At 29.9% G+C, this 72,089-nt stretch overlaps 2 protein-coding genes across 3 annotated transcripts; one reads left to right on the top strand and one right to left on the bottom strand.

Moving 5' to 3' along the window:
• Window positions 1–5,147: 5,147 nt before the first annotated feature.
• Window positions 5,148–33,262, bottom strand: LOC129988883 (dipeptidyl peptidase 3-like). 2 transcript variants are annotated; one of them, XM_056097162.1, is made up of 18 exons: window positions 33,113–33,262; window positions 30,191–30,340; window positions 28,996–29,115; window positions 27,816–27,905; window positions 27,593–27,730; window positions 26,630–26,704; window positions 23,169–23,262; window positions 22,242–22,363; window positions 22,030–22,160; window positions 20,596–20,654; window positions 18,537–18,731; window positions 17,311–17,414; window positions 16,347–16,502; window positions 16,099–16,223; window positions 11,888–12,008; window positions 8,338–8,517; window positions 7,187–7,349; window positions 5,148–5,464 (listed from the first exon to the last, which is right to left on the bottom strand). In XM_056097162.1, the coding sequence occupies exons 2-18, from the start codon at window positions 30,335–30,337 to the stop codon at window positions 5,328–5,330; spliced, it is 2,157 nt and encodes a 718-aa protein (XP_055953137.1). In that variant the 5' UTR covers window positions 30,338–30,340; window positions 33,113–33,262; the 3' UTR covers window positions 5,148–5,327. The 2 variants fall into 2 exon arrangements, with proteins under 2 accessions (XP_055953137.1, XP_055953138.1); XM_056097163.1 differs by having other exon boundaries at window positions 30,191–30,337; window positions 33,113–33,235.
• Window positions 33,263–33,482: 220 nt separating this feature from the next.
• On the top strand, window positions 33,483–45,031 carry LOC129989155 (myogenesis-regulating glycosidase-like). Its single transcript, XM_056097505.1, has 3 exons — window positions 33,483–33,858; window positions 39,191–39,480; window positions 42,119–45,031. The coding sequence occupies exons 1-3, from the start codon at window positions 33,726–33,728 to the stop codon at window positions 44,144–44,146; spliced, it is 2,451 nt and encodes an 816-aa protein (XP_055953480.1). The 5' UTR covers window positions 33,483–33,725; the 3' UTR covers window positions 44,147–45,031.
• The last annotated feature ends 27,058 nt before the right edge of the window (window positions 45,032–72,089 follow it).

Below are 72,089 nucleotides of genomic sequence, written 5' to 3' on the forward strand. Positions count from 1 at the left end.
TGATTAAAATTTAAATAATATATTATTTTTCAGTGGAAAGCTTATCATTAATTTCAACACTAAGGAGTTTTGGATATGTCATTTGATTTTTATGAACATCGTCATTAAAGTTTGTCTTGGGATTGTAACGATATGTCATCCCAAACTTATTGGGAATATAATTGGAATTACAGTTATATATATGTTATGATATCTCTAAATCTAAATTAAATCCTAAATAATTTCGTAAATTTTATCTTAATTTAGCCCATATTAACTTCATTCTAAACTATTCTCTTATTTCCTGATCCAATTCCATCTTTTCTCTTTTACTTAATTAATGCTACAGAACGTCTGTAGAAATGCTTAAATCAGTGGTTCTCATGCTCCGACTGAAGGAATAAAAATCTGTTAAGCTAAGCGCATTCATTTAAAGGATACCTATATTTCCTTCCTTAAACGATACGTGCAAAAGAATCCCTATCGTAATCTCACAGTATATAATCATCGCGGATAATATTTCTGGCTCCTTTTTCTTTTCGATCTTGTGTCGTGCTGTAGATTGTCGTATCTCGTCGCTACTTGCTTGTACATAAGTTATGCCTCCCGGCATGGAATAAAAGCGAAGTTAAAATATTACAAAAATGTCTCCTCTCTTCGGTCACGGAACTGTTTTAAAAAAATGTATGTGTTTATTTTACTTTAGGCACGCACACACAATATATTATTGTTTAAAATTCTTTTTTCTGATTTCCTCGTTCCATTTTGAAGCCCTGACGGTTCTAATCAATGGTCTAAGTGAAGCACAGAATATTATTTTATGCCATTGAATGTTCCGAGGAATTACAAATTTTACATTTTTATACAGACCCTTGGTCCAATGAGTCATATTTAATGAAATATTCTTAAGACTGACATTTTAAATAAAAAGAAAGATCCACTCTACTATGCTTAAAACTGAGCGAGTAATAAAAATTTGAATCTTATTATCTCATTAGAAACCGGCGATTTTCTTTTATCACTTCATTGACCGCTTCTAAGGGCATAACACCAATCAGCACATGGAATTTCCTCAAAGATTAACCAAAAATTCTTATTGCTTATTGTTCTAAAATAGTGATATCCAAAACTTCGTAGCTTGGTTGCAGATACAAACTTTTTCACATTTAAAAGTTGAAATGTCAAGAATATTTCACAATAATAAAATAATTCCTTAAGACCAAAGGTTAGTACAAAATTCAGATTTCATAATTATTTCATTGAAATGTACGAGGGTCGGAAATTTAATAGTGGCAACTATTTATTTACATGGAATACAAAAGTGATTCATGTCACCATGTTTTACAGTCCTTCAATTTAGTCGCCAGTATTGTTCAACCCGTTTCCAACGACGTGGAAATCGCAGAAGACCTGCAGCAGCGCCTGTTCTGTTGATAGTTCGAATGGACCGGTCTACTACCGCAAAAATCTCTGGAACAGTTTCGAAGCGAATGCCACGAAGTGGTTTCTTCATCTTAGGAATTAAGTCAAAGACACAAGAGCTTAAATCTTGGGAGTATGGTGGATGGTAAAGTATTCCCCAGCCCCATCGATCAAGCAAATCAGTCACAGCATGCGGCTGAGCATTGTCATGCAAAATGATATAGACGTTCTGCATAACGTGTCGCCGTTTTATTTCTCAAAGCTGGTATGAGATGGTGCTCCAAAAATGAGCAGTAATACTGCGCATTGACGGTCTGCTGTGGGGGAACGGTATGCATTAGGATAACACCATCACAGTCGTACACGAGAATCAGCATAACTTTCATATTGCTGGGGGTAACGATGCCATTCGTTTGATTGGCGTTTCAGTTTTGGCTGGTACGATCTGGCCTAAGTCTCATCCAGCGTAAAAAAGCCTCTTCTTCACGCTCATAGCGCTCCAGCTTGGTCGAGCAGCATCGTATCGTAGCCATTTCTGCATTTCCGTCAAATGATGTGGAACCCATCGTGAAGCAATTTTTCTCATGCCCAGGACATTCCTTCAGAATGTGCAGCACAGTCGTATGCGCAAATTTTGTCTGTCTGGTCAGCTCACGAATGGTTTCGCATCATCACTGTCCATTAGTGTGGCAACAGCAAGCACTTCTGCTTCGCTGACACTAGGACGACCTGACCGATGCAAGTCTGCCGCATTTTGGCGTCCTTCATTGAAGGCTTTTACCCATCTTGCAACAATTCTGTAAGGCAAAGCAGATTCCCCGCAAGCTTCTTGAAGCCCTAGACGACATTGTCGTGCTGTACGACCTTTGGCACATTCAATTTTTTATCCAACTTCGTTGTTCTGGTTTTGAAAACATCCTGACAGCACTTACTTTAGACCGCAATCTAAATACAAGGACCAGTTCTCCTCGTCACTCCGCATGCGCGTGACATAGGAAGTACGAGTCTTTTTGCTGAGAGATAAGGAAGGCATGTAGCCAACGTGTAGTATACGTGACATTCTTTGGTTTTGTTGCGTGGCGTTTTTACAGCAGTTTTGCCACTATTAAAGTTCCAACCCCCGTATGTTGACGTATGATAAGTCGTGAAGCTCATCTTTTTTTCTAAACTGAAAGATGTGCAATAGATGTTAACATTATTCGATATGGAGCATATTATATGTATCATGTGAGAATGAGTCGACTACAGTCCTGCTTTAACTACAGAAGACAAAGACATCACAAAAGAATCATCAAGAAATACGGATGATTTGTGCAACCAAATTTCTTTCTTAAGCAGCTTTTTGACTAAAATTTGAACGAGGAAGCTTTTTCGCTGTAATTTCTCTATGTTATGTCACCCAAGTTGACCTAAAATTTCTTAACAGAGTAGATGTATAAAACGCTCAATACTTCATTAACCAATATCGTTAAACGAAGCTTTGAAATATGGAGCAGAAGAAATTATAGGATTTATTCACACATACACATTATAGTTTTGCTATATTTACTGACTAGACACATTCAATAAACAGCTGCTTTATCGGCGTTAATGATCACTAAAATTTTTAATTGAATATTTTATATAACTGGTCCTTAATGGCAAAACATTTTTAAGCTTCATATTTTTATAGTTATAGAACTCATACAGTTTTAGAAGCCTTCAAACGTCTTTTCATTGTATTATGTATTTCCTTAATTTTCTGCCATCTCTTCTTTGAGCTTAATTTGAAATGGAAATAAAATTTTTCATTTCAAATTTAAAACCATTCTTAAATTTAAAATTTTTCAGCATTGAAGTCTCATGCATACTATAAATTATTATCTATCATTTATGCTTTATCTCAAAGGATTATTCAATAAAAACTTCACTGATTCATCATAAAATTCAGTCTTACTTTCAAAGAGTAATAGCATTTTATTTTCCATCAAACAATAAATGTAACACTGAAAAAAACAACAAAAAAACTATGAAATCTAAATTTTTATATAATCCTTTGATCCTAAGGAATCAATTCAGTGAAATTCTTGACTTCCAATTACTAAATTTAAAAAAAAAAAAAAAAAAAATGTTATAATCTTTTGTGTCCAAATCTGACTAAGTTATGAAGCTTTGAACACAATTATTTTAGGAAAATAAACGATTTCATTTTTTAGGCCAATATGCCTTAGGGAAACTCGGTGCTGATTGGCATAATTTTTTCAAGATAGTAAATGAAGTATTCTACTTGTGCATTTTTATAAAATAGTGATATTCAAATTTTCATAACTCATCCAGTTTTAGTCTCAATATATTGAAATTTTTCCTTATTTAAATCTTTATATTATATATATATGTTTTGCCTTAAATAACATGGTATTATTGGATTAATAATATAGGGTGTTCATTAATTATTGTCGGGGTTTCCGTACCTCATAACTTTCGAATAAAAAATATTACGCAAAAACCGATTACATATTCGTAAATTACAACTCAAAGAATTTTATTAATGATATTGAAATGTAAAGCTTGCACAATTTGCACTTTGTAGGCATTCAGTTGAAGGCGGTTATGGAGAACGTTCCATATCGTCGTATGTGCTCGGTCTTCCCGCTCCCTTTCGGTGTAGAACGCTACCAGTTTCCTGAAATTGTGTTAACCAGCGTCTGATAGAATTATCCGAAGGAGGATCTTTCTTGTACGAGGTCCTGAAGCGACGTTGAGTAGTTATGACTGATTTAGTTTCGAAAAAACACAATACACACATTGCTTTTTCTTGCACGGTCGCCATTTTTATTTATGACGTCATAATTACCCAGACTGCAAATGCGGTAAGATCGCATTGTTGCCACGTAAAATTCTTTGAGTTGTAATTTACGAATACGTAATCGGTTTTTGTGTAATATTTTTTATTTGAAAGTTATGAGGTACGGAAACCCCGACAATAATTAATGAACACCCTATATATATATTTTAAAAGGTCATAGAAAAAGAATTATGTTTTGACTAGAATGGTTTTAGTCAGACTTATTTTTTTAGAAAGTACCATGCTGCACATATATTTAATTTCATAATAACATATTTCGAAAACTAAAATTTTCTAGATTTAGTTTGTGGTAACAGTTCACTTCATATTTTAATTTGAGCTTTTGTCAATGAGAGGTAGCACATTAATAAAGTTAATTTTTCTCATTCATGCAAAATGTGTGGATTATATACTTTTTAATTTTATTTGAAATATATTAGTGGAAAATATTCTTAAAACAAATTTTGAAAATTAATTAAACACAAAAAAAAATTAGCAATAAAAAATTAACACAGAAAAGATAATTAATTAAAGACATTTTAAAATAATGTAATAAATAATTTTTTGCTGTAATGTTTTAAGAAGTTATCGCAGGAAAAAAAGAATTGTTTAATTTTTAATTAAAAGTCTCATTAGAATTTTAGTAAAATTTAAAGAATCATTCCCAAAATGTATATTTGCCAAATTTTGTAGTTCTAGATAGCACTGGACTGTAGAATGCACACACATTCAACTTTATTATAATTAAAGATTTATGACTATATAGATCTTCTGATTTTATCCAATCTGAATGATGATATAGCAACCAGACACATAGGGATAACATTAAAATGCAGAATACCAAATGCTACAAAAACGTAAGTTGTAAAGATGAAATAAGTATTTGAGTCAAAGACATTATTTCAACAACAGACTACCACTGTTTAAGAAATCAGTAGTAAAAATATTTATTGCTGAGTAACTATTGTATACTTTATATAGATATACAACTTCAGTAAACAGGAAAATAAAATTTTGAAACACGGGTAAAAATCATTCAGACCCATTCTTGTTCGTGCAGTAAAAAAGAATTTTATGAAGCAGTCTAAGATGATTCTTTAAATCAAGAAAAATGATTTTTATCCTTTGCCCACAATTCTTCAAGAATATCATCCACATTTTCTTCTTGAAATCGCTCAACCCATGACTGGATCATGCCTTCTGCTGATGGTTCATAATTTTTCAAATTAATTTTACCATCTAAAAAAATAAAAATGAAAAATATAAGGATATATATATAAAATAATTGGACACAGTCATGTATTAAATAATAATAATTAAAAAAACCACCCTTGAAAATTCACATTTTTAAATGCAGCATTTTTACAAAAAAAATTCTAATTCCATATTTTTTTAAAAAAATTAATGAATATATTATAAGTAATTTATTTCCCAACAAATTAGAGTAGGTTCAGAGTTTAATTTCCTATGGTGAATTACACACATAAATGCACAGCTCACAGCATTGAACTCAAAAGCCATTAAGTGGTAGTTGGTTGTTGATTTATTCAATAAGTATACCTATTTTTTAAAAAAAAAAACTAATTTAAAATTAGAAAGCAGTTAAAAAACAGTATACATTTTCTCTGATTTATAAAATTCAAAAATAAGTAAAATTACTTATTTTAAGAAGTTTATATAAAATTCAGTTCACTTAAAAAGTGGTAGTAAGGACAGCCTAATTTTGTTTTCAATATGATTTGGATTTAGTTTTATTTACTGGTATAATAATGTGTAAAACAAAAAGTTTTTGCTACATCTATTAATGAACAAACATAAGATAATTTAATAAATCAAATCATAACAATAGAGTGGGAAAAATCTTTTAGAAACCAACAATTAAATTTTTTTAATAGTAAAGAAAAATTTAGATAATTGATATGAACAAACTAATTTTAAAATATATAAGTTTTTTTTGGCTTTGTATAAAAATTTCATTATTTAATTTCATGAAATTTAAATGATATTTTTGATATAGTTCGCAAGTACCAGTACTATAAAAGATAGAGACATGCAATGACATACTAAATAATAATAATAAAAAGTTTTGAAATGGATGATTTGAAGTATAAGCAATGTTATATATATAGTTGTGAATCTAGTAAGGAAATAGAATTTTGCTTATATTTAATAAAAAGGAAAACATGGACAGCAATTAATGTGCAATTCATTCATGTGTTAAAGTTGGCCTGTGCATTAAAATTAGTTACATAATGAGTAATCATTATAAATTAAATTACAGCAATGACCAATATACAAGATTACAACCTAAATCATTATTTTAAGAAGATTTACTTTCATTCAATTTATGAACAAAAATGAGCTTTTACATTTTTAATACATTTTCGACAAATGATTTTTCTTTTTCCATTTTTGAATTCATTTCTGGTCTTTTGAAATAATACTTCCACAGCTCATCAAACATTAATTAAGTTAAAAAATCAGATTAATATTATTGACATGATGGGCGTTCTAACTGGCAGGCAGAAAATTAAGAATTATTTAGTGAATACGCATTTTCTGCTTTCATAAGTGTTTTGCTTTATTTCTAAATTTAATGATTATTTTTAATAATAATGTTTAATTCAACATCATCTAAAAATGTCTTTTTTAGAACTTTTAATTAGTTATTTTTTTAATCCTACAGGATACTACATTATTTTAATGACAACAATTATTTTTTAATGACTATAGAATACAAAATTACTAAGGATTCTCTAGAAATGAAATAAAATAAAAACTTCAATACACATGTATTAAAGTATTTGATGACTGCCAAAGCACATCAGCTTACATGTAGATAAAATTATGATGAATAATTTTAATATCTCAGTAGTTCGCATAAAATAAATCTCATACCAATCTAAAAAAGACTTATTAAATAGTTAAACATCAGAAGTAAATCTATAGACCAAAACTTACCTTCTTCAAAAGTATTAGTCTGGACAAACAATTTTCTAGGTTTTTTACGAGCCATAACAATTTCTCTATAGTCAAGGAAGGGATATTTGGTTCCAGATTTAACAGCTGAATACTTATCATACATTTCTTTCGCTGAGGTAATATCTGCAGTTGATCTGTAGAGCTATGCAATGAAAAAGAGAAATATATTAACAAAAAGGTAAAGCTATGACTAACAAATAATTTAAAAACAATTGTAATAACAAAAAATTCGACACAACACTCATATGAACAAATTCTTGCTAATTAGATTAAGATGATGATCAGTTTGCGAGTAATTTCAACTAAGAAGAAACCGAACAATAGATTTCCACAAAAGATTTAGACTGTTTGAACAGCAGAGGCATGTTTTACCCAGAAATATATATCATTAAACCAATATAAAAAGAAGCAATAGTATGTGCATAATATTTATAGAATTGTATCTTACTGTTATCTGAAGACATGAATAAATGAAAGTGGGGTACTATAATGTTGCTAGAAGAATGGCAAATTCATTATGTGTAAGAATTATATTTCAGAAACACAAAGCTAGATAAATGAAATCTAACAAACAGTTATGAAACTAAGATTGAATATTTATATCAAAATTCTGAATAATTAGTCAATGAGAAAAGATACAAAAAGACATTTGATTCACTTCATTATGCTATGACTTTAAAACTACGCAGTAGCAGTTTTATTTAAATATATGAGAAAATTAAGAGGTGAAACTTTCAACTGGTTAAAAATTGCAATTTATAATATTATAAAAGTCTTAACTTCTTAAGGATACAAAGATAATTTATTCCTACAACATAATGCAGATTCATATGGGAAAAATAATTTGCTCTTAAAGCATGAATGAAATGGCAAGAACTATGTTCATAATTGAAATCAAGATATATGAATTATTGTTATTGCATGCAAATAAATATTATAAGATGAGGTTTATTGTTTTATGGGACTTTAGTAAGAATTAAACAATTATCATTCTTTAAAATGAATAAATCAAATCAAAGATGCAGTTAATGAACATACTCTTTGAATGAATAATGTTCATTAACTGTTTATTCACTAAATACCGAAATGTGAAATTTCTAATTATCAAAAGCAAATGACTTATTCCATACCTGCAATTTTCCTAGAAACTTCCCAATTGCTGGTTTTCCAATGCTAGCAATTTTTGATCGATCCATAGTCAGTAAAAGATTGGGGTTTCCATCAGTGCCGTCAACTTTTTCTACCTTCACAAAATCTTCACCACATTCCAGCAGAACTTGAAGTATCACATAGCGAGCTTGAGAATGAGCCTAAAAAGAATGATTTAGAACAGAATTAACTTAGTTCAATTTATACACAAAAATACCAAGTGTATCTATCCTTAGCCTACATTATAATCATTTTGGGGAAAGCTATTTCTGAATCATTAATTATCAAAGTTGGCTCTTATTCTTCTATTCTCCATTTCAACGGGAGCATACCTAACGTTTATAATTTTTTCATAAATCAAAACCTGCATGTATAATGGACCCTTGGTGATCACCAAATATCAAAGATGAAATCCTGTCACTCAGTCACCACAGCTCAATTTAGAGGAGAATAATTTACGGGGGGGGGGGGAGAAGAGGAAATGCTAAAAAAATCCTTAAACTCATTTGAATTGAAAGCCAAAATTATACATGGATAAGAATGAAAATAATGTATTGCATGTAAATTTATGTATTGCTAAATTAACTGCATATCCTTTTCAATCCTAATATAAGCTATAATATGTAGTACCTAAGCTATTGTTTGCAAACAAACACACAGAGAAAGAGGAATCAAGCAACCGATTCAAAGAATACTAAGTTATGTTATGTGTGTTTTCATGTACCGAATATTTTAAAATATCAAATTAAATTCTCAAGTACAATTTCCTAAGTCAACTTGTTCATCTATACTTATAAACTCTACAGGCCAGATTGTTCGGCATACAGCTACCAAATTTGGCACATGCATAACTAGGGGGTCAAGATATGCACTTGGGCTCCTTTTTTTTTGAATTTTTAATTAGAATTTTAAAATATTAATTAAAATCTAACTTTCCTGCCAAAAAATCTTTTCATTTCCTCACCGCCAAATGACTAAGGCTTCAGTTTTTTTCGTTTTTTTAAGTAGGATTTTTTAATCTGTTTACGACCGATTATTTTAAACGCTTCTGTTTATTTTCTTAGTGTTTGATGCATTTAAAATCAAACACTGTTAATATTATAATAATAATAATAATATGTTTATATAGTAAACATTGTTAACCATCTGCTCATTATGAATCTGAGAAAATTTTGTTGACAAATTCTTGAGATATTATATAAATTAAGAAATATATTCATTAGCGCCTGTAAGGTTTAAATGCTCAGCGATTCTGTTTTCAGTAATCATATTAAAAAAAAAACGCTTTGTTTTAGTAAAAAATATTATTATATTAATCATTTCCACTTTAATTTAAAGCATAAATTCTACGGGAGCTAACAGAAAATTAAAGAGATACATATTACATTACTAGCCGCCTTTGGCGACCAGCCGGTTCGCCAATCTTAATGTTCATTTAAATTTTAATAATTAAATAGGTTGAACCGGAGTTTAACCCCCTTCTTCGCCCAGTTGCGATAACGCGCCAAAGCTGGCAATCTTTATTATGCACTAAAATTGAATATCTGCTCCTTTGCTTTTGAACATTTCGCAAGACCGTTGTTGGCCATTTTTTAAAATTGTGAAACGCAGGGGGTTAAACTCCGGTCGTACCATTAAATATTTTATGCAATTCCAACTTTAATAGATTCTTCATCAAAATATTTTAAAACTTCAAATTTCGATAGTCATATAATTCACTCATAATATTATAAAAGCCTTCAGTCATAACGTAATATGTATCTCTCTAATTTTTCTTTTACCTCTCGTAGAATTTATGTTTTAAATTAAAGTGTAAATGATTAATCTGCATTTAATATAATAATATTTTTTACTGAAACAAAGCATTTTTTTAAATAATATGATTACTGATAACAGAGTCACTGAGCGTTTAAACGTTATGGGCACTAAAGAATATCTTTCTTAATTTATGTAATATCTCAAGAATTTGTCAACAAAATTTTCTCAGATTCATCATGAACACATCGATTAATTAACAATGTTTCATTTTAAATGCATCAAACACTAAGAAAATAAAATGAATCGTTTAAAATAATCGGTCGAAAACAGGTTTAAAAAAACTACTTAAAAAACGATGTAGTTAAAACTATAAGCATATACAAAAAGATATATAACTAACATAAATACAATTTAATTACAAAAGCATGCAACTAACCTAAAAATAATTTAAATCACTGAAAACAGGTTTAAAAAAACTACTTAAAAAACGATGTACTTAAAACTATAAGCATATACAAAAAATATATAACTAACATAAATACGATTTACTTACAAAAGCATGCAACTAACCTAAAAATAATTTAAATCATCCGTTGATAGTGGTTGTCATGACAACAATCAGAACAATGCGCATGCGTGAATTTTCTTCGCCAGTTAGGTAACGCAAATGCGTGAATTTTTCTACGCCATTTGGGGTAACGCTATGCAGATTATACATTTTTAATTTCCTTTATTCTGTGTTATTTTAATTCAAAAGTACTTCAGAATGAATCTGAAACATGGATTAATTAACAATGTTTAATTTTAAATGCATAAAACATTAAGAAAATAAACAGAATCGTTTGAAATAATCCGCCGAAAAATGTTAACCCTAGCCTCATTATTGTTGGGAGAAAAAAAAGCTGAAGTCTTACTCATTTGGAAGATTTTTTTGGCTTGAAAGTTAGTTTTTAATTAATAATTAAAATTCTAATTAAAAATTCAAAAAAAGGGACCTCAGGTGCACATTCCCGACCTCTAAGGTATACATGTACCAAATTTGGTAGCTGTATGTCAAATGACCGGGCCTGTAGAGCGCCAACACACACATTGAGCTTTATTATAAGTATAGATGACTGAAGGTCTTTATAATATTACAAGTGAATTACATGACTATCAAATTTTGAAGTTGTTGAAACATTTTGAGGAAGAAACTATTAAAGTAGGAATTACATAAAATATTTAATTATTAAAATTTTAACGAGCATTAAGATTGGCGAACTGGCTTGTCGCCAAAGGCGGCTAGTAATTAATAAATGTTTCACATTATTATTTTAATAATACTCAATGAAATTTATTGTTTGATTATAAAACTGTAGAAAGAAACTAAATTTACAAAAAATGTTTTATTAAACATTTATAAATGCATTATATTTGGAAACAGACATAGATTCTACAACTTTGTCAAAGTAATGTTGTTTAAACATAAATATCAAGAATTATTCAAATCAATTCAATGCAAATACTCAATTGGAACCAGTCAACTGTAGCAATAAATTAATAAATAAACATAAAAGTTACACATTTCTTAATGTTTTAATTAAAAAGTTGAAACTGAAATATTTTAAAGATATATAAATATCTACAGTCAAAACATTAGTAAAAGCACTGTTGAATCTAATCACAATTAAAAAATAAAGTACACTTCATAATGATTCTTTGAAAAGACTTCTTTGTTCATTACTTTTCAAAATGACAAGGTTCAACTCCAAATTAAATTTACAGTACACTTACTTGAAGCCATGATTCTGTTTTGGGATTATACATCTGCAAACCTTCAATGCCACTAAGAAGCATAGCTAACCATAAGGTATAGACAATAACTTCCGCTTCTTCACCTTCATAACCAAAAATTCTGAAAAATTAAAAAAGTATTGAGATTAACTATAAATCCTAAATGCTGAACAAAGGCATTTTTTAGCTAATGAGAATAATACAAACCTAAATGAACTATTTCAGAAGTAATTAAAAATAAAGCTGTGTACGTAAAATATACAAAATGGAATTTAAATAATTATTTTATTTTAAGATTTTTCTTTTGCATAGTAGGAACTTAAGTGTCAAACTTCATGAGGACAGAAGGAGTCGGATAACATAAATTTGTGTTAAGATAGGTTCTGAATAATGCTCGCATAATTAATCCGAGATGGGGAACAAAAAATGTTCAATCAAAGCTTAATTTTAACATTAAAATAGTAGCACTTAGGGAAAGAATTCATGACAATGTCATTCAAATTGCACATACAGTGGTAGCCAAAACCGTGGACACTTTACAAAATCGTTGTTTTCTAACTTTGTAGCTTATAGAAAACGTTACATTTCACAACTTATAAAGTCTTACATATCATTTTGAAGAGAATTAAATGCTGATTTTAATACAAAAATCAAATATTTGCAATACAAAAAAAAGTACTTACAAAATTTTTACTGTAATCTGAATAACAAACAAAATGATGAAGTGGATTGTAATTTCTAACTTTCCTAGCAAATCACTGTTCTTGTTCTGGGAACGAATCAAATGTTAGTAACAACTAGCAGAAGCTAACATCATGTTTAAAGTTGGAACAAGTCAATATTATGCTTTCTCTATAGAAGTATGACTGTTTATGTAATTAAATTGCAAGTTAGAAGTTTTGTTAAACTTTTTAACATACAGTTGGAATTTTTGTAAATATTTCTAATATTTAGTCAAGAATCAATGACATCAAATAAAAGAACATATTGGACCCCTAGAAAGAGAACTAAGTTTATTGTGATACATGAATGCGGTCTTTCCTAAGCTGAAATTGCAAGACAGGTGGGTGATTCAGTGACTACATCTGGAATTCGAAAATTTTATTTATGATATCAGGAGACAAACTCAATAAAAAACAAAGCGGGAAATGGCTGAAAAAGGTGCACCGCATCTGTTGATGACAGAAAAATAAAAAGATTGTCTCCAAGATAGAAGAATGTCATCAGCGGCCATCAGAAGTCAATTGAATGATGCTGGCAATTATGTAGTTCATGGACAACCAGGGGGAAATTATTAGATGTTGGACTAAGAGATGTTGAACTAAAAAAAATCCTTATCTCAATTTAAGCAGCGTATAAAAAGATTATAGTGGGTAAAGGAACACATTAATTGGACAGATGATCAGTGATCACAAGTTATTCGGAGTGATGAAACATATTGTTATTCAGAAGTGATGATGAAAATAGATAAGATACAGAATAGGCGAAGAACTATATCCTGACCGCCTTCAGGCAATTATGAAGAATTTAGTTAGTGTTATGATTTGGTCATGCATGTCAGCAGACGATATTGGTCTCCTTCATGTTATCGATGGGACATTAAACGCAAGAAAATCTATTGACGCTATTCTAGAGTCAAAACTTACACCTCCCATCAGTGATCTATTTCCCAACAACACATAATTTATTTTTCAGCAGGATTCAGCTCCTTGCTACTCAGCAAAAATATTGAAAGAGTGCTTCAGTACAAAGAGCATCGAATTGCTAACATGACCAGGAAACAGTCCTGCATTCAAAATTATTGAGAACTTATGGCACCATTTGAACTCTTGCACATATCAAGCATTTGTCAAATAAAAGAGAATTAATTGAGGCTATCTTTGTTTCCTGGCATTTTGTAATAACAAAGAAAGAGCTAAAACTCTAGTCAACTCAATGAAACATCAAATTGAAGTTGTAATAAAAAATAAAGGCTACTCTACTAAGTACTGATAACTCATTGCAGTCATCAGCATCTAATGTATGTTGATAATTATTACCACTCAACTTTTTTTGTATTGGAATCAGCATTCAATTTTCTTTAAAATGATATATAAGAATTTGAATTTTGAAACGTTACATCTTCTATAAGCATACAAAGTTAGAAAACATAAAAATTTCCGAAAGTGTCCACAATTTTGTCCACCACTGTACACTACATAAACAAGCATTTATAAAATTTTTCAATGATTTATATAATTTTTTTTGTGTATTGTTCCATCTTAATAAAATTGGCTCAATTTATAATAATTCTTTAGCCAATAACATATAAAAAGGATGCAAATCAGTAAATCATCTTAAAACATAATTTTCTTAAAACCCAGCTCTATTTGTATCAGACAATATAATTAATATTTAATAATTTTAAGAATATTACAGAAGTTGGGTAATATATTTCTGCATATATCACCTTTAAGTACTTCAGTAATACTTTTACTAAATAATTTTCCCAGAGTCTAAAGGAAAATCAGAACAAAACTGGAAATATGCATGTATTATCCATGTGCTTCAATTTACGAGGTAGACCTGATAGTAAGATTTTAAGAACAGTACCCTGATGGTAAGATTTTGGCTTTGAGATCTGAAGATTTTAGGTGCGAGACTCAATTTCATTGAAGAACTGCCATTTAAGCAAGTTTAGATCATGTAAAATCCATCGAGGCCAAATTTCTTCCCATTAATCTGATGCGGTGAGGGAGATTTCAGTTCAAGTATCAAATTTGTCATCTGATCGCAGTTCAAAATTACGAGGACCATCTGAAACCAGCCCTAGCATTGCTTTGAAATGGGTTGTTAATATAACTAAATTAAACAGAACATACGAGAATATATATATATATAATTTTTTTTTCTCAACCTCTGATGGACTATAAAAATAAGGAGAGCAAAATGAATTTATTATTAAAAGTTATGGTTACTTTTCAATATAACCACTATAAAAATTCAGGCATTTGTCATATTGATGGAGCAGGTTTTTAATTTCTTCAAAAATTGTTGCCAGCAAGGTGAGATGGCTTTAACATTGTTGTTAGGGTCTTCATTAGTTTGGAAGCTTTTGCTTCCTTCAGATTCAAAGAATAGATGAAAGTCAATTGATGCTAAGTCGCAGCTATGTATTAAAAATGTTCCATTTAAAATGTTTCAGAAGCCGTTGGATTAAGAAAAATGTTTTCAACATTTGAGGACATCAGTTTGTCCATCTAAATTTCTTTGTGCTATTCACACACATTATCACTCTATACTCAGCTTATTCTTTGGTGCATATCTACTGAACTATTTTCTTCTGCTTAAATAAAGAGAATATCACTATGGAAACAGCAAGTGATCGGAGCATTAATTCTAACAGCTGTGCTTATGTGTTGACAGCTCAGCTCAGCTCAGATGAGTGAAGTGGTGCCAAGAGTAGTAAATGTTGAGACGTGCAATTATCCAATGCACATCACAACCTCCTATCATTTATCGGCAAGATTGGAGGTTCAGATGAGGAGAAGGGTAAGAGGCCCTCATATTACAAGTTGCTTACTTTTCCAGTATTTTGTACCGATAAATACTAATCTGACACAAATAGCACATGCATACTAAATTTAGGTGTAAAACAGCAGGTTGAACAATCTCATAAATATTTCAACAGGAGAATAAAAAAAAAAAAAAAAAAAAAAAATCTATAAATGAATTTTAATGCGATGTCTTTTTTCATAAATTTCAAATTCATTTGATATTCTGCTTATTTAGTCATCATAAATTGCATACTAACATACAGTATTGTAAGATTTCAAATGTCACAATTTTTTTCTTCTTCTTTTTTACATCTCATTTGGTCCAGAATGACAGATCCTCCACTTATCCTCTAAATTTTCTTTTTTAGAGACAGGCACCTCTCATCAGTTACATGATAAATATGTTATGATTTCAAAGCAATTTCAAACTATAATATGAAAAAATGACTAAATTTTAGTATATAAATTAAAATACAATAACTCAAACCCTGGATGTGACTGTTTAATATTTAAAAAAATTATCATTCAAGACTTTTATTTAACAATGAAAATAATCAGTCCAATCATTACTTTTATCTGCATTTTCTATTTAATAATCATTACTTTTATCTGCATAATTCAAAAATTTGATAGTTAAAAATGTGCACTATCATTAGAGAAATTATGAAATTTTACTTTAAAATTTCCGGAACATCAGCAAGATACAAGGCCACACATTCTGCTCGACATTCTTCATATGAAGATCCAGTAGAACCAAATACAGAATCATAAGTTTCACCATCATCATACCAACTTGATACCTAATAATAAATGAAAAGTTACAGCAATAAAAAATATTCTGAATTTGATAATTATATTAAATAATAGATTAAAATTATAATGGAATAAGTCATGCTTTTACATAATTTTCAGGCAAGTTTTACCTGTTTGTTCGTTTCAAAATTGAGCACATTTGATGCATCAAAATTCAAACTTCCATCCTTTTCTTTTTTGAAAAGTTTTCCACTACCATGTCCTAAAAGTTCATGAAGACCAACATTGACTTCAAAAGCTAAATTTACATATTGAAGGATAATATCCTGAAACAAATAAAAAAATCTCCCTGAAAAGAAGCTACAATGAATGTACTAAATATGTACTTGAATCATTTGTAATATGTAGTTAGAAATGTTAAAACAAAATTTAGAGATAAAAAAAGTCGGATGTTTGAAAATCAAACAGCAATAGTGATACCCACCCACTATTGAAATTTTTTTTTTTTATTTATCTACGATTCAAATTATGTGCTAACATGATGAATAAGTTCCCTTACTGTCAAATGAAGATTTTCACTCACTAAGCACCTGTAATTGTGGCATGATAGGGAGGAAAATTATGTAATTTACATATTACCTACATCATTATTAACAATTTTTTTTTTAAAGACAACCTATAAAGATTTGTGCTTGTTAGAAACTTATAACACACTATATTTGTTAGAAATTTCTAACAAGATTCTACATTTACATTAATTAACTTGAATAATAATGAAACTTTGATGTATATAGCTGAAGATTACTGTAATATTAATTAAAATAGTATATAATCAGGGCAGTTGATAATATCAAATGCCAAATATACAACCTGCGCACATAAGTGTGAATATCAATATAATTACACCAGTACAAGATTATAGCTGTTTAAAACAACAAAAATATAACAGAAATAAAATGAATGATAAAATATTTTCTTTTACTTTTTTACATAAAAAATGCAATAATCAACAACATTGTTTTTTTAGTTATATTGTATACAAATATACACACTTTAATTGTATGCAAGTATTTTGAAGAAAAATTATTATGAAATTGTTTTGCTTAATATTACATAAAATAATAACTTTACTACCTGATCTGCTTTGCTCAAATAATTGGGTGGCTCTGTTGGTTTGACGGATAATACATTTCCTAAGGATACATTTTTGAAACCATCTTTTTCCTTGATTTCATTATCTAAAATATAAGTATCAAGAAAAGAGTTTTTAAATATTATTTCAATTTAGTATAATAATAAATAAATAAATAATAATAATTAAAAACAAACAGGCAGTAAAAAAATTCAATTAAATAAAAATAAATTTATAATTTCATACAAATAGTTCTAATGAAAGGCACTAATCATTTAAAATTCAACAGTTAGTTGTGAAATCATATGAAAAAGATGGAATATTGTTTGTGAGAATGTTTTTAAAAAGAGCGGGTGTGCTAGTTAGCAATAAAACAACCCGATCTTACTGTAAGAGTGAGACAGTTCCAATTTTTAAATGTTCAACATTTTAATTTCAAATAAACATTCAATATGCTCATCCAGTAACTATGATTAATATTTAAAGATGAAATACAGATGGCAACTGAATAATATCAGATGCAGGAAAAAGAGAAATAACAATTAACACCAGAATTCTAAATTTTAGAACATAAAATTCTCCATCAAATTAACATGCAATTGTTAACAAACCTCCGATTCCATGGTTTTATGAAGTTTTCAAAGTTAAAATAAAACACCTGTATTCATCTAGTTATAATAAAGAACAGGAATTTAAAATGGATTTATTTTAATACTAAACAATAAGACAGGAAAAGATTTTTCACAAGGATACATTCCATAACTCTATTCCATCTTAATTTAAATTTAATGTTTTTTAATTAATCGCAGTATAAAAATAATACTATGATAAAAAAAAAACCTCGAAAACAATAGAATTATTATCTTAACTTATTTCAGCATTCATTTATTTGTATAATTAAGAAATTAAAACTCAAATTTTCAACAATTTGATTATACAAGACAAAAAGTTAATATACCAAAATACATATGCTAATCATAGCAAAATGTCAAGCTATCAACTGAAAATAACAAACTTGATGAAATAAATTTTATTCCTTAGTTACCAACTGTAAAATATTTCATTGTAATAAGAATGTGAAAACAACATCACTCAAAATATCACAACCAGAAAAAATATTAAAGCATGCATAAATTAGCTATAAAAATTAATTTCAGTGGAATTCCAATATTTTTCTTTTGATTCATTAGGTTAAATATTAAAGCTCAATATAAAATGGAATACTCACAGTTAGGAATGCAAATTCCAGCAGGTACACCACTGCTGGCAAAACTCAAGACATCCAAAGAAGTAAAATCTGGTCGCAAAAATTTGTTCTTTTCATAAGCACTAGGCCATGGCAGGAGGGGCAGAAAACTTTCAGCTGAGTTGACAAGGTCAGTGAATTTTGCACTCATCTTTCTATTAACCATTGCTACAAAGCCTGAAATCGATAACAACACAAAGAAGAAAAAAAAATACTCTAAATATTTCAATATATGACATATTTGTCATAATAAAATGATTAAAACACAATTGTATAAACAATATGTTAAAAGAATTAGACACACTGTGAATTAGTGTATTGAGACAGCAGAAAGTTATGTTTTTATTAGATGTTAAAGTAATAATAGTTTTAATGCAAATAACGATATATCAGGGGTGTTTGTGGGACCCCAAAAAATCCCCTGAAACTTTTACGGACTTACTACCGACATTTTGGAGTTTCGAGAAGGGGGGGGGGGAGAAATGAAAAATTACGATTATGAAGTATTGAATGACCTAATTATAAAAGTTCAATGAATTACTTTTTTTGCAAAATTAATAACCATTAATTTTGCAAAATTAAGACCTTTGAACCCAGGTCACGTGATCGCACATCTGGTCGAACGAAGTCTCTCCCTTTTTTTTCTGCCGCGCCTACTTGCCGAAAAGAATCCAGAAGAGAATGTCCGAGAACCGGGGGAATGAGTCATAACTCGCAATAAGGAAAGAACAAAAAAGAAGTTTTTTTCACGCATTATCACTGCCTTTGGAGAAAGAAAGGAAAAGTTTTCACCACACACACTGACCTTGCGTTTTCTGCTTTCAAAGCAAACAAAATTACCCAGATCAAAACAAATAATTCATTATTATTCCTACTTCCTTTTGAACGACGATCCCCGGAATTTCCGGGTATCGAAGTTCAAAATCCCCGGAATTCCGGGGTTTCCCCGGAGCACAAACACCCCTGATATATGATATAACTGGGCTTGAAAGTAATTTTCATGTGTCATAAAAACTGTGATAATTGCTTTGGCAATAACTTAATAAACAATATCACATTCATAATTTTACATTTTATTTTCCAACATGTATATTTAGAAAATGGAAAAATTCATTTAATTAAAATAAATTACTTAATATGAAAAAAAAAAAATCCCCTTTTAAATTTTAGATATTTTTTTAACATTTATCAACTAAGAAAAATGGGTATTTACATGGATCTAGCTAATTAATTATAGGTAAAAAAAATCTATTTTTGATGAGAACATCTTTAATTCATTACTGTTGTGCATAGCAATGTAGGCTACTCATTATGTTTTACAAACACATTTAATTCTATTCTTCCATTCATTAACTTTTAACAGAAAGAATTTTACATCAAATTTCTTACTATACAAATACTTATGATGCATCAAATTACATTTTATGATGGTTATCTTGTTGTTAAAGAATGAAAATAATGAATGAACAGTAACTTAAATATTTATTTGTACGAAAGAGCAAAAATTAATAGAATAAAAAAAAAGAAAAATCTATATTAAGATTTTCCCAGATTTATCAAATATTAGTTAAAAAAATTAATTGACTGCAATCGATAAAAGTAATTTTAGGCAAAAATGTACCTGTAGCAAGTGCAATCTAATTTTACACATTTTTTTCTCAAAAATTTACATGTTTCTTACATTAATGATCCTTAATATATCTTAGAATATCTCAAATGATTCTTAGTATATCTTAAATGAAAATTGAGTACACACATTTACAATATTTTGCCATTAAATATGAATAATTCATTTGGGTTTGTAAAATCAAAATAATTAAAAATCATTACCAATAATTTATAATGGAAATTTCAATTTAAAAAAATTTAAAAAGATGGATATGAAAATCTGAATGCTTTGCATTTAAATAGTTAATGGTATACTAATAACTTAAAGGTTATTGCAGAATATTCATTAAATTCACACTTTAATTTTTTAAAATCTTGTACAAATAATAATAATAAACTACTGATTTTTCATAAATTGCATCAAAATAATTACCTTCAAATTCAGCCCTCATACCAGCAGGATCTCTATAATTTTCAATGAATCCAATATAGCTAAATACATAAGGAAGAAAGTAAAACTTTCATTAATGCTATTTAATATTTTTAGTTAGGAAATGCAGAAAAGTAATCTAAACAGGAGAAGAAAAAAAAAAAAAAAAAAAAAAAAAAAAAAATACAGAATGATTAACTTTGCAAAAGTATTTGAAAAGTCATATATGTAGCCTGGCAGATTAAAAATTAAAAACCTGAATAAAAAGTTTCAAAAGGAAAGCAGAAGCATTCAGATAATAAGTTCCAAAAAGATGGCATGGCTTTATATGGGTAGTTGCTCCGACTGATTTAACAACAACTACAAAAAAGATTCAATTTATAGAAATTAAAATATGAATTCCAAACAAGATTTTAGCCATTGTGGTGTATAATTATTTTTATATAATATTAAGCTTATAAAAATTAGTTTGCAAAATGCATAAACTGATCCTTTATATATATATATATATATATATATATATATATATATATATATATATATATATATATATATATATATATACATACACATACATACATACAATCATGGAATAATATTTCAATCATGGAACACACACACACCAAGAGAACCAAACCAAATATAAAAATTCTTTATCAACTTTTACTCTTCCTAATTTCAAGGAATTAGTTCAATTTTGATCTTTTATCAAGAGTTCTTTGATCAAGCAATGATGCAGTGCAGCATACCAATACAGGAAAGAATAAAATAGGAAAAGAGAGACAGCAAGAATGTATTTTGAACTAGCATAATTTTAGAAAAGTGTGTGTGCGCTAAATAGCATTTTGATTCCATTAGAAAAACAAAAGCCCACAGAACTCAAAAGTTAAAATTACAATGAAGCCAAAGATTGAGCCATTGGAAAATTATTTTTGAATGTAAATTAAATAATATATATGCTTTACCTGTTTTTAAACAAAGGAAATGAAAAAAGCAAGTTCGAGCATTTAGAGGGTTAAACAGATTTTTTAGAATATATGTAAATTTATAATTTAATGATGAATGAATACTTTTCTTTTAGTTCTATATTATTTAAATTTTGAGTTTTAGCATATTTTTATTCATGCATGATATTCACATAGTATTAAAAAAATATACATTTTAAGTATGATAAAATAAACCATGATATAGAGAGGCTACAGTAGACTTTTTATGTCATGATTTAAATCATGCTGCATAAACACACACAGACTTCCAAATATATGATAATTAAATATAAGATCATTCATTATAGAAGACCTTTGCATCATTTAAGAGCAAAAATTATTATCATGAAATACTAAATTTGTCAAATAACTAAATTATAATAATCAAACAGAGTAAATTAAAATTTTAGAAATGTTAAATAATGGAAAGAAAATAGTACTAAATAAATACCTTTCTATTGCAGGTCCTTTGTCTTTAATCCAATACCTTGATCCATTTTTATGAGCATCTAATGAGCCTGTCTTGAAACTATGGATGTAATTTTCAATCATCTTTATTTCATTCTCATTAGCTGCATATTCCTGAAAACAAATTCATATTTACTAAATAGTTTTAACAGATAATAATGAATTCTATTAATTAAAAAAATATAACAATTTTACCTTTGCAATAGCTAAATAGTGATTAACAATAGCTAAGAGTTTGCTGTAATCACCTCGGGTGATGATAAATTTATGACCATTCATATTATCTTCACAAAGGATATCTCTATCTTCCTCATCACCTGAAAGATATAAGATGTTCATATCAGCACTAATGGGATCATAGTAAAATTCTCACAATATCAATAGTTGTCCAATTAAATATCACAGCTGAAATTACTTTGTCTCATACATATATTTGAAAATATACAATAGAAAAAATATTTCTTGTATAATAAAAAAAAATATTTCTTCACTAAAATCAAATGCATATTTTAATAATTTAAAATACCATGAATCACACTCTATAAATAATATTAAGTACATAGATAAAAAGTATATTTTTTTAAATTCAGCTAAATTCTATGGCAGTTCAATATTCTTAAAATTTAAAAAAAAATATTTCAAAAGAAAAATAAAGGATAAACTCAATTATATTTCTGTTGTAATAAATACAGATTATTAATAAGGTTATCTTACAATGTCAAATTCATAATTTATACCATGGATGCTTCAAAACAGAAATAGTATATAGTTTGAGCATATATACTATATTGACAACCAAAATTCCTAATTTTAATTAATTATTGATGAATGATGGCATTGTAAATATTATTAAATCAGTTAAAAATTTATAAAATATTTTAGAAAATACATTGTCACAAAAAAATTATGTAAACTAGAAGCAAATTCAAAAAAATATTAGCTCTATTTCATTTAATATTCCAAAAATATTACATATACGAAGAACATTTTCTAATAATCTGTGAAAAATTATATAAAAAAGTACTTTTACTTTTATAATATAAAAAATGTAAATCAAACAGACTTGCACATATTTTTGATTATAATTACAAAGATATAACATCTACAAAAATTCTAATTTACCTGTTTGCAAAACTGATGCTAATCGTATTTCATAACAACTTTTACCAATTTCATCTGTAACTTTAAATAGCCTTGTATTCCATGCTTCAATGCCCTTAAAAGAAAAAGAAGGGGGGGGGGGAGTATTTTAAGATAGTTTTCTGTCAGGAATAACAAAACATCATTAAAAAAAAAACTATATTTTTTGTTGTTTAAAATTCACCATCCAAATTATGAGAATTATTTTCATAATTTTTTTTATTTTAATTAAAAAAAAAATCAAGAATTTTATGAACATATTTTATTTAGCATTTTGCTTCTCAGATGATCTTCATTTATTCTGTCTTGAGATGCTCTCTAGATGGGTATGAAGAATATTGTTACAAATCCGTTATTTTGCTATCAAGCACGAATAGTGTCAGCCTGGAAAAACCGTTAAAACCTTTGTAAGATCTGTACTGTGCATGCTGAGCTTGGCGACCATTTGGCGACTAAATGGATAATACCGGAAAGTTCAAGAAGCTTCGCGATCCATCCAGTAATAATCGAGATACACCGAGGTACGCCCTGATTGGTCTGAAGATTCTAGCCCCGCCTCCCGGAACTATAAAAGACGAGCACTCTGAAGCTGGGAGGAAGTTGTGGGATCTCGATTGTGGATACAACATGGATCCAATTGCTAAAAGCGATGATATAAAGTGTTGCAAAGATGCTATATTTTATGGGAAGAAGAAAGTAGCAGAAGTCCGCCGCATATTGCGTAGGGACCCCAATAGCCGAGTTCTGGCCGCCCTAGAGGAAAAATCCCAACAAGAGCTCAATAAACTCTATGAAAAGCTTCAAATCTTGACAAAAAATCAACAGCAAGAACAAAGGAATGCCCCTGTTCAGCCTGCTCCTAGACCAACAACCAAACCCGTCGTTTCCGTGGACTCATCACCCGAAAAAACTTCACAGAAGAGCACAGTTGCCACACAACCCGATGAAGATATGAATGTTGATGACTTCATACCAGTATCCCCAAGGAAAACAGCGAAGAGAACTCTCTCTACAACTAATGAACCTGACATTGAGACTGCGAATAAATACGCCCTCTTGGAAGACGATAAAAAGCAAGAAGTCACACACTCTGAAGTTCCCAAAAAGTTAAAAATCCCAGCCATCAATCTGAAACTATCTGAAAACTACAGCATTATACTGCAAGAAATCTGCAGACAATACCCAAGAACTGTCAACACCTTCAGAAATAACTTTATCCAAATTTCCCCATATGCCAAAGATGAAAGAGATAAGATTCTCACCCTCTTAGATGAAAAGAATCAAGAATATGTTCTCTCTGAATCTCTTGAAGACCGCCCACTTAAAATCATCATCAAGGGTCTCCCAGTAAACATGGAAAGCAGTGTAATTAATGAAGAACTTAGGGAAAGGAACTTCCACCCATTAAGAATCTCCCAGCTGAGAAATTATCGTCAGAAAACCCTCTACCCAATTTTCATGGTCGAACTAAAAAGGACTGAATTTGTTCAAGATATCTACAACCTGAAATCACTTGCTTTTTTAAAGATCAGAGTTGAAACTTACAGGAAAAGAAACAAAGCCACGATGTGCTACAACTGTGCTGGTTTTTATCATAGTGCAAGAAACTGTAAATGCACCCCTAGATGCATCAAATGCAATGGCAAGCACCCTACAAATAGATGTGACATAAAAGAAAAGTTAGAAGAACCTGTCTGTATCAATTGCCACCAAGCTGGACACCTCGCCTCTTGGCGAGGATGTAAATCCTATGCAGATGCTGCAAAAAACAAGTTCAGTAATCATCATTCGATCGCTCCTGACCCACCCAAACATGGAAATCCCATCACCCCTGAAAACATGCCTATTCAAGATCTCTTGGTTTCTTTCACTAAGAGAAATCAAGTCTATGCTGGCGGAATTTCCCGGCCTTCTCAATGCAGCGAAAAAGATCAAAGTGGCCAAGACAAAAGAAGAAAAGCAACTCATCTTAATTAATGCTCTGTTAGATTAATCACCCAACTTCTCTCTTGCAGCGCTGTTACGCCTTCCTCAACCTTGCCGTCTCCTGATTGGTCCTGACAAGTTTCTCCCATTATCCTGCACCTCATTGGCTCCTGGCTACTAATCTGAACTCCGAAAACCAGTGCCCCCTTCTCCTGGCTTCACTCCTGTGGTGTCATCTCAATAATCTTCAATCTTTCATCATCTATCAGTACCTTGAACTAATAAGAACATTTTTATTCACCGCTAAGTTTTACTTCTTGCTAGATTTACGGATGGTGGGGCCTGAGGCCTCAATGAGCCGTAATCCCGCTCTCAACAATCCGGGAGGAAGTTGTGTGGATCGTCAAAAGTTATGTGTCGTGTGTGAGAGTCGGAGTCGCCGACAAGTAAAGAAACTGGAGGATTAGACAGCAAGCAAGCAAGAAAGCTGCTGAATTAGCAATTAAATGCACTGAGTAATTACGATTTATTAGCGGTATTTGTAGTAGGAAAATTTTTTGTAACAATATCTATACTTGCATTGTTGATATAACAACATGTTGCTACATCACAGTATTACAGAAGTAGACTTTTTAATATCCTTTGAAAATATCATACACATTGCACTTATTTTTTATCTTTACTACAGTGAGTTTTTATTATACCAATATTTAAGTATACTAAGTTAAATACATTAAAAAGTCAAATACATTTAATATAAAAAAATGTGGATATTCAATTATGCACTGATGGATCAGTGTATTTTGTTTATACCATTTTATATTCCACAAGATATTGAAAGCAAATTTAGATTCTGAGAGAGTAAAGATTGGAATTTTTAAAAATAGTGTATTTAAAAAGTTTTATTTTTTTGAGAGGAAGAAACTTGAAGAGGCAAAAAAAGTTTATGGCATAAAAAAAAAAAAAAAATGAAAAATAAAAACAAAATGCTTCTATTATTCAACACTTAAAAAAGAAAATAAACCTTTTAAACAGTTTTCTTCTATTTTTAATGACATATTTTAAATCAATTGCATTTTCTTAAGCTCATTAATTTTATGCAAAAGTTTAAAGGATTTGAAAGTAAAGGTAAAGCAAAAAGCTTGGCGACATTAATATGTTTCTAAGCAAAGCTTATTTGGAATTCCAGATAATTTAAAAAGTTGCATCATTCATTTTTTATAACTTAAATGTCCTAAAGGAAACAAAAATCAATACCTCATTTAGAAGAAGTTTGACAGAAATCAGTTAATTATAGAAAACCATGCAATTTATCTTTAAGTATTTTAAAATGAGAATGTCGTTCATATAATCTGGCAAAATACTTATTTTTAAAACAAATAATTTTATAACGTAATATATTCAAGTACAAGAATAAATAAAAGAGAAAGGTTGAAAAAGCTTAAACTAAGCATTTTATGATTGGAAGAAAATACATAATATAACTTTTAATCAAAGTAGGATTTAAAACTACTTACTTTCTCTTTCATAAAATTTTTAACTATTTCATCGTCTTCCTTAGAAATATTTTTTGAGAAATAGGTAGTAATACCCTGGAAAGATAAAACTAAAATCATAGAAAAGTATTTAAATAATTAAATTATGTTAAATCTTTCCAATAGCACAGAAAAGCTAAGATCATGAAATAAACATTTTATATTTTAGCAAAATATGACAAAGAAAGCTTTTTTTTAAAGCAAATGATTCTCTTTTCTAATACAGATAAATTCAATATAAATTTAAATGTACTTAAATTTCCAATGTCAATTGGATTTCAAAGTGGATATGTAATAACAAATGCAGAAATTTATAATTGATATTTTTAAGAACTAACTCTGAAAATGGTTGTATTAATTTTAAAATTAATTTTGATATTTTTCATTTTTATCTCTTATAATAAATTGGAATAACTGAGTTGTACTACATGCCAATTTTTAAAATAAAACTGTATAAATAAGTACTACCCATATAGTGAAAATTATAAATCACAAGAAATATAAAATGACTTAATGCAAAGTAATATATAACAAAAATCACTAATAAATGGTAATTCAAAACATGTTTGGAGGGAACAAACAGGCCAAGGAAAGAAGCAAATAAAATACTTTTTTCCTCATAATTTAAATGCTAATGACATTAAACCTTAAGCAATATATCAAAATAGTGAAAATGAAAATTAATGAAAAGAATATACAAAACAAACATTAACAAGATAAGTACTGAGAAATATATGTATACTTATTCAACATGCAATTCAAATTTTAGTTATTATTCCATTATATATTTTTTACAGAAAAAATTGTATTTTTTTTTTTAAATCAATAGCTATATATATAGCTTGTTTTATTATTTATATTCAATAGCCTTTTATTGAAAATAAATTATCATTAAAAAGCTTATACATTTTTTTCTTGTGGTGGTAGGTCAATACTGCTACTTACATTTGATGGAAAACCAAGACGACATAAACTGTCCTTTAGAGAATAGATTGATTCTAAACAGCTAGAGAGTAATCTATCCAAATGAGTTGGATCTTCCTTTGCAAATTTGCTTGCTAACAACAGCTTTTTGAATTTTTCCTGATATAAGAGAATTATACCATTAATTTAATTGAAACTATGGATTTGTGCATTGATAAGGAAATAAGAAACCAAAAAATCTTACCTCAGGTAAATTGGGAATGAATTTAGAATCACCCATTCCTTTATAATTACCCATATTGCTGAATATACCAGATGCATAGATGAGGAAAGCCTAAAAAGTATTTATGTTAATAGATCTCAAAATTGTAGTTTCTTAAAACACAATTAAAAAATTTTGTGAAATAGATTCATTAATATGTACATAGATGTAATAATTCCATTTGATCATATACTTAAAATTAATAGTACCATATTCTTAAATTACCTAAATTAATTCTAAAGAATATATAAACTTCTAATTTAAGTGAATTCCCCATGCCTGTCATGATGTAATAACTGTAATTTTAAATGTCTTAAGTTATTACCCAAACATTCTGTAGTTTCAATTTCACTCTGCTGTTAAAGTTGGTAAAACACTGCCAAGATCAGCTCAATTTTTTTTTTAATGGTGATGTCTTAGATATCCTGATTATAATCTCTAGAAATTGTATTATAATTAATCTTTAATCCTTAACATGTCATACATCATTGCATTTGTGTATTAACTGACTACTAGAGATTAATCACCTCCTCCAAAGGAATACATGCTAACAGACTTTTTCTTAATGTTCACTAACTGCATGTAGTTAATACAAAACAACTCTTTAAAATTTACAATATGTTTTTTTACCAAAGTAATAAATGATAGTTGCCTTTATGTATGTGATTAGAATCAATATTAAATAAGAAAAATTTGACTCAAATTTATTTTGCACAAAAATTTAATAATATCTTTCAATATAAAAGCTTATTTCAAATCAACATTCATTTCAGCTTTTACAGGATTAAAAAAAAATTAAGGTTTGCCCACATATACAATTTCAAGATATTAAAAAGAAATATATTTTTTAGAATAATATTTTATATAAAGTAGTAAAAAATTACATAAACATTATATATGTAAGAAAATAAACTTATTCCTAGCAATGTTGATTTTCTAACAATAAACACAATAGGCACAGAATAAAAACATTTTTCTTACAAAAGGGAGAATTTAACAATTTAAATTAAAAATGACACAGAAACAAGATTTCAAAAAAAAAAAAAAAAAAAAAAAGAAGAAACTTCTTTTTGAATAAAATGAAAAACACTTTTCAATTTTTATGATGATTTTTAAAATATAAATCTTGTATATTTTACTAACTACCGTCTAATAAACTTACCGTAAATTCATCTTCAGTGAATTCACAGTCATTGAGAGCAATTTCTTTCAGTTCACTCACAGATTGCAATCGAAAGAGCTTGTGAAGAAGAGTGTAGATTAAAGGGCTCTCAACAGAAGTCTGCAAAAATAAGATAATATTGGATATACCATAGAAAATGTAAACAGAAATGTAATTTAGTTCAGCAAATGAATGGCTGAAAACTGAAAATTCAATTCAATTTATTTTTCCAAGGGAAGGCATAATTTGTACAAGAGGGCAAAAAGCAGACACATCTGTTCATACCTGGATGCAAGAGCAAAAGTGATAGAAGTTTTCCACTTTGTGCTTTTACTAACAAATTCTTTTATACATATTTCTTTATAGGGATTTCTTTGATACATATTGATTTAGGAAAGGAAAACTTAAATATCATGTAACACCATAAATGTTAGGGATTTTTATCCCTTTGCTTACAATATGTGAATTCCAGATTCAGCATTTTTTAGAGAGGTATGAAACATTTTTAGAACAAAATAAAATGGGCTAATTTAAAATAAAGATAGGAAATTTGAATTCAGATGTATTATTACACAAATATACAAATAACATTAAGTTTTATTAATTTGAAAAACTAGGAAAGTAAAACAAGAATTTCCAGTTATGGAAAATAATGAATCCATTTTTTAAAAAAAGTTAATATACAATAAGCTTGCAAAAACTCTGTACAGGTAAGTGTAGATTTTTATAGAGAGGTAGTTTTTAAGCATAAATGTCAACATGATTTTTTGTTTTATTAGCAAGATTTTCAATAAATTAATGGATGTATTGTGTAGCATAAATGATACTATATTCAGATTGGAATGAATATGTACTGGAAATCAAGGGTCAGAATAATTTTCTATACTTTTATATAATACTGCACTCTCAGTAAGCTTCATAAATAATTGTGAAAAAATTTCAAGGCAATATCAAATTCCATTTATCACAAAATCTTATTGTAATAAAACAATATATTGTATTTTGGCAATTATATTGTGAGAAATATAAATATAAAGATGGTTTTATAAATATATAAAACCACCTTTGTAAAGAGTGATACACAATCTCAGTTTATAAACAATAATAATAAAAATAATAGAAAAATATTTAAAAGTAATATAAGTTTAAATCATAAAAATATAATTTTAAACAAGTAAAAGCATAAAATACAAACCTGCAAGAGAACAATTAGCCCTCCATACCAGCAAGCCTTGGACAAATAATGTGCATAACATTTTTCTTTTTCTGTAAGATCTTTAAATGCATCTCCACAATTTAATAATACTATTGGGGTATTATTTGGATAAATATAATCAGACATCTTCTGAAAAAATAAATAAAATCATCATATTTAAATTTTTAATAGTAAGTAAGATATAACTTTAAGCTATAAGATCTAAAATTTTTCTAACTAATTGATTCTAGAAAATATAAATATTTACCAATCTCTTAGTAAACAATTATAACTTTTAAAAATCGAAGCTTAAACTATGGGTTTCAACTTCCTAAAAAGGTTGAACTGAAAAATATTAAAAGCCCTTTTTCTCAAAATTTTTAAGATTTGTAAGCAAATATAGTAAAAATATAACCTTAACTTCAAAATTTTGCTAAAATTTTCAACATTATTTTTAAATGAATTTTGATTCAGTAATTGATATTTCATTTTTTTTTCTAATGGAAAAGTATTATTCAAATTTTTTTCTGATGGAAAAGCATAATACGAATTTTTTTCCACTTGAAATGAGGGAACATAATTTTATAATTTCCTTTTACAATAAAAAATTAAGCAGAAAAAAATATCCCTCCCTCATTAAGTAATTTTTTCTGCAGTTTGGACTTACCTTGGGGTGACTGATTCTTGTTTTTGTTCATTATCAATAAATTCAACTGCATGCCAGTGATTAATCATCTAATTTCACAAGCTAATACGCTATTTTGTAACTAAGGTTTGCCAATGGCATGCAGTTAATGCTCAAATTCCCTAATAGCATATAGTTAATACACTAAAAAAAGTGGCACAACAGTCCATGTGGGCTAAGGCCTACAGTGCCCATATCTACTTTCTTAACCGTGGACCCTGGGGTGCAAGGCATTTGTTCCAGTTAGGTGGTTAGCCTAACGTGGAATCTCCAGTGTTTAGTTCCTAAACATGCTTGATCGTCAGTTTATTTACCCACTTAAGGGATGAAAGGCTGAGACGACCTTGCCCAGCCCAAGGATTGAACATCTGAATTGTGTGCTGGGAACGTGAAGCGCTACCACTACGCCACCGGGCTTTAGTTAATATACTAGCAACTAAAAATTTTTTTATAAATATCTCGTTTATTTCATTCATATTAACTAACTACATTCAGATTAATGAATTTAAATTATTCAGTCACTATTCATTAGTACAAATATCATGCTCTATCCCGGTACATGTAAATGCAAGCGATAGCATCTGTAGATAATTAATTTGTTTTATTCTACATTGCAATTGGCATCAATGGATAAAGAAGAGCCATAGAAAAGATTAATAAGCAAATGACATATCATTCTTAGCCCTGAATGGGGACGGCCCTTACAACTCAATAAGTTCCTGCTAATGCTATTGCAGTCTTCTAGTTATTCAGATTTATCCAAATATCTTAGAGTAAGATGGAATAGTTTTTTTTGTGGGTATTTTTATTAACCCAAGATGTTCAAATTAAAAAATAAAATAAATGAACTAAATTAAAATTTATTTTACTATTCTTTCCGCCACATTTTAAAAATTATATATCTAAGAAGATTAGCAAAGAAATTTTAAAATTTTTAAAGAAAAGTAAATAAAATAGAAAAATAATAATTTTCTCTCATTAAATAAATATGTTGAAGTAAAATCAACCGTGAAGGATTGTTTCATTTACACAACTGGAAAATAACAGGAACATTTTACAAGCTTAAAATTGTAATGTTTTTCTTTGTAATAACTACAAAACTTATTTATAATCTCAGATTAGAAATCTAAAAGGCAAATTAATTGTAGTACCCATTCAGATTATAATCAGCTTTAGAACAATTAAATAAGTTCCAAAATGTCTATTTAAAAAGAAATATTTTTTTAAAAAAAACATTACATCATTTTTTCATCGTATTATATACAACTACTTTATTTGAAATAAAGACAAGAGTAATACAATTCTATAAATCTAAGATAAAATAAATTCAAGAAAAATACTTAAAATAGTTTACAATTACCAATCCAAGAAATGATTCAGCTTCTATACAAAAGTAAACAATTATGTATTTTATGATATACTGAAAGGATAATAAAGATCATTTCAAACCAGGGATATTAATCATATTAAAATAGTCTATATAATAAATGAAAATGAAATTTCTATTACACAAATATTTAGCAATTCTAAAATTGTCAGAAATAATTAAAAAATTCTTGGGTTTGGTTAATATTTTTATTTAAATAATGGTATATGAATTGATGTCAAAAACATTATAATATCATGAAAGATAGGGATATTTCATTAGATTAGGTTTTCACAAATAAAATAAATATCGGAAATGTGACTACTTAATGAGTTCCGTGTCTGATTATAAGAATACAAATAAAATAAATCAAAAATTGCTAGTGAATATATGATCATAAAATTCAACATCCATTCAATTACCCTCTGTATGTTCTTTCGTATTATAAGTTGTATCAAAAATCAAGGATAACCCAATTACTGAAAAGTAAAGTGGATAGAAGTTTTTTTAGATATATTGTTTACTTTGCTAGACATTTTATTTCACAGATTTCATAACTAAACAATATGATTTGATCACAACAAAATGTTCTTCTTTCTAGTAATTAAGATAGATTAATATCAAATGTAACTATAAAATGCAAGTGAAGAAATAATTCAGTTTTTCGAGAATGTAAAAACTGGAGACGATAGTTATTTTTTGCATAAATAAATTATTTCCCATAGAAATTCAACTGATCAAGAAACGCCTCGACCGAATTATCAATTTGCACAAGTTAAACTATCCTTTTGCCAAAAGCCGGTGCACAGAGAAAAATGCATAGAAGTATAATGCTTAATTAACAGATGAATCTTAAATAACACCTATTTACCTGTTTTAATGAAGAAAGATGTCCAAAATATATAAACTTGAATCTTAAATTATTTTCAAAGTCCAGCAAAGTTTATCAACTTTTATGCTTCGTGTTCGATTCGCGGCTGTCTGCAAAGTAACTTTTTCCGCTTCAGTTCAATTCAACGTCAAGATGACTTGTCAAATGAAATCAGATAAGAGAAGACTTTGGATTGCAATTGTTTGGATTGTACAAAAATAAAAAAAGTTGTTTAAATGAATTTCTTATGATCTGAAATTATTGCATAAACGTATCAATGCATTACCGCAATTGAATTGTATTATTATTTTTTATTTGACTACATATAATAATTAGTTTCAAACAACAAAATGGCCACAGCGATTACATATCCAAAATAAAGACAGACAAGACAAACATGTAAAAGTAGTAACTTCTCTGTGTCCAAGTATCTAAATTATGAGGCTGTTAAACATGGCATAAGGAACGTTCTGTTTAACAAATACGGGTGTTTGAATGCTTTCACGGCATTCAGACATTGCTTACAAAAGAAAACTTTTAAATCTTTCCTTCAGAATTTACTTAGTTCGTCTGTCACTTCAGATTGTGTGTTTGTCTATTTATTACATCTAAAATGTCTAACGATTCAGAAAACAATCGAGCTTTGGATGCGATCGCAGTCCCTTCAACTTCGATAGTTTTTAAAGAGAAAAATAGTTTAGAACTTCCAAGTGACCAGACCAAACCCAATTGGATTGATAATCGAGGTAAAGTTTCTAAGGACGAATTCTTAATGGTTCTCATCAAGGACATTAATGTTAAAAGCAGTTTGTATTTATATTGTTCATGAACAAAATATGAATAGTGCATTGTTCATTTAATATTTCAGAAATATTTGTGTACTTTTCAAAAATAAATACTACATTTTGTTTTAGTTATGAAAATAATATACCTTTCTCATTACTATATCCTGTTTTGTATAAAATCGGAGAAAAGATTTTCTCCTTCCAATTAAGTATTTCTATACCAAGAATCATTAAAAACTTCATAAAAGATGCATTATAAATTAATGTGTAATTTTTATATCAAAATTTTTGATAGACTTGAGAGAGATTTATCAACTACATTGTTTATATTTTTAAAATAAACGAATTGCTAATATGCCTTGAATTTTGCTCAGAGAGAAATTGATAAATTCAATGTAAGATCAGATTCTTATATTATAGTAATAATCATCAATTTGAATAAACATATATAAATGAAAATTTATCAATTTAAAGTTTGTTAAGTATAAAAGAAATCTTAAATGCATTGAATTATCGTTGAAAAATATATAAGTTTATTACACCCAATGTAAATCTCAATTGTAAGATATCGAATAAAGACTTAATGATATATTTGTTTTTTGCCTAAAGCAACCATAACTTGTTTATGATTGCAACCTAGAGCAAACATAACTTGTTTAATATTGCAATGGGATGATTTTGAAGGAGGAAGTGTTGTGATTTGTCCTTCATTCTACAACTTTCACTGGACAGTTTATTATAGTCTTGCATTTATTCTTTAATTTTGCATAGATTTTGATTTTCTTTTTTTTTTCTCTAATAATTTATCATTAATTTAATCCTTTGATTTTAAACGGTATACATAGTTTTGATTTAGTTATATTTAAAAGGTTCCATTTAAAACAAATGTATTTTGTTTCTTTGTAATTGAATATTTGTTTTGACATTGCTATGTACTGTTTCTTAATATATGCATCTACAGTTTTCAATATTAAATGTAGATTTGATGAAATGCTTCCCAGACTATGATTTAAAGCTCAGAGTTTGAAATTTGTATGAGTAGTTTTTCAAATAACTAGTTCACAAAGGCGTATTATTTTTGATAAAATATTGGAATATAAAACAAATATTTGGTTTTCATTTCCACTGATTTTAGGGTTTTTTCCCCCCTATTTCACCATAATTTTGCATATTGGATGAATATGGATTCGGAAAATGGTTTTAATAAAGATCCTTGCATTGCAAATATTAATTTAACTGTTAAATTTTCAATTTATAAATTATTCAACTTATAAATATGCATTATTCAATTATATTGAGTCTCTTTAAATGATTATTTACTTTACTTAGTTTTTATTTAGAATTTAATTTTTTTTGTAATATTTGAGATTAAAAAGTGGATGAATTATATATTTTGTTAACAATCTTTTAGATTCTCATCAATAATTTTAATCCTCTTGTTTAGGATGTTAGAAAATGAGTAGAGATGGAAAGATTTTTAAATATTTTTTTGAAGCTTTAGCTTTGAATTTTTGTTTTTTTAAATAGAAGTATTTCATGTTAAAAATTTTTTAGAAGTTAACTAAATTTTATTTTTAAAATTACACTTAATTTTTAAAAATTTAACTGCTTTCACTTTTGTTGTCAATTAAGTATGGTAATGTTATTATACTGAATAATGGGAATTTAGTATCCTGAATTAGTATTCTTGAACTGTAATTATTTGGTTTGCTTTGGGGAGAAACAAATGTCAGATAAAATATTTCTGATCCATCGTATGTAAAGACTTTAAAACAACAGACTTTTTTAATTATTTATACACTGTATTAAATATTGCTCCAATCAGTAATATTTTAATACCATGTATAAGTAAAGAAAATGTAAGCAATATTATTTTTAAAATTATAAAAATTAATATTTAATAAATACTTTTTGTTTCCTTCTCTAAGAAATAAGGGTTGTTTTTTTGTTTATTATCTGAATTAAATCTAGACTAAATTATTTAGATAAGTTATGGTGTCATTAATGTGAGTTATGCATAAATGTGTTTTTATTATTAATAATTTCCCATTAATATAAAATTCATTGTTTTCAACAGTAATCGGTAATTAGTGAAAACTCCTGTGTGAGAGTAGTGTTATATTATGGAAATTTTAATGTGTTGCTATTGTAATGAAGACATAAGATCAAATATCTTAGATTAGCCAGGAACATCTTCCCTTTTTTATACATCTTTTTTTTCAGATTTGAAAAAATTATTCTGTCTTTCCAATATCACCTCATGTTGAAATTTTAAAAAATACATTGGATTAAGTATTAATTTCTGAACATTTTTCAGATTTATTTTAAAATTTATTTTATAAAAATTTAAATTTGGTTTAAAACATTACTTTGTTTGATACTTAAGTTGATTCAGTCGCTTTTCACTTTTTTTGGTTGCTTGTTGTGTGAAATTAAACAGCAGCAAATTTTGTCACCTGAAAAAGCAAATCAAACTTAGATTTATTGTTCATTCTCACTAATATCACATTTTGATGCTTGTAATATCTTTGTTGTATGAAAAAAGCTAATAGTTTAAAAAATATTCTATTTTGTCCTTTTGACATTATATTTTAAAATCTGAAAAACTTCAAAAATCAATAAAATTATAAGGCCAGGAAACATTACCTTGTGGGACATTAAATTCTCATTTAAGCATTTTGCTAATGTATTTTATTTCTCCAAGCAATTTTAAATGTAGGGGAAAGAAGAGTTTGGTAGAAATTAAAGCCCACTTATAAAAACTTGTAAAATAGTTTTTGTTTCTGCTTGGAATCTATTATTATTGTTTACACAATGCTAAATTTCTTTCTTTTTTTTTTTCCTTCAATATTTTTATTTTAAATAAGAAATTGGAGAAGAAAAGATCAAAGTCCTAAATTTTTTTTTGTTGCAAATATTGTTTTTCTTTTGATTTAATAATTTTTAACTCCATTCTACCAAGTTAGGGATTCTACTTCATAGTACAGAAGTGAAGTAGTAGTTAGAACCTCTATTAAACATATTCTGCATCAATTTTATATATTTATTGCTTTTTGATTGGTAGATAGATGTAATGAATTTAGTATACTTCTAAACTATGCTGTGTAGAGCGTACTATTTTCAAGAAAATACCAAGTGCATATGAGTCGGGATAAGAGAAATGTAAAATGGGTAAGAGGTTTACTTTGGATCTGTAATCAGAAGAGGCACCAAATTTGATGGCCTTTTTTATAAAAGGAAAAACCATATTAATCAAAATTGTCATGGCGTTTCAGCCCAAAAATAAGATTAATAACATCCATAATATCAATTACATAAATAAAATGAATTTTTTATGGTAAGGTAAATAGAAATTAAAAATTCTTTATTAATAAAACAATATTTTTTTTATTTATATTTTGTTGAATATTTTAATTTCTTTTTCTTTAAAATAAATTAGAAGTTTTTTTTGTCGAATTTTTGTTATTATATGTCTGTGATTGTGAATGAAAACTGTATCACTTGCTCTGAAAGAACTGAGCAGTAAAGAAAAATTTCACTTTCAACGTCTACAGTTTGTGAGCATGTAACTTTGTTATTTTACATTGGCTACAGTTTTTGACAGTTTAAATTGACAGTATGTAGAAAGCCTAGAGTAAGTGCATCACTGCTGAATGGTGTAATATATACTTTAAGAGTAATATGGCACTTGAGGAAGAGCACTATGATAATTCAAAATATTAAAATATGTTGTAAAATAAATTCATTAAAAAAACATGGAAATTACTTTAAGTGTAATATGCTTAATTTTTTTAAAAATATTATTATGAAATAGTATTTATTCATGACATTCTAAGAGCCTGTGCAAGGATAACTATTAAGTTTTTAAAACAGTGTTTGATTCTGTGCAATTGTTATTGTTATAATTTTTTAAAAATTAATACTTAGAAAAATGTGGTATGTTACTATCACAGTTACTGAAATACTAAAGAGTGTATTGTAGTGGTAAAAGATATTCAGATCTTGGAATTTGAATAAAACTATGTTTAAAATTGTCTTGAGTTTGTAAAATCTCACAATTTTTTTTGTAGAAATCTGTTTATCTATTCCTGAATACAGTAGCTTGAAAATGGATCAGATTAGTAAATGAAATAGGATATATATTAACACCATAATAATAATTTTTTTTAAATGTTCAATGATATCTATTTAGAGAAAGTTAGTCTGTGTGTTGGTGTATATGTGAAACAATGAATTTAAAATGAAATTAAATGAAGGAAATTTAGCATGTGGTTTGGTTAAATTTAGTATATGGTATAAATTGTGAATCTGCATCAAAATTGGAGAAAATTTGTTCACATATAGATTGTCTCATGTATATGAATCCAATAATTCAAAAATATTATGAATTAATTATGCAAAATTTGTCTGTCACAAAAATTGTAGATTTTATTGAATCAGTGTAGAAGAAATGTTTCTAAATGCATAGTTGGTTGTCACCATTATACTATAAAGCTTATTATATTTTGTAAATATATAGATCCGAGTGAAATGAGCCCACATGAACTTTCATTTTTTCTTTTTTTTTAAAATTATCTTTTAGAGAATCTGAACAAATTGTATAGATAATTTTTTTTCTTTCGATTTTCTCTTTTTCTGAGAAATTTGTTTTAAATCAAGTTTCTGTTGATCTACTATATTTATGTTTCTTAATTGGAAAAGCAATTATTTTAGCCTTTTTCAGACACAATTTTATGTGCTTACTTGTCTAATTATTATTCATTAGAAATAATGTAGAAATAAAGATCTCTCATATATTATTATTATTATTATTTACTTTTCAAGAAAATTTCATGTTCCATATTATATATTTTTTAAAAACTATTAATTTAAGATTATATATTTTCATACTTTTACTGTATATAAAGAAAGCTATGAATTTTAAGGATGAAAAAAATTTTTAAGTCAACAATTGAAAGTTATGAAATAAATAAATAAAAATAATATTTCTAAATTTCTGGGGAAAATTGTACAAAAAAATTCAATTGACATAATCAAAAAGAAAATTTCTTAAGTCATAAAATTCAGTTTTATGCAATATCATTTTTGGAATTTATTGCAAGATAGCACCAAAATTTCCCTTGTTTGTTAATTATTCCCCCCCCCCCCCCCCGAAAAAAAATTCCAAGTTGCATATTCTTACCTTCCAAAGTATACCTGAGTTAAATTTGATAGTTCTAGCTCTAATCAGATTATTAAAATTATTATATATTTGTATTTATTTTCTTAATTGAAAAAGTTTCAATTTTTGCAGAGTCAATGGAACTCCGAACAAATGCTAGTACAGATGACTTACTTTTTCTTGAAAGTGGAAATCAGACTCCAGAACAAGTTCATACAAATTTAAATACAAATAACTCTGGCTCCCTTGAGAATACTCAGCAAATATCGCAACCAACCACTCCTCACACAACCCCTTCATCTATACGACGAAAGTCTCGCAATTCTCTTCGACTTAATCTTGACGAAAGTACTTGGACAAAGCAAGAAGTTACTGCTAAACCTCCTGCAACTGCAAAACTAAGACAGAATCTTCAAGCTGGAGTAAGTGTTCATGCTTTTATTTTGTCAATAATGCAGTCTTAACATATAGTGCATATATTTCAATTAAATTATTTACTGTTAAAGTGTCCATATTATTTTCATTAGCAACTTCATATAAAAGATAGCACACTCTTTCACTCGCTATGTGTGTGTATATATAGGTATATATAGTTTTAGATTTTTAAGAAAATTTTTTGTGTCTTTTGTTATTATATTGAAGTTAAAAATACCTACGGTAATCATTCCAAAATCTCTTTATTGTTCCATTTTTTTTCTTTCTTTTACCTCTCCTGTAGCAGTATCTGTAGATGGCAGCAAGATGCAATTATACTATTTTTACACTTCTCAATTTTATATATGTTTATTTAACTTAATTTATTGTATATTTGTAAAGATGGAATTTTGTAAGCCATTTTCATTCATTTTCTAATGGGCTAGAGTTTTGAAATTTTGTACACTTATGTATTCTTAATTCCAATATCCTTTTTTAATATTTTCAGAACTTAAATGAATCATTTAAATTTCAGTTGCATACCTTGTATGTTCACCGCCTGTTAGTGTATTTACATCTATATATATTTGAGGGTTTTATATTTTTATAACAATGAGGTAAAAAAAGGAGAAATAGAATTCTGCTTTGCAGTATATTGATAAAACCTCCAAAGGCATGCTTTATTAAATTGTTTTGTATGGTGTTCATTGCTCAAACATAAAAATTTTTCAAGAAAGTGTTTGATTAGTCAATTATTATTAGGTCAATGTCCAAAACATTACTTTACTAGTCATGAATCATATTTCAATCTATTCAAATTTTGTTTATTTTGTAATGTTTTTTCATTATAATATATAACGTTCATAACATATAGTTTCATATTATTTCTTGTAAGTACTTAAGAAATTCTAAATATAAATCCTTTGTATGGTGTTCACTGATTCACTGAGCTATTTTCTGTAACAATAACATTTTGACATTACCTTCAGTTTTATTGCCTAGTTATTTAAATAATTTCTTTACTTTAAGGTAAAGTTAAACTAACTTTGAAAGAGAAGGTTAGTTACTAATTTTAGTTACAACTGGGACTACCAAAAATGAAAGGTATGATTTAGTTTGAAATACTAAAGTTTGATAATATCTCAAGTTTGATTTATCTGCTTTGTCCTCATTAGGTTTGATTGTATCATCTATTGCATTCAATTTATATATATGTATAGAATAGCTGCCTAAAAATAACCCATTTAAAAAAATATGTTAAAACGTGAATAAATAATAAACTGAAAAATTAATATTTATTTTTGTTTAGTCATACAAAAAAAAAAAAAAAAATTGCATTTATTTTCATAGTCTTGCTATTTTGATGCATGTGGACATGTAAAAGAAAAATGTTATTATAAAATTGCATTTGGAACTAATTTTATTAAGACCAATGGAATTTTATTGATATAAAATTTGTATCTATGAAAAGATAATTTTCTGCATTTTGAACTCATATGAAAATTACTTCTTTTTGTGATAATATGCCTAAAAGTTATTTGGAAAAAGTATGAAATTGTGATTACTTTTTTTATTAACAAATTAAAAGTTTGATTTAAAATTTTGGAAAACTTTTTCTTAATTGCACCAAAAAAAATCATTTTCAAAAAATTGCACCATTTTTTCTAATAATTATATTCTGAAGTTCCTATAGTTATTAATAACCCATTAATTCTTACATGCATGAGAGCTGTTATATTGTTACACCTACAAATGATGCTGAATCATTTAGAAGTGCTGAATCATTCTGAACATTGTTACAATTGCTGTAGTTGTGTTATTTTCCAAAGGCTGTAAACTGAACTCTTCCCCCTGAATTTGATAGATAAATGACCTTTTTACATAAATTTTTATTCTATTGCTATCTGGTAGAAATCATTGTTCTTCTTTGGTTCATGAGTTACTTCATCAGTATGATGTGCTGAGAAAATAAATTTTTTATGATTCATCAGTTTCAGCCATGGATTTATTATTCTTGTTATATTCATCCAAGCATCATATAGCATAATCTGTCCTATTTCCTTTATGAAGCATCTGTATTTGCCTAAAAGAATTTTTCCATTTTTTTTTTAAAGCAGTCATATTTTATTAAGCAAAGAAGATAGTAGAGTATTATTTTGACATTGTATAATATATATATTTTACTATAACAAATATGTCAACTTGGATAAGAAATCAGGTATGAGGATAGCTTTTGGTGATATTTTTCCAATAATATTTTAGATTTTATTGAATACTAAATTCAAGCCTAAAATATTAAAGGATATTTTTCATTTTTATTCATTTATTATAAATATATTTGCATAATTATTTACATTGATTTCTACCTTTTGTTATTTAACTTTTTGAAATAACATTTTTAAATCCTACAAATCAAGAAAAATAAAAATATGATTTTTCATTGACTTGGAAAGTTTTCCAGTAAATGTATATGAGGAAATTTAGAATTTTTAAGCTTATAAAACTGAATGTCAGTATTTTGAAGCTAATTTCTTTGTCTTTTTATTGCATAATCTGTTGTTACAGATTGTATTATTTAATATATTAACTATATATGTATTATTTAATATATAAAGGAGTTGTAAAAATTCTTTTTCTTTCTTATAGGCTGCTCGAGTATCTGCAGTTGTCCAGAAAGGAAAAACTCCTGAATTTAGGTTTAGGATGATTTTAATATTTCTGTTTGGAAGCATAATAGGGTTAGTAACTTTCACATGGTACTTATACCAACGACAAATGATGCAATTAGCTTTTGGAGACAAAATTAGATTTCATGAAACCTTACGTATCATCCATCTTTTAAAAGCTGATGGACAGGAAATTCTGAAAGTTGATGTTGGAATGCACATCCCACCTGAATTAAAGTCTTTTGACTGTCAGTTATTGTATCCTACTAAAGGGCCAAATATTTGCCAAGAATGGAAGTATCGAGCTAGGCTCCATATAAATTACAGTCATACTGAAGTCATGAGTTGTTACCAAGTTCATTGGGAAAGTCTGTCTCCTACTACTACTCTGAGAGATTGTATCAGTTTAAAGAATGCTCATTGGTATGGAATGGGAGAAGTGAAAAATATCTCTTGGCCATTATCTGGGATTGCTGAAGAGCCCCAGCCCTTTGTTACTGGTGATTTAGAGCAAAATGATTATGGTGCTATCTTAGAAAGATACTGGTTATCTTCCGAAGGTGTAGCCATTATGGTTGGTCCTGATATACCACTGTATGTGAGCTTAAATAAAACAAGAAGAGATCACTTATGTTTGGAAGCTAAATTTGAAAACTTTCCATATCATGATAGTAATTCTGATCTTCATTTAGATTATACAATCTGTACTGGTTCTGATATGCGGCAAGTACATAAAGGTATGTGGGACAAAGACTTCAGAAGAGCAAATATTTCAATGGAGTTCTTGGAAGTTCCTATTTGGGCGACTGCTCCAAAACTTGAATATTCTCTCACTCAAGAATCTCTTCAAACTTATTCAAATCATATTATGGATCATGGATTTCCAGCTGGCTTTTTATTGATTGATACTAAATGGCAAGAAGTTGAAGGGGATCTGTCATTTAATCCACATTTGTTTCCAAATCCACCAGAAATTTTAAGTATATTGCACAATAAAGGCTTCAAAGTTTTACTAGCTGTTCATCCCTATGTTTGTCTTGGAGCTTCTGTTTTTAATAATGCAACAGATGCACATTATTTTGTGTCTGACAAGAAACGTCAAGTGCCTCTGTTGACAAGGTGGAAAAATGATGTTTGTGCCATAGTAGATGTAACACGAAATACATCAGAGCAATGGTTCTACGATCGTATAATAGATGTGAAGACCAATCATGGGATAGATGGCTTTCTTTTTGTTGGAGGTCAGTCAACATTTCTTCCACCTTATTATTATTTTTATTCAATGACTGTGAATCCAGATAATTTCTTGTCACTTTACCTCAAATTAGCTTCACAAACTAGCAATTACCTAGGTGTTTCTGTCGGATTTCAGTCTCAGCATATTTCTGCATTTGTTCGCTTGGCTCCCCGTACTTCAACATGGGATGCTTCAACTGGATTAAAATCTATTATACCAGCTGTCTTAACTCTAGGATTACTGGGGTATCCACTTGTGAACCCTGGATCAGTTGGTGGAGATGTGTTTGTATCACCAAATGCTACTATGCCAGATAAAGAGCTGTATATTCGATGGTTGCAGTTAGCAGCATTTATGCCCGTTGTCCAATTATCTGTACCTCCCGGGGATTATGACTTGGATGTCATAAAAGCTGCAAAGTTTATGTTCAAAGTGAGAACTGAGCGAATTTTACAGCCAAAATCAAATTATGAATATATAAAACGGGTTATAAATGAATATCATGAAAGTGGTGCTCCAATTGTAAGACCGTTATGGTGGTTGGCTCCTAAAGATCCAAATGCTCAGGTGATTGATTCTCAATTTGCTGTTGGCAATGATTTAATTGTTGCACCTGTTTTAGAAGAAGGAAAGCGGTCTAGAGATGTGTATCTCCCGCCTGGGCGATGGCGAGATGAATTGTTCAGTACTAGTAGACTGGGGGGTAAATGGATCTATAATTTTTCAGTTCCCTTAGATAAAGTGGCTTATTTTATAAAAATCGAAGATTAATTTGTTACCTTATTGTTGCTTGTTGGAAAGTTTTTATTTTTAGCATGATGTTATTTGTCTTGAAAGATTTGTCACCAAGAAAATGAATATATCCTGTGATTAGTTAGTAAGAACATATTTGCCTTTAACTAAAAGGATATTATTGGTATGAAAATGACAATTATTTGAGCAAATGTGAGAAAACAAAACTTGATCCTTTGAATATAAAGGAAACAAATAGAGTGATAATTCACTTAGTGTCATTTTGTCCTGAATCACATGTTATGAATGAGAAAATTCAAGGCAAGGAATGCAAGAAAATGGTGTAATGTTTATAGTATTATTGCAGAAAATATCTACCATATTTCTGCTGGTTAGAACTGGTTTCTAATAATCAAAATATACTTTATTAACCTCTTTAAATGGCTTTACAGAAGATTTTCTTTTTCATCAAGTACATTGTTTCCTTTTTTTTTTAATGTTAACTATTTTATTTATTGCTGCTGTTAAGAAAGCTATAAATGCTTTGTACCCAAGGCTATGAAATGCTTATTCTTCAATTGTTACAATATAATTTGCAAGATCTGACTTTAGCATTTTAAAATCTAATATAGTTTGAATAATTACTATGGGTAATTGATGGAATGATTTAATATTCTTTTGATGTATACTGCATGAATTTTGATTTAAATTTCAATGTAAAAGGTATAATTATATAATGTTCTGCAATAAGGGTATGTTTTTATCTATTTAGTTTTTAAAAATAATATTACTTATTGCATATTTTTATTATATATATGTTTTTACCACTATTTACCCACAAAGTATTTACTAACTATAATCTCATTTTTAAAAAAATTCTTGTTTTTTACCTGTTGATAATTTTATAAAGAGAAAAAAATCAAAACATTTGTATTATTACTGTCTGATAGCGTGATATTTAGTGTATTTCATACTTTGTATTTTTATCAATCAAATATCTACAACTGTGATCAAAAGAAAGAGGTTTTTTTTTTTTTTTTTTTTTTTTTGTGAAACAATGATATTAATGTATTGTATTGAAATCAGCAATGCTTTTATATATGTTGTTAGATTAAAATTTTTTACATAGCTGTGGTGATATTTTATGGTAATTCCTCTGAAAATACTTTATAATACAATATTAGATTCATTGTTTAAAAAGCAAAGTGGTTTATAATTTTTTTACAAGAAATTAATAATCTAGTTAATATTTGAAAGATCCACAACTAAGCAACCTAGATTTTTCATATTAGCCTTTTATTTTATTTTTTAAGGAATTAAAAAGGAATATGAGATAGATGCAGATTCTATTTATTTTAGAACTGACTTGAAACAAATTATTCATGTTTCTAATTTAGTTCGTATTTGTTTATTTTCAGTTTTAATTCACTATTACTTTATTTGTAATTTCTACTCTCTCAGTATTTTTTTAAAACTTGAGTAATGAAGGTTAATATTTCTTTTTGAATTTTGCTTTTACCAGAAACTATACAAAAAAAAAAAAAATGACTATGCTAAAAACATTTAATGTAGTTCAGAAAATAGAGTGTAATTTTTTACATGATATATTCTTAATCTTAAAATTATTAGTGGTCAAAATCTCTTAATACATCCTCAAATGGTATTTAAAAAAAATAAAGAAAAAATGTTTTTCTACTTTTTATTTCATAGAAATATTAAATTTTTAATTCTTTTCAGGTAGCTTTTTTTTCTTATAGTCATTTAAAAAGAAAGAAAAAAAAAAAAAAAAATAAGCAGTCAATTTAGGTGGTGATGGACAGGGAAAGGAAAAAAAAAAAAAAAAAAAAGGTAGTGGAATAAAGCAATTTTTTGGGTGATTAGTTTTCCCACAAATGTTTACTGGATAGAGGTAGGCTTGAGGAATCTTAATGAGTTGTTGGTATTACATGTATGACGATAGATAGACCATACACCTGATCATTTGGTAAGGAAAGGGGGAAAAAAAAATTGCAATTATAAAAAAAAAAAAAAATTGCATCACTCGTAAGGATGAGATTGAAGACTGAGTTTAGTCTTGTTGCTTTCTGCTAATTCTAAATATTCCTTCTTCTCTTTATCTCCCTTTTTGCACATCATTTTGTATTCTCTATTATTTATTTTATCAAAATTGTGCTAAAACTTTAAAAATTATAAAATCATTTTGGCTGCTTTTTTGCATTTATATAACTTTTAATTAGAAATTTTTTCATTATTTAATTTTAGTTTATCAAAATATAGTTGTTTTTTTTACATTTTATAATTATATAATCTTTGATTAGTACTCAGATGAACAAGTTTCACAATAAAATTGACCTAGTTAGATAAAAGTTTTAGAAATTATTATATTATTTTTAGAAATATCAATGTTTCAAACAGACATTCCTTCCATTTTCTATAAAATTTGATATTTACAGCCTTTTTATTAAAAATGAAAAGTGCTCAAAAACATTTTTAAATGGAAAGCTCAAATGGAAGTTGAAAGAGTTAACTGTGATAATAAATTATTGATTTTTATTACTGTTGTGTATATAAAGTTTATTCTTGTATCAGTACTAAAAAGGTTATTTAAACCTTGACTCATGAAGTTCTTTTAATTCTGAAAGGAATTTTAAAATTAAAATTGTTTTTCTATCAAAATTTCTGTTGTTGTTTACTTGAATTTAGTATAATTAGCCAAGGCCATGTGATGAATAAAAAGTTTGATAATTTTTGTGGCTTAAAATGACCCAAAGCACTTAAGTATTATCTAAGGTAGAAATCTGACTTGATTCCTATATTTGGTGCATAATTTGTTGAAGTTGCTTATTAAATTGCATTTCTTGAAGACCATCTTGGGAAAGTAACTAATATTTGTAATTTGCTTGAAGGAAAAATCTTCAACACCTAATCTGATCAAATTGAACAATTACTTGTTAAAGTGATGATAATTTTTTCAGTTTTTGAATAATTTTGATTTAGAGCTGAGTTAAAATAAAACCCATGACCTTCTTCCAATTTAAAGGGGGGAAAAATGCCTTGCCATAATTTATAAGACCACTGCTGAAAAAAATGATGTGAAATCGGTTTGATTCCAGAAGATTGCTTATTTAATTTTTTAGAACATTTCTTTTAAGTTTGCATTAGCTAATTACAATATCAGTGGTTGCCTTTAAATTCACCATAAGAAATATGACTAAACTGATCTTATCATTAAATCTTCCATTGACATTTTTTTTATTTTTACTTCTACTTTTTAAAATGCTTTTCTTTAATGATAGATTTTGAAGGAATTAAATATTGTTCTAAAAGGAACTAATTTCTCCCAATCTTTTTCTTGTCTCATACTTTGCTTCAATTTAACTGAGTCTTTGTTCATTAAAAAGTTGTTCCATACCTTGGATTCAAATTACACATAGCGCTGGTATAAAATTGTATATACTTTATTAGGATGATATTTTTTTATGGGATTTTTTTTGTTTTGTTTTTCATGGGCTTAAAGAAGTGGAATCGGTTTTAAAATGCATGCAATTTTTGGTGTAGTCTCTTTTGTTCATTTGTTTATAGTGGTCTAAAAACTAACACTAAATTTATTCTTAATTTAAGAAAAGACTTAGATCATTATTTTATATGATATATTCATTATAAGGAATTTATAAAATCAGCTTTAATTTTCATCAAGAATTTAAAAATAGCTGAAATTGTGTACATTCAAACATTCCTTTTATCTTGGTTGTAAGTTATTTTCTTACTTTTATGTTGATTATTTTGATTTTCAACAAATAACTTTTTTGTAATTTAAAAGATGCAATTAGTCATATAAGACTTTCTTTTTAGAAAATTAAAATTGCTTGGGATTTAAGGCATTTGTGAATCTAGGTTTGACTATTTATGAAATACATTATCTAAAGTTAGGCAAGCAAAAGAAAGTTTATATATGAACTCAGTAGACAGAGCAAGTTTCAAATGTTTATTTCTTCTAATGTGATTCTCATATTTTTAAAGACTCAATTTCTATTATATAGGAACATATTTATTCTTGTTAACATATTTTATATTTGAATCAACATTGACAAATATTTATTTATATCTTCAAAGCAATTATATATCATACTTGTAAATTGTAGAAATATTTTATGACATGAAATATGACTATTGTAAATTTTATATTTTTGCTAACATGTATAATGGTACTGTAAATGTTAGAACATAATTAAATTTTCAGTGATGTATAAAATCATTATTTTTATTATCGAACTCTTTATCGTTCAACTGTTTTCAGCTGCTATTTAGATTAACGTTGTGATGAAATATTAGATTCATATTGTCATGATTCAAATATGTCTTTATATTTTTACTATAAAGAGACTTGTTTGAGGATTAATTAGATTCATGTTGTGATGACATATTAGATTCAAGTTATTTTGATTCAAATATGTCTTTATATTTTTACTGTGAGGAGACTTGTTTTTTATATACAGTGCTCTAATAGTAAAATATAATTTACTTCTATTATTGAATGTTATCATTGATATAAATCAATTTATAATAATGTAATTCTCAAAACTGTGAGGAATACTTGACATGATTTCTATGTTGCCTGATGCACAGAGCTTAAAAATACTTTTAAAGACTAAAACATGAAAAGACTAGGATTTTATTCTTGTATTGTTTGTATCTTAGTATTTTTTAAATATAAATGCTACACATTATGACACTAAAATATATATAAGATGTTTTACCCTGTTAAATAAACGTTTTTATGAATAAATCAATTTAAATAATTTTTTAGTAATTCACATTTTGTCTCTAAATTTTTTCATTGTAATGTTTTGAACATCAGTATTAATGGAAATTTCTTTTTTTATCTGTGGGATGTGCAAGAATTTTGGTTCTATTTTATACATAAAATTATATGTAGTTATTATCATTTGTTAAAATTTTGAAAATGGTTAGTGGATATATATATTGATATTTTAGATTTTATTGTTTCTGTATCCTATTTTGTTTCTTTTTTTTATATAATAGAAGTAATATTTTTATTGCAATATTTGAATTTTCAGCTTTCTAGTCTGTTAATATTTATTGATAGTTTGAAATTTTTTCTGTTTCGAAAAATGGAAAACTTGTATATACTAATTTTTAGATTGCGTATTGAAAAAAAAAAATGAGTCTATGAAGTATTGCTATTATTTTAGATTTTTTTTTTTAATATTTGTGTGTCTCAAATTTTTTATTTATACCAATATTAATTGTAAAAAATTATCTAATTAAAATTAAAAATTATTATGAAGAAAAAATGGCTTTTGTAGAATTGGTTCTCAAATGGTGCCACTTGTAGAATCTATTCATTCTATTTTCAGGAATAATGACATTTCACTTTTTAAATTCTTTGGAATATTTTTAAATTTTGTTATATTTAGGCTCAAATTATTGCTCAGTTAGTGACCAAGTGATAGATGTCTTGGCTGAATTAAGTGAGACCAGGAACGATTACTTTTATTGTTTGTAGTGGCTTCAACTCTTCCTCATAAATTTCTCTATCCAACTATGAAATTCTAAAAATTTGGTCACTTTACTTAACCACATTTTTTACCTTCATCCGTACCACGCATTTATTGTTATGTAATTAAGTTTTTATCTTTGTTATGTGTATAAAATATTGTGCCTCACATTTTGTATACAGAGACTATTTTATTAGGCAAATTCATCAATTTTTTTGGAAGTGAAAATCTGGTGTCTTGCTTTTATATTTATGTCTGTGCCTTTTCATTCATGCTTATCATATTTTATTTGTGCTGGATAATGGATGTAAATACCTAGCTTAAATTTATGAGTAATTTATCTAACATGCTAGTCTTTAATGTATTCGTCCTGAGGTTGCACCCTAATACTACATTTTTTTTAAGGGTAAGCATAAGATTTTATGACTTCTGAACAACTTTGATGTTGATACTTTTTGTAATTAAAGAAATTTTATTCTAACCTGTTTTCTCAGAACGCATTAAGTTTATTTTTATTGATGTCTTTAGAGTGTAAAGACAATAAAAGTATTATGTAACTTTTTGAAATAAAGCATTTATTTTAACAATTTTGATAAAGTGATTACATATCTATTTTTGACTCTTTTTTTCAATGCTAATACTGTCCTTATTTTTAGAAAAATGATTATTTTTTTTATTTAAATGTAATGACATTATAATCAAAATTTGAAATAAAATTTTAATTTAACTTTAAAATTTATCCTCTTAAATGGTTCACAAATTTCCTTATGCCATTACTATGTTTGCAAGAATACAAAAGTTTGAATTTTTGCTTAGTTTCAAGATTATTCTAGCCTAATGTCTTATTGCTGATTATTTTTTTTCTTTATTTATAATCTTTTAATGTAATCTCTATCTAGTAATTTTTAAATTCTGTGATGTTTAATTCTCTGCTTTTATTTAAATTATTTTTAAAAAATGTGTTACAAATTTTGTTTGACTTGAAAGTTGTATTGCAGATGGGGAGGGGAGAGTTAAAATTTAGAAGAACGGATATGAGAACAAATTTTCGAAAGATGATTAATTTCATTTTTTTGGGCTTTTTAAGAAATTGTTCATTTTTAATTATTTTAATTATAGGTTAAAATTTTGTGTTATCAATGTTGCTGAAAACAAAATTGAAATAATTCATAGCATAAATTTAACTGGATTTGGTAAATAGTAAAATATAATAGTATGTTTTGCAAGGCAATGTAAATATCTTTTTGGATTTCCTTTTGAGTTTTAACATATTCTAATCGAACTTCAGAAAACTTTTGAATCAATAGGATTTATTCAGAAATTGAAATTAAGTTTATCCTTGAAAATGCAATTATAATAGAATAATGTTTATTGATTATTTGGGAAAAGAATTATTTAACTCTAACTATATTGTTACAAATCTGTAATTTTGCTATCCGGCACGGCGTGCTGAGCTTGGCGACCGTTTGGCGAGTTGGCGAGGAATTTGGCAAGTTTGGCGACTAAATAGATAACACCAGAAAGTTCGAGAAGTTTCATGATCCATCCAGTAATAACAGAGATACACCCAGGTACGCCCTGATTGGTCTGAAGTTTCTAGTCCCGCCTCCCGGAGCTATAAAAGACAGACCTCTGAAGCTGGAGAGGAAGTTGTTACGAGCGCCTTTGGCTAAAAACTAATTTTAACTTTAATCATACTAGAGCTATAACTTGCTTTTACAACTCTAAAATCAGAATTAACTGCGCGCGAAACCAATGTATGTTTTTGTATATGGCAACTAAATATAAATATAGCATGTAAATAGAATTGTAATTTAGATAGATAATAAAATGGAGTCAGATTAATAACGAGTGGATTATTTCACATTACGATCCCACATCTTTGAATCTTATTAGCGGAGAAACGACTGAATGAAATGAAATTCAGGTAGAGTCTCATCATTGTGGTGAACCCGGACGTGATTGCTAAAAATACGGTACGTCTGTTTTTATTTGCAATAAGAATTAAGTAGTGAAATGAAAATGGAGATGTCCGTTAAGAAGCGATCACCTATTAGATCTAACTTTACGAAAACGTATAATGTTTTAATTGAAAGATTAAAGGTCGATGAACCTAAGGAAAAAGAAATTAAATCACTTTTCGGCAATTTGGAACGAATTTATTCGGATTTGGCCAAATTAGATAATGAAATATGTAGTTTTCTTCTGGAAAATTCGGATACCGAAAAGTATGAAGATGAGTATATGAAAATCGAAGAATACAGCACAAAAATGATTGATGCGAAAGTAAATGTGGACATATATTTGACTAAACTCTCTTACGCTGAAAAGGAAAGCGTTGGTTCTGTTTCTCCTAGAATTAAACGAAAACTTAAGTTACCTAAAATAGAACTCGTTAAATTTAACGGTGAAATTAAGAATTGGCTGGCTTTCTGGAGTCAATTTAAGCGTATTCATGATGATGATAAATTAGAAAATGAAGACAAATTTCAATATTTGATCCAATGTGTAAGTGAAGGAACTAGAGCTCGGGAAATTATAGACAGTTATCCTCCAACAAATGCGAATTATTGCAAGGCAATAGAAAGTTTAAAATCGCGTTTCGGAAAGGATGAGTTGCTTATTGAATACTACGTTCGTGAGCTACTAAAATTAGTTATAATAAATGCTTCAGAAGCTAAAAGGAAATTAAGCACGTCGCAAATTTATGATAAATTAGAAACTTACTTAAGAGCTCTAGAATCAATTGGTTTAACATCAGACAAGTATTCAGCAATGCTTTTCCCCCTGGTGGAATCCTGCATACCTGAAGATATATTCAGGGTATGGCTGCGTAATCCAATTATAATAGCAAATCATGACCCGGAAAGCAATGCTTATTCAGAAAAACTGAAAAACTTATTACTCTTTCTGAAAACAGAAATAGAAGGTGAGGAAAGAATTCGCTTAGCGAAATCAGGATTTGCACCTAAGGTGTGTAAGTAGAGGAATTCTGATTCTGTGGCTACTGCTACAGATTTGTTTTCAGGAGGTACAGAAAAAAGAAAACATAATACCATCTGCGTTTTTTGTGAAAACCCTCACGAAAGCAAAGAATGTTACAATGCCAAAAAATTTGATTTTGAAAAGAAACAAAAGATTTTGAAAAATAAAAAATGCTGCTTCACTTGTTTAAAGCCTGGCCATAGGTCAAGAATTTGCAAGTCAAATGTACAGTGCCTGCTTTGTAATAAGAGGCATTGGACTTTGATGTGTCCAGATCTGCCAACAAACAAACCAAAAGTCAAAACACCTGAGGTGGAAGAGAATCTAAATGTCAATTTATCCAATCAGTGTGCTGCTGAAGTTCTCCTTCAAACATTGCAAGTTAATATTAAAGCAGAAGGAAAAACACGCAGAGTACGAGCTCTTATTGACAGTGGTTCGCAGCGATCATACTTATTAGAGAAAACAATTAAAGAAATGAATCTGAGGCCCATTGAAGTTAAAAATATCATACATTCGGTATTTGGTGGATCTACGTTAGAAAAACAAGATCATGGACTATATGAAATAACCCTTCAGAATTTGAATACGGGATTCACTTACGATATGCAAGTCCTCGATCAACCAAATATATGCGGAAAAATACCTCGGATCCAAAAAGGAAATTGGCAAAAGGAGTTGAAGAAAAAGAATATAATACTCTCTGATCAAGGCAATGATTGTCCTGACATTGAATTGCTGATAGGGGCTGACTTTTGCGGACAGTTATTCTCAGGAAATATATATGCTCTGAAATGTGGATTAGTAGCATATGAAACAAAATTAGGCTGGCTGATCATGGGTAAAGTTTTTGGAGGAAAAGAGGAAAATACTTCCGCTGAACTGGTGACTTCAATGCTAATACAAAATAGCTCTATCTCTGATCTTTGGAAATTAGAAACTTTAGGTATTATGGATCCAGTTGAAACTAAATCTAAAGAAGAAATGAAAAGAAACGCAATGGATCATTTTATGAAAGCAGTGGATAGAGATGAAAATGGCAGATACATAGTTAAGCTACCTTGGATAGAAGCAAAAGAAATTCTACAAGACAATAGATCCACAGCTGAACAACGTTGTATCCGTACTTCACAAAAGTTAAAAGGTGAAAAGAAATATGCAGAATATGAAGCTGTTTTTGAAGAATGGCTTGAGGAAAATATAATAGAGAAAGTGCCCAAAATGGAGGAAGGAAATCCAAGTTATTATTTGCCGCACCGAGGTGTTTTTAAGGAAAACTCATCAACCAAAGTACGTCCAGTGTTTGACGCTTCTTGTCGAGTTAAGAAAGTTCCGTCCTTAAATGACTGTCTGGAAAAGGGACCAAATTTAATAGAGCAAATTCCACCCATTTTAAGAAAATTCAGACAAAATAACATTGGGGTAATTTCTGATATTAAAAAAGCCTTTCTTCAAATCTCAATTGCAAAAGAGGATCAAGATGTTTTGCGATTTCTTTGGTGGAAAGATTACGAAACAAGAAAATTTGAGATACTTCGTCACCGCCGTCTTGTTTTTGGCCTCACTTGTAGTCCTTTCCTCTTGGCAGCGGTTTTGATGAATCATCTAGAGGAAAGTAAAGAGTGCTTTCCTGAAACCTCCGAAATATTGAAGAATTCCTTTTATGTAGATAACTGTGTGACATCCGTGCGCAATGAAGATGATCTTACCCGATTCATTCAAGAAGCAAAGCTGTTGCTTTCCAAGGCTTGTTTTGATCTTCGAGGTTGGGAATATACAAGGGACCTAAGTCGGGACGAGCCAACTGTTCCAACCTCAGTACTTGGACTGTTATGGAATACAAATGAAGATTTCCTTTTCTGTGATTTACAAAATACAGAATTTAATTTTGATGTTTGCAGTAAAAGAAATATTCTGTCAACGTCTCAAAAGATATTTGATCCACTTGGATTTTTATGTCCTGTGACAATATGTTTAAAACTCTTAGTGCAAAATATTTGGAAAAGAAACTTAGGGTGGGATGAAATTCTACCAGATGACATTCAGAAAAAATTCAAAACTTTGATTGTTGATTTGAAATTGCTGTCTGAAGTTAAGATCCCTAGGTGTGTAAAGATCAATGGCTGCACAGAAGGACTAAGTCTTCATACCTTTTGTGATGCCAGCAAAGTTGCATACAGTACTGTCGTATTTTTGAGAAATACCTTGGGAGAGGAAGTCAAAATATATTTTATAGAGGCAAAAAGTAGAGTAGCACCTTTAAAGGTTATTACAATACCTCGTCTAGAATTACTAGCATGCTGCATTGGAGCTAGGTTAACTTCAGATATTAAAAATTCTATGTCTTTGAGAGACGTACCTACTTTTTATTGGACAGATTCTTCTGTTGCTCTTTATTGGATTCAAAAAGAAGATCATTGGGGTACGTTCGTGAATAACAGAGTAGAAAAAATAAGAAGTCTTTCTTCAAAGGATGCTTGGAAGCATCTCCCAGGCACTTGCAATCCTGCTGATCTCCCTTCCCGTGGTTGTTCAATCCAAGGATTTTTGAAATCGAGATGGTGGGAGGGCCCACAGTGGTTGAAACTTCCAGAAGAAGAATGGCCAGCGACAGACTCTGAATACAATTTTGAAGAGGTTTTCCGGGAAAGGAAAAAGAGGGTCGTAACTTTAGTCAACTCTACAGATCTGAATAAATCCTGGTATTTGTACAAGTTCTCAAGATATTCCAAAATTGTGCGAATGATAGCATGGATGCTACGATTTGTACAAAATTGCCGAAATCCAATTAACAAGATGAAAGATCTTTTAACTGTTGCAGAACTAGATGCCGCCGAAAGAAAGGTGATACAAATCGTGCAACAAGAAACCTTTAATAACGAAGATGCAAGATCAAAACTTAAATCACTCTGTGTGTTTAATGATTCTGATGGACTAATTAGATTGAAAACTAAAATTACTAGACGAGATGATGAAGAAAATTTTAGATACCCTCTAGTATTGCCTTGTAAGCACCCATTAGTGGAGAGATTGATTTTCGAACATCATTTGATCTCTTCCCATGCTGGAGTTCAAGTTGTCCTAACAGATATCCGTCAAAAATTTTGGATTCTGCAGGGCCGAAAAACTGTCCAGAAAGTGCTCTCAAGGTGTATAAGATGCAAAAGATATACGAGCAAGAAAATTGAATCAATTCCTGCGCCACTACCGGAAGATCGTGTACGGGAAGCCTTGATATTCGAAGTCACTGGAGTGGATTTAGCAGGGCCGCTTCATTTAAAGGATGGGAAAAAGGCCTGGATCTTGCTTTTTACTTGCGCTGTATATAGGGCCATTCATTTGGAATTAATACAGAGTCTTTCAACTAATGGATTCCTTCTAGGTTTTAGAAGATTCGTCGCAAGACGAGGGCGACCTAGGACTATATACAGCGATAACGGAACAAATTTTACTGGAACAAATAATTTGATGGGTTCTCTTGATTGGGACAAGATTGTCAATGAAGCCTCCGTCTTAAGAATTCAGTGGAAATTTAACCCCCCAACAGCTGCTTGGTGGGGCGGATTTTTTGAGAGCATGATTAAGATGGTGAAGAAGCTTTTAAGAAGAGTTTTAGGAAAGGCATCGCTTCATTACGAAGAAATGTTCACTATTCTTTGTGACGTAGAAGCCAACATCAATTCTAGACCTTTGAATTATCTATCGGAAGATCCGAATGATTTAATTCCACTGACTCCCTCAATGTTCATTCAAGAGACTACAAAGGTAGGAGTTCCCGATTTGGATACTTTGGATAAAGTAAATATCTCCAAACGATATCAGTATCAACAAAAATTACGAGAGGACTTGAGGAAAAGATTTCGAAAAGAATATCTAAGCTTGTTAATCCAGAAGAAGCCAAAAGGAAAGGAATCTAGACAAGTGCAAGTGGGAGATATTGTTATAATTGAAAGTGATATCAAAAAGCGACTAGACTGGCCTTTGGGATTGGTAATCGAAGTGTTTCCTGGGAAAGATGGCTGCATCCGAGTAGTGAAGCTAAAAACAGCGAGTGGGGAACTTGTGCGTCCAGTGCAACGTTTATACCCCTTGGAATTAGACCATGACGATCCTGTGGGTGCGAGAAAAAACGAACCGGTTGCTTCGTATGAAGAAATCGAAATCCCGAGCTCGGAAAATAACGACTATGAAACAAAAACTAGAAGTGGAAGAAGAGTGGTTAAACCTTCACGTTTTAACTAACTTTTAAACTTTATTATGTACTTTTCAAATATGTGCATTTCATGTTTTGATTTCTAAATATTTTGAATGCAATATTTTGTTAATTTTGATTTTGTAACCTCCTAATTTAAAAATCAAAAGGTGGGAGGATGTTACGAGCGCCTTTGGCTAAAAACTAATTTTAACTTTAATCATACTAGAGCTATAACTTGCTTTTACAACTCTAAAATCAGAATTAACTGCGCGCGAAACCAATGTATGTTTTTGTATATGGCAACTAAATATAAATATAGCATGTAAATAGAATTGTAATTTAGATAGATAATAAAATGGAGTCAGATTAATAACGAGTGGATTATTTCACATTACGATCCCACATCTTTGAATCTTATTAGCGGAGAAACGACTGAATGAAATGAAATTCAGGTAGAGTCTCAACAGAAGTCGTGTGTATCGGAAGAAGTTGTGTGTGTGTGAGAGGAGTCGGAGTCGCCGACAAATAAGAGAAATTGGAGGATGAGACAGCAAGAAAGCTGCTGAACTAATGAACTATTAGAGATTAAATGCGCTGCGTCATTACGATTGATCGACGGTATTTTGCTGTATAGAAAATTTTTTGTAACAATATATAACTCATTAAATGCTTAAAAGATTTTATGTAGATTTTTCTTAATTGACAGATTAATTTATATTAATACCCACATTTTTTAATTAGCTCACTCGGCCAGGATATTGACTTTCCTGTCTGTTTAATAACAAATATAAAATATATAATTATTTGAAATACAAAGGGGAAAAAATCCTTGATAATGAAACTTTTTCCAAATCAAGAAAGTACATCACAAGAAGGATTTTAAAAGTTTATCGGCAGAAGTATTTTGCAGAACATAAAAGCTTCTTTTCATAATTTTGTAATTAGAAAATTGGGATTATGATGAATTTGAAACTAAAATGAAGTTGAAAGTTTTTAATAAGAAAATTAGACCAAAAGCAGTTGTAAAGACTATTAACTAAAAACTGCGATTGGATAAAATTTATTTATCAAAATAAAAATCTTTTCATTTTATGAACATGGAGCTGGAAAACAGATTAACAACAAGAAACTAACAAGGACATCTAACTGCAGGAAACTCAAAACGTACTTTTTAGTTAAAGTATGAGAAAAGGTAAACTTTGTTTAATCCCAGCTTTTCAAGGGAAGAAAAATAATGTGATTAAACGATTTGTAGAAACAGTGAAATTGGGTTAAATTTTATTATAACAAAAAAAAAAAAAAGTACGTTTTGAAAAAGGAAAAGTTTTGTTGCTCATTATATGAAAAAAAAAAAAAAATATAAAATGGGAGAAAAATTGCCCGACAACTAAATTGCTTTCAGTGACAAGTAATTTTATGAATTTTAAAATAGCGAAATATTTTTATGTAATAAGGTTTTTGAAAGTTATCTGTAGAAAATGCTGGTTTTCTCAAATGCTTTTAATTTATTAAAATTAGTTAATTAAATGTCTGCGTATTCACACACTTTGCATATTTTGGACGCAAGGAAAGCTGAAATATGAAGATTCGTCAAAATCTCGAGTTTGAATATTTTCGACGACTACGATATTTTATCTTTGTAAATTACATATAATAAAAGATATGCATGCCCTCATTTCTTCTCGTTATGTTTTTTAAATAAATGTACCTATTAGCGACTCGTTCAAAAGGGTTGCAAAACTTTTAACACTCTCTGAAATTATTGTTAAAACTTGCATTGTTTTTTAATCGTTCGCCCTTGTCATGCGACTGGTTCAAAATTACAAGGTCTGTCCCAGAACAGCCCTAGTGTTGCTTTAAAACGGGATGTTTATATAACTAAACTAAAATTAAAACTTTCCTACTCTTACTTTATCATTTTGAGAGCTCGATAATCAAGAAAAGTGAGAGAAAAAAGCAATAAAAATGTAGAAATAAGATAGAAAGTGAATCAACAAGCAAAAGAAATTCATTCTGTTACAGTTTTCTTTCCTGCAGCTCATGAAAGCTCAATGGATTGTTTGATTTGAAGATCAATAATTTTCTTGTCAAATTATCTCTGTCTTTGCGAGAATCATACCAAAAAAGTTCGCATTTTCATTAATATGGTAGCACCGTTAGTTTCTCAATCGATGTCCCAACGGTTGACGAGGCGCCTAGCCCCGATAGGGGCTTATCCCCAATAATGACAGACTTCACAGGACCTGGCTTTCATTCTGTTGCCGTGACCGGTTTCGACGGACTCGGAAGATGATTGGGTTGACGGGGCGCCTAGACCCGGCAGGGGCTTATCTCCGGTAAGGATAGAACTTCAGAGTACTTGGCCGTCAATGTATTGCCGTGGCTTGTCTTCGACAAAATCTGGAGATGGAGTGAACACCTGGGATAAACATGGACTGAGGCCTGCTGCTTCTGTTTAAATAATATTGACCATGATGGAAGAGGAGGTTAGTGTCAGGATTCCGTCTGATTGGCTGCTAACATGATGTGGGGTGCGGGGGTATGCTGCCGTTTGACTTAGAATATTTTCTGATCACATTTGACTATCGAGAACACGTTTATCTTAATTAACATTATTGTAATAAAAGAAAGGTGTTAAGTTCAGAAGTGGAGTGATAGTAGATTAAATTCGGATGTTACGGGGTCTTCTAGAATTTACATTTTGGGTATATTTAGGTATTTTAGTTATTGCTTCGTTGTTGTTACCCATGATTTTGAAGAAGTTTGTGGCTAATTTTTTAATAAACATTTTGAGTGTGTGTGTGTGTGGGGGGGTAGTCTAGGCTGTGATGCATATTAGTGTTAGGCATAAAGTATTTCATATTGCAGAAGTTTCTGATTAGGCTATTTTGTTGACGTTCAATTAATCTAAGATTTTTCTTGGCGGCATATCCCCACACCGAGTAAGCATACGTTAATACTGGTCGCAAATAGGCAGTGTAAATGAGTATTATACCGGGTGTCCCATACATTTGTAAATACTTTAAAAATTCATAAAAATTGAAGGAATGAGTATATTTTAATGCAGTTTGCGAAACTGTTATTCGCATGAAGGGGGATTTTTTTTTCATACAAAAAAAAAGTTCAAAAATTTGTCGATAGAGGACGCTAAACACAAGCAAAACATACAATTCTACGGGAAAAATACTTTTATTTGCATGCTAGCAATTGTTTACAGGCGTATCACACCAGTACTACAGTACTTGTTCTATATGTCCGCCATCATTACAAATAACAGTTTGGAAGCGGGAGACAACACTGGTAACTGCATCATACAGCATATCCGGATGAATGCATGAGATTTCGTGGTGAATGGCTTCCTTTAGCTTGGCCTATGGTGGTACACCCGAGACTTAAGGTAACCCCATAGCCAAAAATCAAGGGGTGTTAAATCTGGTGAGCGTGGGGGCCATTCATGTGTAAAGTGACGGCTGATTATCCGTTCTTCAGTAAACGTTCTTCTCAAAAATGCCTTCACTTCGGTGTGGATGTGAGGAGGTGCTCCGTCTTGCATGAATGTCACTGTGTCAAGGACATCGTGTTCCAATAAGGACGATATCACTTCTTTCTGTTACATTTCCAAGTAACTTGTTCCATTAACTGAACATGTCTTCCATCCTGCTTTTTTACAGGGCTTTTCAAAGAAAAAAGGACCTACAATAATGGATGCAGTGAAACCACACCAAACAGTAACCTGTGGTGAATGCAGGGGCTTCCCAGTGTAAGCATGTGGATTCTCATGTGCCCATATTCTACAGTTATGGGTATTAACTGCTCCATGCAAAGCAAAATGAGCCTCATCTGTCCACAATATTTTCAGCAGCCATCGCGGATCATATTCAATTTTCGCCAAAGCCCAATTTGAGAATTCCAATCTCTTAGCTGTATCATTTGCAATTTGTATGGGTACAATTGCAATACACCATGAAGGATACGGTACACCGAAGTCTTTGGTATACCAGTTATTCGTGCCACTTTTCGTGCGCTACTAACTGCACTTGTAGACTGTTTCCTTAGCGTGTCCATTTGCGAAGAGACATCGGGGGTACGGACTGTTGTTAAACGAGGCGCACCACTGCGTGGCCGATGACACAAACTTCCAGTTTCTTCGAAACGGCGTACTAGGGAAACAAGTCCAGCAGGAGTGATCGGACCTGAACCTTTCTTCAATCTTTTCTGGGTCCTAAACTTTCGCAAGGCTTCAGCCGCCGATTCGTTGCTGACATAAAACAATTTTACCAATAGTAATAGGTATTTATGATAAAAGGGATGAATTTAACTTTAAAATAATTAAACTTAGTAACTACCATTCTAATTTAAACTCTAAAATTTTCAAAAATTTGATATTTTCACAATTTAACAGGATTAAAAAAATTTGCAATAATAAAAGCTCTTATATTTTAGCAACAAAAAATCTCATTAAAAATTTAACTATTAACGAATTTCCCAAAAACTTTTGCAATATAGAAGTTTTGATTAGAGAGGGTATGTTTAATTTCTGACTTCCTCCAGTTTGTTAGCTTTGAGTTTTAAATCAATAGATGGCGCTTCAAGTTTGATGACGTTGCATTAGGACGAAACATGGTAGGCGGATATAGCTTTAAACGTGGAAAAATTAAAATTTAGTTTAGTTTAACGAAGTGCCTCTACAATAGCAAGTTTTAACCTCAAGTAGTTTTCTTCAGAATTGTACTTTCAATTTGTAAGTATTTTGCCTTTTGTTTATATTACTTTTTTGGTTCTATTTTCATGTATTTTGTGGTTTGATTTGCTGTGGTCTTATTTGGATTGTTTTTTTGCAAATGCTTTTATTTGTTTTAATCTTGTGATACTAATTTATCTCCAAAACCTCAATTTTCTGGAATTTTCGGGTCACGAGTGGTCAGTTTGTTGGACGAAAGTCAGACCCCTCACAGAAAAAATCCCTGGTTTGAATCCTTGCCTGAGGGTGACCCTTGAGAAAGTCTTCGGGCCGGATTCATTTAATCTTTCTTTTTGATTCTTTGGCTGTTAACTTAATATTTATTTCTAATTTTGGTTACCAATAGTGCTTTATCCACCAGTGTCAACATCTTAATACAAACCTTATGCAAACCTTTAGAAATGATGTGTCAATCGCTCACTCTGCCTTTCATAAGACTTTAATTTTCATATTTCTACTGATTTGCTTGTGTGCAGCGCCCTCTATTGACGAATTTTTGAATTTTTTTTTTGTATAAAAAAAAAATACCCCTTCATGAGAATAATAGTTTCGCAAACCGCATTCAAATATATCCAGCCCTTCAATTTTTATGAATTTTTAAAGTATTTACAAATTTATGGGACACCCGGTATTTTGTTTACTCATTTTGCAATTTCGAGAAATTAAGGAGTATAATTTGCGACTTAGGTCTCAAAATTTTTTTAGTAATGTAAAATAATTTTTACAGCCTAAAATAATGTTTTTTAGGTTGTAAATGAAATGGGTTTCCAGGTTAATTTTCTATCTAGAACTACGCCTAAATATTTGCATTCCTTAGACCACGGGATAATTTAATTTTTAATTTTAACGGGGGTGGGGATTATTTCTACAGTTGGTTTTTGTGAAAAATATGGCTTCAGTGTTACTAGCATTTATTTCAATTTTCCATTTTATAAACCAGTCCTCAAGAAATTTAAGGTGTTTGTTCAAAGTTATGGTGATGTAATTTAGATTTTTATTTCTACCGATATTGCAGTGTCATTAGCATATATACACAAGATAGTGTTAAATTGCTTGGGGATGTCATAATAAATAGAGAAAATGGAATTGGCCCTAGTTTAGACCCTTGTGCAACACCTGCTTGGATAGGTTAAGTATCGGAGAATACATTGTTGATTCTGATTTTGAAGGATCCATTGCTAAGGTAAGAAATTATAATTTTGATTAGGTGTGGGGATATATTGTAATTAATGAGTTTGTAAATAAGGCCATCTTGCCAAACTCTTGAAAGCTTTCTGAATGTCTAGGAAAACCGCTGCAGTTTTTTGTTTACATTCAAAACTTTCTATGTATTCGACTGCTCTGATTAATTGGTGCGTGGTAGATAAATTTTTGCGGAAGCCAAATTGTTCTGGGGTTAGGTTGTTTTGAACTTCTAGGTAATTATTTAATCTGTTGAGAATTATTTGTTCTGCAATTTTATTGACAGAAGGGAGTAGGTATATGGGTCTATAGTTACTTCGTTTTGTAGGATCCTTTTCAGGTTTTAAGATGGGGATGATTGCAGCGGCAGATCCTCCTCTCGGTCAAGGCTCGTTGTTCGTGGGTAAAAAAATAAAGGTGACCTGATCTTTTTTCCATTTATTATACGTAAAGCAACTACTGAAGAAGACGTCTAAAGCAGGGGTACGAAATAAACATAACTTGCACATACATCACAAACGCACACACACACACACAGCTACAGGAGACATCTTTTCTACGCGGTAAAGCAAAAGTACTCTGGCGGGAAAAAGTTGTTGCCAGATTAAGATTAAAGTTCTTGCGCTGGCTCTGCAACATCTCGCCCCCCGTTGGACACTGGCCCAACATCTTGAATTGTAAGGGGAATTATGCGGTTCATGGCTCGTAGGAATAGTCCGTTGGAGGTTTGAACCTGAACTACCCAAACAAGTCCATCGGGCGCAGGTATTGTCTTCTTTATTCGCGCCAACTTTCACTGTAATGGCTTGTGGTCGTCCTTCAATATCACTAGGTCACCTTCTTTCAGGTTAGGCTGTGAACTCTTCCATTTCTGCCTCTGCTGTAGTTGTTGCAGATATTCCCGACTCCAGTGGTCCCAAAACTTGGATTTAAGGTCCTGGACGTGGCTCCACCTGGAAGATAAACTGACAGCAGTATTTTGTTCAGTTAAAGATAGTAACGATGACCCAACCAAAAAATGTCCCGTTGTTAGAGGTTGTAGATCGATTGGATCGATGGACAAGGGACTGAGTGGTCTAGAATTCAATTTCGACAACCAGTGTGCTAAGTTCCTCAAAGTTCAGAATTTTGGTATTGGTGACTTTCACAAAGATTTTATATTTGCCTCCCAGAGACCACCAAAGTTGGGTGCAGCTGAGGGTATGAAATTCCAGTTGATGCCTTCCTCGGCACTGAACATTTAAATCGAATTGGATTTGCATAATTTCAATGGGGGGTTCAGAAGAGCATATGCTCCTTTAAAATTAGTTGCATTGTCGCTCCAAATTACTGAAGATCTCGATCGGCTTGCGATGAATCTTTTAAAGCATGGTAAGTAGGCTTCAGTTGTTAAATCAGATACAACTTCCAGATGAGTGGCCTTAGTGCTAAAACATATAATGTAAGATTTGACTGTTACTCTAGATCTTTTCAAATTAGGTTTCGTTATGATTGGGCTGCGAAATCAATTCCCACCTTGTCAAAAGGTCTAGATAGAATGACCCTATCTCTTGGTAAATCGCCCATCATCTGTGGAATAGTTTTATTTTTTACTCTAAAACAGGTTAAGCATCTTTTGATTACACTTTTAACTTTGGCTTGACCAGCTGGTATCCAGTATTGCTGTCTAATTAAATACAGAGTAGTTTGAACACCAGAGTGGAGTGCTTTTTTATGAAAGTATAAGTATATCTGTGAAATGGCGTTTCTTTGGTAAGAGTAGAGGGAATTTTTGTGAATCTGGAAGATCAGAAAATTTTAAACTTCCTCCTACTCTTAAAAGCTCATCATTATCTAAGAATATATTTAAATTCAGAAGGGGATTATTCTTTGGAAGAACTTTATTCTTTTTCAGACAGTTGATTTCAAATTCAAACTCATTTCTATAATTTTTATTAAAGATTTTGTAGCATATTGTAATTCTGTTACATTTAAATAATCTTTCTGTTTCTCAGAGCTGATTTACAGTTATGTAAGAATCTTAAACACCATGCAGTTACTCTAATTAATTTGCCGAAAGAAGAATATCTTTTAATCAAATCATTTAATGGATTTACTTTTACTATTGTTGAACTTATTAGAACGTTCTTTTTCAATTCTAAGTTGTCTGCGTCTTTGATATTTGTCTCATTGTTTATTTTACCTAATTTAGGCCATTTACATTCATTTTTTAACAATCAATTTTGCCCATGCCACCAGAATTTAGATTTTCTCAGTTCATGTACCGTTAACCCTCTTGATATTAGATCGGCCGGATTATCAGTTCCAGGAGTGCGATTCCATTCAGTGGGATTGGTTAGATTTTGGATTTCTTCAATTCTGTTTTTTACGAACACTTTAAATCTTTCAGGGTCACCCTTGATCCAATAGTAAACAATTGAAGAGTTGGTCCAGAAGAATCGTGTAACAGGAAAGTTAATGCACTTAACTATTTAACAGCCTACCCTTGCTTCTAAAAGAGCACCTATTAGTTCTAATCTTGGGATCAAAAGCGTCTTTATAAGGGCTACTCTACTTTTTGAAGCGACCAAATTTGATTTGATTTCTCCGTTTTTCAATAAGACTCTAATGTACACTACAGTTCCATATACCCTCTTAGAGGCGTCGGAAAAACAATGTAGTTGAGCTTCAGCTATTTCATTGGTTTTTGCTTCGGCGAAAAAATATCTAGGTATTTTAATAAGATGCAAATTTATTTCTTCGCACCATTCATTTATTTTAGTAGTCAGTGTTTTTGGGAGAGGGTCATCCCAGTTAATCCCAAGCACCAAATGTCCTGTATTAGACATTTTATCTTGATGGTATACAGGATCCCACAGGATCAAAAATGCGTCCAGCTACTTGAAGAACATATCGTTTAGAATTTATCTTTTTAGACAGGAATTTCTCTAAGCTTCGAGTATCAAACTGGAATACATCTAAATCAGAATCCCAGGCTAATCCTAGCACTTTACAAGGAGTTAAGCAGAGTTATCATTAATTGAATATTTTTTTCATCTATTTCTAAATCCGCCTCTCTCCATTTATCACGAAGCTCAACTGAGTTAGTTTTCCATTTCCTTAATTCCATGCACGTTTCTTTAAAGTTGTTGAAACATTCTGGGCTTGTTTTAAAAGCTGAATCAAAATCTCTTTGGCTACAGATTAAATCGTCGACATACAATGATTTTTCTAGCATTTGACAGGTATTAGAAAATTTTTCTACATACCTCTTTAGATGGTGTTGGATTGTAGCTGCAAGGAGGAAGGGGCTTGATTTGACACCGAAGAGAACTCGAGTCATCTTGAAAATTTCCTCTTCCTTTTCCGGATCTTCCGTCCAGAAGAAGCTAGTATAATTCTGATCTTCTTCGGCAATCTATATTTGCAGAAAGGCTTTTATGTCGGCAGTTATGGCAATAGCCTGTTCTCTAAAACCTATTAAAATCTCAAAAAGGTCTGGAATGAGATTGATACCAGTATGTAAATACTTATTTAATGACAATTGTTCTTTCGCATGAGAACTCGCGTCAAATACCACACTCAAACGAGTGGTAGTTTTATATTCCCTTATTACCGCTCTGTGAGGCAAATAAAATGAAGGTTTTCCTTCTTCACATGTTATAACTTTCTTAATATTTTAATACCCTCTTTTAAATGATCGTCAATAACAGTTTTATAATCTAAAAATAACGAATTATCTTTAATAAATTTTGATTTTAAGTGCGAAAACCTCCTTTTAGCCACTTCAAAATTATTAGCTAAATATTCTTTCATATTTGTTTTCCAAGGAAACTTTACAGTATATCTTTTATTTTGATAAACAATATTTTCTTCAAATTGTTTCATAATTTCTTTATCTATAGTATGTTTTTCTAAATCATCCTCTTCAACCCCTTCTACCCCTAAATTCTCAAGATCCCAAAATTGTTTAAGTTGGTCCGAAATATCCTTTTCATCTACTACTATCTTCATGGCCATTAAATCATTTGATAAACCTACGTGACCTTGCAAGCACCATCCAACAATTGTTTCAGTCGCTACCAGTTTGTTGTTTAATCTTTTTATTCTGTCTGAAACGATTTCATAATAATAATCTACTCCAATTAACATTGAGATATTCTTGCCTCTATTATCAATATTATCAGCTAGCTGTAAATGCTTCAATTTATTGTACGTTTTAGTAATATTGTTGTTGGGTACAGGAAGAGTAGTGGCTGAAATGTTTTCTGTAACCAAAGCGTCTACTTCAATACGTAAAGAGGGATCCTCGCGGTTTTTTTAATTCTACTCTCCCTATATTGTAAGAATGTTCCTTTGCTTGTTTAGAACCAAAAGCGTATACCGATAAAGATTCTTTTCTTATTACTTTAAACTTTAATTTTTCTGAAACTTCACGTGTTATAAATGTTCTCATACTTCCATTATCTAACATTAGTCGTACTGTTTCCAATTCGTTTGTTTTGTGGTGAATCGCATATAAGCCAGTAACAACTCTTCTACCCGAACGATCGTTTTGGTATAATTGTTAAGTTAATGGACTGCGAACCACAAGGTCCCAGGTTCTATCCTCACGCGTCTCAAACCTGCACAGTTTCATCATTGCGTACTAGGGCTGCACATGTTTGAAGAAACACATTACCGCGAGAAAGCTTGTTTTATTTTTATCGTAATGTGAAATTGCGGTAATTACACTCTTATTATCTTTATTTAAATCTGGCGTGTTAGATTCTGCTTGAGAGCAAATAGATTATGCTTCTTCCCGCATGTCTCACATGTCAAATATCTTCTCTGGCGGCATTCAATAACTCGATGTTTTGGCTTCAAGCATAAAAAACATCTGCCATCTTGTTTTAAAACACCGAGTTTCGTTTCTAAGTCGGTTTGGGAATATAACTCCGGTCGATGCTCGCCTTTACAATATAAACAATTTTCGTTTAATGCTGACGCGGAAAAAGCATTAAAGATCTTTCGGTTTTGCACTTGACCTTGGACTTCGCAATTTATCATGCGAGCTAGCTGTGTTTCGACTGAAGTTGTTGAAAGGATTCTGTTTCGCTTTCAGGAGGAAATTTTCTTTGCGTTTATCGCCTTTTGCGGTATGCATAAAGGCAGAGGATTCTCTACATTCAATTTCAATTCTTAAATTTAGTAACTCAGTTACATTAAATTCGAACTTCACCGAATTATCAACTCTTTTTCTATTAAATTCAAGGACAAGATCTTAGGGAATCAATTTAATTAAAAGGGGATAGAGTAAATGCCCATACATCTCTGAAGTAACTTTTAATGATTCTAAATTTCTTAGGTTTATCTCTACGATATCATACAACTTCTAGGACCATAAATATTACTTGAATCAGTTACTGGTATAAGATTTAGTAATTTTGACATGTATGCGTTAATAACCAGCTCTTCTCTGCCAAATCTTTGTTTCAACAATTTTAAAGCCTGATCGTAATTCTCGTCTGAGAGCCCAAAGCCATTAACCGCAATTGCGGCTGCACCCCCTAACAGCAACTTTAAATATGAGAATTTATCTATTTTTGATAGATATTTGTTATTATCAATAGAATTTTGAAATTGATTCCAAAATTCTAACCAGCAACAGAGGTCTCCATAATATTTTTCCAATTGTAAGTTTAGGCAGTTTTATGGTCTTAAAATTATATTCGTTTACAGGTACGATGGCTGAACTTTCCCGAGTGTTGTTTATTGCATCTAAATTAGGATTTCCTGTAGCGCCTAACAAAGAAACATTTGATGTTATTGATTGTCGCTCTGGTTTGTTTTGTAAACATTTTAATTGTGCTGATAACTTGGACAGACATACGAAAATTTTTTCATCGTATTCGAATGCCGACTCAATTTTGGTTTCAAATCCCTTATCTTTGATTAGATTTTGTATAAGTTTATCATAGGCTTTTAACTGTGTAGACGATATATTCAAATAATTTAAGGCTTCTTGCAAATCTTTGGCGATAAGAGAATCTATTTTCTCTTCCAAATCACTAAAAATCTTGTTAATGTACTTTGTAGATGAAGCCAATATGGCGGCAATGGAGGATGACGTGTTTTTTGAAGCTGTTGAAAAAGAAGATTGTTGAATCAGCGCTTTTATCGAAATGTAATATGAACCAACAGGTGCGTGAAGAGGCCAGGCAAGCTTTGGGTGAGTTAAAATCTTCTATATATAAGAATTTTGGAAGAATAAAGGCAGTTAATTTTTTGGAAGCTTGTAAACAAAGTTTGAGGGAAGCCATTACAAAGCCAACATATGCTAGTGTTGTTGCACCATCTAACGTCGAGGAAGATAAAGAAAAGTCTTCATTTTCTTCGAATTACTGTCTAATTGTAGACTCAGAAAATTGCTTTTCTGATGATGTTAGGAAAATTATTAAATTAAAAATAAATCCATCAGAGTCTAAATTGGGTGTATGTAACTTGAAAAATATTAGCGGAAATAAACTATTAGTAAGTTGTTTTTCTGAAAATGATCGGAATCGAATTTAACCGAACTTAAATAAAAATCTCCAGAATTAAATACTTCTCTGCCAAAAAGGAGGAATCCAGCCATCCTGGTTAAAAATGTGCCTAATGAAATTACTAATGAAGATCTCCTAAAAGTGATTTCTGAACAAAATCCTGACATTGCTGTATCTGATGAAAGTTTAAGTCAGTGCAGAGTTTTCTTTACTTTAAAAAACTTCCAATATGGTTCCCCATGGTTCGTAAATGTAATCTACGCCAAACAAGATTGAAAATAAATTGTAATGTATGTGATGTTGACGATTTTCTTATCATCAATAGATGTTTTAAGCGTCTTGGATACAACCATCGTGCTGACGAATGTAATAAACCAACAGCCTGTTTTAATTGCTCTGGGGAACACAAAGGGAAAGATTGTTCGAAAAGAGATGCAGTGGCTTGTATAAACTGCAACCGTTTCAATCACAAAACAAATAATATGCATAAAAAAGTCAATGTTAATCATAAACCATTTTCTGAGTGCTGTCCTTGTCATATTTTTATAAAGAAGAATACTCAATCTAGAATTAACTATGGTTAGGTCAGATAAACAAGTTCTAAAGTATGTGCAATTAAACCTTCATAAATCCAAATCTGCGACTCAGCAACTTATTTCAAATATGGAAGCAGGTAATATTAACTGTGCACTGGTTCAGGAACCTCATAATTACAGGAGTTCTCTTCCGGGTTATCCCAATACTTACAGACTTTTTTATGATCCTAATTCAGACATTATTAAGGCAGCCATTATTGTTCGTTCACGTGATCTTTCAACTTTTCTTGATTATAAGAATACTGATTACAATATGGTTACTTTAGAAGTTGCCGCAGGCACAGCTGTGTTTACTCTTTTCTCATATTGTTTTGAACCTTCAAAAAACATTGATTCGGATCTTTATAAAATTAGCCAAGTTTTTTGTTACAGGAATCTCAATCGACTGGTTTGGAGTATGGACTCCAATAGCAAATCCGAATTATGGTTTAGTCCCTATTCAGATGCACGGGGAGATAGGCTGTGTGAATTTATTTCTGCCAACAATTTATTTATTATTAACGAAGACTGTGGGCCTACTTTTCGTGCACCTCAGGGTACAAGCTATATTGATGTTACAGTTGTTGGTTCGGATCTACTCCAGGATATTTCGAGTTGGTGTCTTTCTGAGAATGAATCCCTTTCTAATCATGTGATGATAGAATTCGAGTTTTGTCTTTCCACTGTCCTACAAGAAACATCAAAAATTCCTTTTATAATATTCAGTACAAAGAAAACAAATTGGTGCCGTTTTCGGGAATTTTGTTCTTCTCGTATAACTCGTATATTCGATACTCTTAACAGTTGTACCAATTGTTCTTGCCTAAATACAGTTGTTGAGGAACTTGGTTCTGTTCTTTATCAGGCATGCTTGTACCCAATACCTATTAAGAAGCCTAGCAAGCATAATGTCCCTTGGTGGTCAATCGAGATTGGCTGTGGGCGAAAGAGGCTTAATGCCTTTAGGCGTAGATTTCAGCGTTGTAGGAATCCAACTGTTAGAGAGCTATATAAAGATAAATATTTTGAATACAGAAAAGATTATAATCAAATGCTTACTGATGCTAAATCTGATTCTTGGAAAAAATTTCTTTTGACCATTGATGTTCAAAATGTGGGGAAAAAGGTTTATACATATGGTGTTAAAAGAGAATTCATGAAAAAAATTGAAATGACTGGTATTAATCTACCCACGGGAGAAACAACCACCTCTTTAGATGAGACAATAAATGCTGTACTTCTGAAATCCTTTCCTTCTGATTCAGATGAAAATGACAATCACTTACAGAAAGTGTATCGTCAGACCGCGCGTTATCCTTACTCTTCTCTAATTGATCCTTTCTTTTCTTGTGATGAAGTTAATACAGTTGTTTCTATGCTGAAGTCGAATAAATCACCTGGTCCGGACTCTATTTCAAATGAGATTATTAAGCAGTTTCACTTGGCATTCCCTTCTTTTCTTCATAACTTTCGACTTTCCTACACGCTTCATCGAGTTTCCTACACGCACAGGAAACTTTGAACCTCGCTTCAGAATGGTCAAAAGGTTTTAAATTGGACTTTAATCCTGAAAAAACCAGAGTCATGGCTATTGAAAAACGAAACGTTTGCTATGATGCATTTCAGCTATATCTCGACGGAGCTCTCTTGATTATGGTAAAGCAAATGAAATATCTTGGGGTTCTTCTAGATAGTAAATTTTCGTGGAAGCAACACTTAACTTACGTATCAGAGAAATGTGACAAATTACAGCGTGGATTAAATCGGATTGCACGCAACACGTTTGATATAAATTCCAACGTACATGCGCTCATTTATAAACAAGGAATCGAACCCTTCATAATATATGGTTCTAGAGTTTGGGGTGCGGCTCTTAAAAGGAAGGTGAATTCTAAATATTTGAGACGCATACAAAGAAGGATACTTTTGCGGGTCATGTGCGGATATCGTACCATAAGTTACAAGTCAGTTTATGCAGTTTCTGGCTTCCCTCCAATTGATATTGTTATTCTTCATAATATTGCCTATAAGGAAAATCTCTCTGCTTCTTACATCTCTAATTATTATATTCTGTCTCCATCTTTTCTTCCTCATCCCTCAGAGATAACCGCTATCAATATTATTCAATTTAGTGATAAAAACAAGGATGTTTTTCCTGTTATATGCTATACGGATGGCAGTAAAATTGATGGTAGAGTTGGTTTCGCATTTATTGTTTTCAGAAGTGGTATTGCATCCGAGCACTTTCAATTCAGAATTCGTGATGAATGCACAGTTTTTGT

Source organism: Argiope bruennichi, chromosome 10 (assembly GCF_947563725.1).
Source record: "Argiope bruennichi chromosome 10, qqArgBrue1.1, whole genome shotgun sequence".
In the NCBI taxonomy this organism is placed as follows: domain Eukaryota; kingdom Metazoa; phylum Arthropoda; class Arachnida; order Araneae; family Araneidae; genus Argiope; species Argiope bruennichi.

Excerpts from the sequence above, each read along its gene's own strand:
- LOC129988883 (XM_056097162.1), bottom strand. The coding sequence starts at position 30,337 with ATGTCTGATTATATTTATCCAAATAATACCCCAATAGTATTATTAAAT. Across the intron at positions 23,263-26,629 it reads AAAATTTTATGAAAGAGAAA|GGCATTGAAGCATGGAATAC; the intron begins GTAAGTAGTTTT and ends TTTTCTTTTAAG. Across the intron at positions 20,655-22,029 it reads AAAGGACCTGCAATAGAAAG|CTATATTGGATTCATTGAAA; the intron begins GTATTTATTTAG and ends TTATGTATTTAG.
- LOC129989155 (XM_056097505.1), top strand. The coding sequence starts at position 33,726 with ATGTCTAACGATTCAGAAAACAATCGAGCTTTGGATGCGATCGCAGTC. Across the intron at positions 33,859-39,190 it reads CAATTGGATTGATAATCGAG|AGTCAATGGAACTCCGAACA; the intron begins GTAAAGTTTCTA and ends CAATTTTTGCAG. Across the intron at positions 39,481-42,118 it reads GACAGAATCTTCAAGCTGGA|GCTGCTCGAGTATCTGCAGT; the intron begins GTAAGTGTTCAT and ends TCTTTCTTATAG.